We start from the raw sequence: 70,035 nt of genomic DNA, 5'->3' as shown, positions 1-70,035 counted from the left end.
AATGAAGCCCAGCTCCTCATCATTTCGGGCTTTGCCCACATTTAAAGGATTAGGCAGCCGAAGTCAGCAGAGGGTCACTGGCAGTGTGTTCCTCTGGGTGGAGACGAACAAGAGACTGGGGTAGGTCAGTTAGGATGGTGATAGGGTGCTACAAGAGGCTCAACCCCCTCTGGATAAACTTGAGTTGCAGACGGTTGAGACTTGTGAGATTAGGATGGAGCCAAGTCTGCTATGCAGTGATCTGAAGGACAGGGCACAGAGCAGCTTGCCCTCTACAACTTCTCAGACAAAGCCCCAATTCCACCCCACCTTTCTTTTTTTTCCTTCTTTTCCCGTTTTTTGGTTTGCTTTTCTTTGGCCAGATCCACAAAGCAAGAGGGAACAGCTCAAAATGATGACCTTAAGGTTTTTGTGAAGTTTACATACATGGTGTCACTGGAAGGGCAAGGCAGAGGTTTTATAATGATATTTTAATATGGTTAAACCAACACAACATTATATAGTTCCTTGTGATTACATTTGAAAACCTCTTTTTTATCTGTGTAACCACAGAATTAATTTTTGAAACAACCCAGCTGTGATTTTTGCTTATATTTGGCTGAATATGGAAAATAATTGAATTCTTCAAAAGAAAAGGTATCTATTGAAAATGTTCAGAACTAAAAACTTATTTATTTATAATGTTCATTGTGTTTTATATAATTCCGAATACCAAATAATATAATTAAGGGAGTAAAGTAGGTTATTTTTTGCATAACAGATTTTATTTCTTTGTAATTGTGCAGGTATATTATTATATTTAATCGTTTTATTATTATTATTATTATTATTATTATTATTATTATTATTATTATTATTATTATTATTATTATTATTATTATTATACTTACTTTATTGCAAACAGTATTAGCCAAAGATACATGAATAAATTAATATAAATATTGGGCTATTTTTATTATAAGAATCTAAAGAGGTGATTAAAACTGTTTCTATTTTAAAATAAGACTGCATGATATTGTGTTTTCATTAGTCCTACAATTTGTTTTGAGCTTGCTGACAGCGCTTCGATGATTCACTTAATTTACTCATCAAGCATCTTTTTAATGACCGATTATTGAAATGATTTGTTGCTGAAACCATTGCTTGTTATGCGCTTATTAAGCATTTCATTCAGTTTCTAATCAACAAGGGCACTCGGCGTTTGAAAGCTCTAAATGATGGACTTATCTAAATAAATCCCATGATTTGCCATTAGTTAATCAGTTCTTTCAGATATCATATTAGCCAGACCAGTGATTTGCAAATGATTTCAGCGTGCTCGTTGTTTAATGACGTGAAAGAAATAAAGGGATGATAATACAATTTCACGCCAATAGGCCACCTCGGGGTAATTGAGATGTCTTTTGGCTGAACGATGAAATGTTGTAAATTTAAAAAGCCACTTGCGGTTTTATCTAAATTTTTCAGAGCAGTGAGGAGCATGCTCAGTAAGTGATACCGCGCGCTCACTCAATCAAATGATTTTGATTTTAAAGTCATGCAGAGGTCACAGTGTGACGGATGCTGATCGTATCAGGCTGAAGGCGCGCGAATATGAGTGTGTGTGTGTGTGTGTGTGCGTGCGTGTGTGTGTGTGTGTGTGTGTGTGTGTGTGTGTGTGTGTGCGTGCGTGTGTGTGTGTGTGTGATGAGTGTATGCAGAAGAATGAATGAGGAAAGGACAAGTTTTCGAAAACGTAACAAAAACATCCTTTCTGACATGTTTTCGATTCTTAAACTCTAACTGAATTAAGATGTTTTAGATATAACATAAATCACAATTTATTATTATTATTATTATTATTAACAATAATAATAATAATAATAATAATAATAATAACAATGTTAATATTATTAATATTAATAATAATAATAATAATAATGATAATAATAATAATGTTAATATTATTAATATTAATAATAATAAAAATATTGTCCTAAGCTATTTTTCAAATAAATATCAAATATTAAGCATGTGGCCTATCCCTAATGTCTGCAAAAAAGGTTTTATTAAACTGACAAAAAAGTTTGTAAGTTTTTAAACACAATTTAAAACATGCAACTAAACAAGCACAATACTTTAAGAATGGCATTGACCCACATCACATCAACCTAATATTAATTAATGACGACATTTCTTTTAGGAAACCAGCCGTATCGAGTCAGGCACGGATCATGGTGGATAGTTGAGACCAAAATTATGACTCACGTGTCTGTAGGTCTATTTCGTATTAAAAAACGCGTTAGCTGGCTTACTTACTGGGTTTAATCATGAGTCTAGCTGCTAGGTTTACTGGGCTACTTTGAATGCAGCTCTACTGTTCTTGAATAACAGCAACTCAGTGCCGTCGTGATTCTTAATTAGCGCATTAATATTTAAACAGGCGGTGATGCGGTCACTGCTGTGTTTATTGGGTAGGCTGCTGAGGTTTTAACACAACTGTTGAGCCAATCAGAGCAGAGCACCGGAGTTTTGCAAACTGATATGTCTAAAATATGAAGCACCAACCCAAACATGCCTTTTTCTTTTAGTCAAACTGGGGAAAAGAAAATAATAATAATAATAATAATAATAAAGAGGTGCGGGGCGCATTAAATAATTTTCCTACTTCCATCTGCATCACATCAAAGGCATTTGGGTACCTGGATATCACATTTTCATGCAGACTATCTTAAATCGCCATACATCCTGATTTTGTGGCAATGCCACGCGCATATTTCTTTTCAGAGACTCTCCTCTAACAATACACCCCCCGCTAGTTTGGCGACAGCCAAGCCGAAGGTTTTTTTTCTTTCTTTTTTTCTCTCTGAACCGCAAGAGGGATTTTATCATCCCCCCATCACCGCGGGGACGCATTCATCCAGCCTGTCAGCTCGGGAAAGGTGAGGGAGATGAATGAGGAATAAAATTTAGTAAGCGGTGCTGACTTAGAGACTTAATACTTCGAAAAAATCTGTTTCTTCTTGACCAAGCCGCATAAAGTCGTTTAATCGTCAACGCTTCAGAGGCATTTATCATCATCGCACGCGGGCAAACTATCACATTTGGACTCCTTTTCTCTGCGTTGCTGCTTTCCTGCTGTTTATCGAGACTAAACATTGGACTGCGTTACACTACACTCCTGGTGATTCCCAGAAAAAAACAAACTACTAAATAGAAATTTAAATGACATATAATTATGTTGTAAATAGCTTTTGTTGTCACCCTGATTTTCACAAGGCTGCATGTCCAATAAAACCACATAAAGTTTAAGCTAAATGATATGAATTGTCAGATAGAATTACGAATATTGAATTAAATTTTTCTTTTTTTAGTTTAAATTTAACAAGTTAAATCTTGAATCACTCATATATCTTTGTAAGATTTGAGATCAGGCCTATATAATTTTCTAAACCCTGCTTTATTAATCATTTATCAATTTTATAGCTTTTGTGACAGTTTAATGACAAAAAATAAAATACAGCCTCTAAGTTTCATCTGATGGGGTTGAACAAGATTTTTTTTTTAATTCACAAGAGTTAATATTAATCACGAGAAATACTTCAGAAAACGAGGTGGCGGCTTGTGAACGCACAGGTACACCTGCCAAACCGACTGAACCTCTGTGCAGTTCGTGAATGGCGTCCTGAAGCTTAAATTGCCGAGAGGCATTGTTACTTAGTGGCAGCAAAGTGCCTCGATCCGCCTGATTGCGCTAATTGCTTTGAAACAGGATATATTATGTATAATTATGGAGACCTTGGGCAGGACGGCTGCTTCTTTCATCTCTCTATGCATCACGATTAAATTTACTCAGAAACCACAAACACGACGCAGACATGATTTCTCTTCAGAGGTCACGAAACTGGATCATTTTACTGACATTATTTCTGCTGACAAAGCTTATCAGGGACGAACTTTTCATTAAATTAAAGATTTAGGAGTTTATACTTACATTTATCCCGCAGTCGAAAGTTGCTGACATGGACCAAGGGCAAATATTTAGCTTCAAAATGCCTTTGACATAATTTCAGTCTTTTATGCCTTTACTGTCTAAATTGACAAAGCTCGCATGAAAAGGGCTAAGACAACTTTCAGAGGAAGCTACAATGGTGCTTTGTCGGGAGACCCTGCCTCCTGACTGCGAATCAAAGTTTATGAAGTTAAATAAAGGCACGAAAGGCCTTGCAGTTTTTTTGTAACTCAACCCAGCCCTCATTTGTTGCCTGAGGATTTAAATAAAGCGGTATGGTAATCGTCTTCTCCATGACATATCACTCTTTTTAAAGGCGAGTGTTTGGGATTCTAATTACCATGAATTTATTGTTGTTTCCTTCACCGCTGTCCCCCTGTCCACAAGAAAAGCAAAACTGCAAACAATTAAAGCGCACAGTCAGTTGAAAGTTTTGTTATTAATTACACCGGAGGACAGTTTCAGAAGGTTGTGCGTAAATCAGAGTTTTGGACTTGGCCAGCGTCTAAAAGACTGGACATCGCTCGTGTAACGAGCTGATGTAAGGATGCGTTTAGGTGTTTGAGCCCCCAAGCAGAGGAGACTTCAGACGGAAGTCTGGGATTCCGATGACTTCAAAGCACTTGGAGCGCAATGCCACTCGCTCTATTTGAGGTTTTAAGTGTTTCCAAACGCAGCAGAGCACAGAGCATCCGTGGCTTGTAACCACAGGATGTGCAGCTGAGGACGTAATGAATGCAGACCGGTGTTAATTTTTGTTTGTTTGTTTGTTTGTTTGTTTTTTTTGTTTTTTTGGACTGGATGAGACCTGGTTATCTGACTTAAAAAGCAAGCAAGTGAACACCTGCAGATGCGGGAAAGGTGTCAGGGGATGGATAGAAAAATGTTGATTTCTTTCTCGTTCAAATAATTGTTTTTAAAATCCGTTTAGCCAATTTTGTTGACCCCTCTTATAAAATATTTGTCTTTACCAGCCTTAGCACATAGCAAATAATTCACCTTATCGGGTTATCTTTATCGTTAAATGCAAACCAAGTTGGCTGACCGCCTCCTAGGCAAATCATTGTGTCACCTTGAATGTTAATCACGCCACGGAGGCCATTTAATATTTGAACAAACCGAAACAAGTTCAGACTTTATGAGGAACTGGTGTCCAAAAGTGAGGTAGTCGTCTGGAGAGGAACTTTATGATTTTCATTCCTAAAGTAGACAGAACTGTATTTAACAGCCAATATATTTCTGCACTGAGTCATAACAGCAGCTCTGCTCAGTTAAACATCGGCGGTGTCTGATGTGTTTCTTGGGAAACACTTGCTCCGAGGAATCCTTTTCAGTGAGAGACTCGGAGAAACCGGTGGGCGCTGACCTTTTCTTCCGAGGAGCCTACTATTACACGACTATGGCGCTCATTTGAATAGATGAAAATAGCGTGCGATCAGCTGAAAAAAGAGCTAATTTTTCAGTTTGAATGCCTCAGTGTCCCAAGGCTAGGGCGGATAGAGAAGGAGGCGGTACTGCGCCTTCCGTGCGGGTTAAACTTTTTCAATAGTCTCCTTAAAGTGGATCCCTTTGATCCGGGCCGCTACTGGCGCCTAAAAACAACATAACTTGTCTGCCCATTAAGGAGACTGACAAATCGTGACAGATTGTTTATACTTGGCAATTAGCAATGCAGACGCTATCCTGAGAAATGCTGTAAAGTGCAAAGGCCATGTCTTTACGCAAACTGTTATTGGATGAGTGTATTATTCATAAAACCAGATTTTGTGCGTGAATCCATTAAGATTGAGGTGTTTTCTATCCGACAACATAAAAAAAATCTTTATAGAGACGAGATAAAGAAAGGTAGCAGGAGCGCTAAACAGGTAAATCAACGACAGTAAATCCCCCCTTGGCTCGCTGTTTCCTCCCCCTTTGCGCCGATTCCACATAATTCTTAACTTTAATGGATGCAGTCAAAAAGGAAAAATCCTAGTGATCCCTCCCTCCAAGCCTGATAATTGCCCCTAAATAACTGCGATGGCCTGTGTGTTTCAATCTAATTAGAGCCCTGCAGCTATCAATAAGCAGGCGCTACGAGAGGTCCGTCACTTAAGGAGGAGCAGTAAAGTGCACGACGCACTTGCCAAAGTCATTTGAGTCGATCTTGTCAAAGTTTTGAGACCATAAAGTTTTTTTTCAACGATGATAATTCCATTCTCATTTGCATAATTTTGGAGTTTATTCTTGATTTAACTGATTAGTAGCTTTTCTTTTTTATTTATGTTTGGTTGGTTGTTATAAAATGCAACTATTGTTAAACTTCCCACTCTGATTTTTTTCCGCCTCATAAGGTCCAGCCCCTTTACCCCCTGATTGGCCGCCTCCCTCGCTACGTCTGCCTTATTACAGCCGTGCGCTTCAATTTAGACACATAAACATGAGGATACCGTCACCTTAGCGCAGCAACTCTTCCCACGGTTCCCGTCAGAGTTAACCAATCGTTTTAACAGTGCCATTCGGACCTGTATGGCCCCATCGACCGTCATGTCAGCTTTGACTGCTGCTTTGAAAACTGAAGATCTCTCTCCCCGTTCGGTTCTTGTCAACAGAGGGGAAATGCAGACCAGTTTAAGTCCCACAGATGAGACCAGCAAGCCCAAAGTCGCTATTCTGCCCTTTAGCGTCGAAGCGCTGATGGCTGATAAGAAGCCCAGCAGAGAAGTGCCGTCTCCGGATGCCTCTGCGGGGACGTCCCAAGTGCTGGGAAAGGGGACACGGATCGGTTCTTTTGGTGGTCTGGATACTTCGGTTCCTGCTTTGCCCATGAGCTCGTCGTTTTCAGTGGGCGAGATCATGAATATGTCAGAGGACGTGCTGATTAAACCCGAGAGTCCAGATAGTAAAGAGAGAAATTCGTGGATACAGAGCCCACGTTTTTCTCCCACACCTCCAAGTAAGTCATGAAGTTTATATTTACTCAACTTACACACATTTTAAGATTAACATGTAATAATATTCGAACCTGGAATAGCTACTGGAAGTTGTTTTTTGTTGAGGGTTCTGTTTTATATTGTGATGTGTTTTTTTTTCTCTCTCTCTCATTTTTTGCCCTTTACAAACGAAAGCAGGGTTTTAAAATAAAGCGTTTTCTCTTCCTACAGGACGGTTGAGTCCTCCCGCCTGCCCCCTGCGTAAACACAAGACGAACAGAAAGCCCCGAACCCCCTTCACGACGTCCCAGCTCCTCGCCCTGGAGAGGAAGTTCCGCCAGAAACAGTACCTTTCCATTGCCGAGCGCGCAGAGTTCTCTAGCTCCCTCAACTTAACGGAGACCCAGGTTAAAATCTGGTTTCAGAACAGAAGAGCCAAAGCCAAGCGTCTGCAGGAGGCAGAGCTTGAAAAACTGAAAATGGCAGCCAAGCCAATGCTGCCTCCAGCCTTCGGGATTTCATTTCCTCTCGGTGCGCACGTCCCCGCGTCCTATGCGGGGTCGCACCCATTCCAGAGGCACTCACTGCCGGTGTCTCCGGTGGGACTGTACGCCGCTCACATGGGATACAGTATGTACCACCTCGCTTGACAGAGACGCAGGATGAGGGGTCGCGCACAGTGGGGCACAAGGACTATTCTGTGAAGGCTCCGTCAGAGGACGGACCCTTTGAACTGGTGAATTGACACTTAACTAAAGAAGCATCCCAGAGGGGAGCTCAGTGTCACATCTGGTCAGGGGGCCAAGGACTCCTAATCGATCCCCTTCTGAGGACCTTGAAGTTTATCCACTTCTCTTGACCTCGCCAGTAAGTTCACACACTGCAAAAATAATCCAGTTTTGTTAGTCATTTAATCTAAAGTCTTAAATATGGAACCTAAATAAATAGTCTTACTTTAGAGAAATATGAAGATAGTGAGACTAAATGACTCTAAGATGGACATTTTTGCGGTGCGGAGGAGCAACTTGTAGCGCATTGATATATCATGAATGAAGAGTGAAGTGTTGACTGTAAACAGTGTGTCCCAGACTGCCCACTTCTTTACGGCTGACTGCAGGTGAAAGTAACAGGACTCATTTAAGAGACATTGCAACAACAAATGTCTAGGTTAGATTTTAAGGGCATCGATGGGCCGCTGTCATAATACAGAATCCACACACACTCTCTCTTTTTTCCCCCTTTTTCTTTTTGGCATTCATATCAATGCACAACCATTGTGGGTTATTAAACCCAATTTTAAGTGTGTCCTCTGTGAATTTAGAGAAATACAGCATTTGTTTTTATAACAGCAGTGTCTGTTGTCGGATTGATTCCCTTCGGAAGGGAAATGTGTACTGTAAAATAATGTATATTTGAAAAATATCCTCATTTATATTATGAATATATTTGTGACATAACTTAACAATAAATTGTTTTATTCTTTTTCATGGAGACGTTGTTCATTTGACTGACATTTGTTGAATATTTCATTTTACAGGAAAAAAAACTTAAACTATTTTATGTGGATTTCAGGAAGGGGAATATATATATATATATATATATATATATATATATATATATATATATATATATATATATATATATATATATATATATATATATATATATAAATATATATATATAATTTTAGAATGAGATTGAGAATTAAGCATCTACAGATGAATTTCTAGTAGATGAATAATAATAATAATAAAACCATTAGTTTATTTTAAAAGGAGGACATAAAAAAATAAGGATGAGCTATAAAATATTACAAATGAGACTGAATGCTTTCAACGACCTTTCAGTCATCATCGTTTTCTCAAAGGACCATCATCCACATGTCTCAACATTTCGGTGCTGGCGCGCGCTGTGAATTTAAACTTGTCACATGTTATTTGGGGAAATGTATTGCTACAGCTGTCACCTATTGCTTTCAGACAACTAACCCAGATTTTGTTGGCGCCAGAAGAGTTTAAGGGGTGGAGATGGAGGGGGGGCGGACAGCCCTTGCTGACTTCAAAACGCACCGATAAATATTGGAGATTGCCTCTCTGGACGAAATTGCTCGTAAACAATCCGCTGGAGTGTCATTATGTGTGTTTAGGGTGTAAAATGAGCCAGGTGACACTCGAATAGGAAGGGATGGTGTAGGACCCATGTGCCTGCTGCAACAATATAATATATATTACCAAAAAAAAACAACAAAAAAAAAAAAAAACACTGAACCTAAACTTGAAGTAATTTTCTGTCATCAGGAAGAGTTAAATAAGAAAAGAGGGATCAGATATGGGAAAATTACAGGCCACTCCACGGCAGTTCCAAAAGGCTTTCTCTGGACTTTCCTGCCATTCAGGCAGGGGTTAAACTCGAGTAAAATAATTGCTGTAATGAGCAAAGGCAATCTGCCGCAGACAGAGGCCGGCTCCAGCGAGGCTGTAGCTGCAGGCAAGGCGGAACTTTTATCATTCCTAAAATGTCAACGGGGGACTGGGACGGGCAACACTTCTCCTGCAGCGCGCTGCGTTTTCCTCCTCTGCAGCTCTGAGAGGCTGTTGTTCCAAATAAGCTGCTGGAGCGTCTTGTATTCCCACAAGAATCATTTTCAAAGTTCATTTAAAACGTTTTCCCCATAGTTTTATTTAATTCAGGCCGTGTTATTTATTTATTTATTTTTTGTCTTCAGATAATCTCCGCTCCATCTTCTCTATGGTACATGAATTAATACATAATCCCTGACAATAAGTTGAAATCACACGGATGAATGCTCTATCTGAAAAGAAGAGAAACTTGACACAAAAGAGCCAAAGGGGATCCGTCCATTCTTCTGAACTCTTTCATTCTTTTGTCCCCACGCTCCCTATCTTGCCCGGGGCCAAATGCAAAACAAAAGTCACTTGTTTATATCATCCAAAAGATCACAGGAGGCTTTTTGACTCCGAAGCTAAAACCTCTTGATCCCCAAGAGAGGCAAATGGGTTATTAGCTTGAATAAATGATTGTGAATGAAGGGGCCTTTAACCTTTGTTTACTTTTCAAGAAGATTTAATGCCACGTTTTAAGATGAATAAAAGACAAATGTAACTATTTTTTGCATGTTTGTCTTTAAATGTTTAATTGTGTTGCTTTCATTCATTAGTCTTTCTTGTCTTTCTCTCCCTTTAAAAAATGGTTTTAACCTTTTGATGACACCTTTATGTCTTTTCTGAGTTTTTATTTGGACCAAGATTTAACTGACACATTGAAAAACCGTTAATAAATCAAGAATGATTTGACATATATGAGAAGGATAAGTTTGTGCTTTACTTCACGAAAAGACTGGAGATTGATTTAATTTGCAGAAAGCCGGTTTTGATTTTATAACACTGAGTCAAGGTAAGTTGTCTCGCATATTATTTCAAGACATCGGGTTAAATTTTACTGTTATTTAATGATTTAATATTCCACCAAAAGCTAATATATGTTAACTCGTGACAAACACTAAACGTCTACCATTGGTTGTTAAGCAGGAAATTCAATTTTACACTATTTTCAATTCAAATCCACAAACTCTCCTTTAGCCCAACTTTCTGACAGATACCACACCACCACCTTCTGTTCACAGGCGGATTAACATAAGACACACTCTTTCCCTTTAATAAAAAAGGCATCAAGTTTGCGCTTATGAAAACACGGAAATTTTCCTTTTCATTCTTTAATTTATGACCTACAGTCATGATGGACAGTAATCACATATCCTCTGGGTTAGCCTGCTTAGGCCTTTAAGGGACCCTAGTTTGCTTGAATATAAAATCATCATAAAATATTTTTGCTCTCCTGCTCTATGAAACGTTGGGAATGTGGTGGTATGAGCACTTTTTGGTCCATGTTGTTGTGATGTTTTATGCTCAAAGGTGGGAAAAAGAAGAACAATATATTAATTGATTTGTAATAATAATGTGGATTGTCATTTCTACGCATTTCTGTGACACCTTAAGACTTAATGAGTTATTCAGGCCTAAATTTCACGACGCACACCCACGTTTTTGCATTGAACTTCAGCGTTTGTACAGCAGGGATCCTGCCTCATAATCCTACTTGGACGTTATAAATCAAAGCTCAAAAACAAGCCATCATCACCAATTTATTCGCGGATGTCCACAAAAAAAAAAAAAAAAAAAAAAAAAAAAAGCTGCGTCCTGCAGAAAACCACATGTTCTCATGTACAGGAGTTTACAAGAACATTACAGTAGGCCCACATGTCTTTTTTTTTATTAATTCATTTCAAGTGGAGACAATCACAGAGTCCCAGTCAAAATCTAAGCTATAGGATATATAAATGGACTATGGTTCGGCAGCAGACTTCTGCTATAGATTTTGATAAGAGAGCGGATAAAAAAAACGGTTTCAGGCTTTTCTTTATCATTGTAGGAACCATATATGCAAGTAATTTATGTTTACGAGTATGCTGTTGTGTGCAAACTCGTCTGACAATTGGATGGTGGGTGTGTCACTTTCGGTCTGTATTCCGTGGTAAAAATAGTTGCAACCACCTGGTTGCTTCATGAGTCTTGGAGGACGAATGAGCGAGCTGAGTTGGAGTTACATTTTTTTGTTGACCACAAAACATCTTCGCCAATAGTCATGTATCATGTCTTTTATGTGCTGTTTACATTCCCTGCATACGCTGAATAATATTCAGATAGTGCGGATTATGCTACACTGTGACATGGAAAATAAACCAACGTGAGACAAAGAAGTTAAATCCTAGTGCGCGTCATCAGGCTGTCTCCAGTGTTTAGCCTACCGCGGCTGATGAACAAAGTAGAGTTGGACAGTTAACCACAAACAATTATAGTCATTTCCCTGTTCCACAGCTTTCTAATCTTTAAGGGGTTAAACTGTTGCAGGTCTGTGCAGGACATGTCATCCAGGGTGATGAGAAATGCAGTCAAACGCGCTTAAAGTCCACTAGAGGGCAGCGGCGTCGTTTGTGTAAGTGCCATGAAAGTTTAGGTGGCGCTGACTTTGTCCACGCGCACTGGGTTAAAAAAAATCAAAACCAAATCATTGTCTGTAAAACAATGTAATGATGTACCAAAGCTGAAGTATATCAAAAGTCTTCTATAGTGTACTGATTACCTCAACATGTGAAAAACAAGGAACAAAGTTATAAGCAGCATAGCTAAATTTACTGAGAAGCATAATTATTACAAATAGCGTGTTAGGTGTGCCAGCCATCTATCGAAAATCAAGGTAGAAAAACACTTTTTTACGCGCACTAATGAGACAACATTTCTTTTAAAATGCAATAAAAGTGGTAAATGTGATGGAAAATTGCCCGAAAACCCCATAAACTAACCGGAATCACGAACTGCATCGCTGCTCCTTTAATGTAAATAGATCTGTAATGCAGTCTTTACAAGGAAATTTATTTCAGCAGAGCAGAGAATGATTATTGTCACCTTGAGGCTATGGCTGTTTTTTTTTTATCTGAGCTGAGTTTAGCATTTTTAGCTTGTCACTAATCATAAAATTGTTCAATTACGTGGCAGCCTGCGGTTTAAATGTTCTGCTCTCGTTTAGCCTTAAAAGAAGGTGCATTGCGCGGCTCTATAATCATGATTAATAAGAATAGCAATTAAGCTTTATAACCCCACGGTGGGCCGATTTCCTAACCAGCCACATGGTGCTGACTAACAATTTGGCTTTTGCAGGGTTAATTAGCTTTGAGGCTTTCAGAAGCAAGAACTTCATTCTTGGCACAAAGACAAATATATGCTTATTGCAGCATGAGTCAGACTTTAATTAAACAGCAGATTGCAAAGTGGTTTTAAAATGATTAGTGTTTTTCAAAGGACTGGTGAGGCTGGGAGTTTATTAGCTTAGCTCAGATTTGGTGATAAAAACAACAGCTGGATGTTACCACTTTATTGTGGTTTGTGATATAATCATCTGCCATGTTTAAGCTGCATGTTTTTGTAAGTAAATGGATCTCTTGTGGACATTGCTTTGGAATGACAGCTATTATAAAATAAAATGTGATTTGCTCTTTAAGTTACTATCACTTCAAGGAATTTGCAGACATCATCCCCTCTGAGCAAGAAATAAATTCCAAAATCCTAAAATTTGGTAATAACTGCTTATATTGGCACTAAATACCCACAACGAGAGAGGAAAGCTTGTATTAGTGTTGTTAGAAGTAGCTTTATACTCAGTCTGAGGTCAGCACAGCATTAGCATAAAAAAATAATCCTCTTCTGATGTTGCAGTGTAGTACCTGGGCAACTGAAACCACCTTGTAATGGATCAAAACACCACTACAGCACAAGCATCCAAGTCCAAGCCAAGTCATCTCTGCCTCTCCGAGAGATACCTGATGATTTTGACCCTGGAACTGTGCGGTTCTTGCATGAGGAAGTACCAGAGCAATGAGCCCAAGCAAACTTCACACATGGATTCTCACTCTTGTATCCTCCACAAAACTTGCCAGAATGATTGTGAAATGTGGCAGGCTGCAAGCATAACACTTAAAACGGTTGTAGCTGTTAATAAAGCTGAATTTCTGTGAAGCAAATTTGCAAACATGCCAGGTACAATTTGTAGAAGTAAAAACTTGTTTGCACAAATAGATCAATCAGATCTTATAGGAAAGCTTTCAGACATGCAAAGTCAAGAAGATAAATCATCCAGTGTTATAAAGCAAACACTGTGACATTTTGATTGTCAATTTATTACTGTCTGATGGCTCAGTCACCTATTCAACGAGCCAACAAGTTGTCAAACAAGTTTGTGCTGCCAGCACCACATAGCTTTACCACATGATAACAACTCAAACCTCATCTGACATGAAGTAGCTGAGTGAATGTTGACTAGAACACACTATGTCACAGATAAATTTAACCCTTTCGATGCTAGCGCTCCTGAAGCAGACTCATAACTGGTTCTGTTTTCCAAAGGTTGCAAATGCAACAACATCTCTTTCTGTTGCGTTAAATTAGATAATGTAGCTGGGGATTTAACAAAAGGTTCAATAATATCAGTGTTGACTGACTTGTAAAAAAGCTACAACAAACCCCAACCTGATCAGGTTTATGTTAAACTAGAACTTTTTCATGTTCTTCTCATTCTGGCTTGGCAAATAGCTTCACCATTTAGTCATTTGAAGGCAAAGGTAGGAGGCTCTGGCATCTTAAAAGACAATGAAGCAGTGTCAACATCACTAATAAATTATTTGAGTGTATTTACAAAGCTGAGTTTGTACATGTAGTTTAAAACCAGTAACAATGACATAAACCACCATCAATTAAAACTTAGGTAAAAAAAATCTGTGTTTGTATGTTGTGCATTGATTGATTGATTGATTCATTCATTCATTCATTGTTTGGAACCCCATTAGCTTCCAATAAGGTGGTAGGTACTCTTCGTGGGATCTGCATACATGTCGCAAACAGTAAACATCCATTATATGATCCAACAAGTCAAGTTAAAAACATGCATTACAAAAACAAGAAACAACAATCACCTAAAAAAGATGTATGACAACAACTTCATCAAGTCAAATTATGATAAAAAAACAATTCTGTAACAAAAATCCCCTAAAATGAAGTTGCTCATTTAACTTTTAAAACAGTCTCAGCAGTTTTTTAAACCTAGCTTTGTGGGGTACGTCAGTGATACCATACACTGTGGCCCTGATCATGACAGATCTGCGTAAAGCATCTGTTTAGTAATATAACCTCTAGTAACCTGCCGAGTAGTGGGATTGATCTCTCTCATAAATCATTTGAGTGTATAGACATTTTGGTTTAATGCTTAAACAGATATTTCTAGAGAAACCCAATTAATTGCATCCCAGCCTCTCTTCCACTTTAAGCCATGAGAGACTGGGATGAAAGCTCTCTGTACTGTCATTCACCTGTTGGACAGTGCAGCGCTAGTCTAGCAGCTTTGTTCTGAGCTGTTTGAAGCTTGGATGTTTGTTGGCTGCACTTGACCAGAGAGGAGAACAATAATCAAGGTGTGACAACAACAATGCCTGTGTCACAAACACTCAGGCAAGGGTAGGAGATACCGGCACCCATTTTCTTAACATTATGAATTTGCTCACCCTCTAATAAACACCCATCTAACAATTTTGCTGAGTAATAGGTACTGCTGATTGTCATTTGTAGCATGTTTGCTCTTTAACATCATACTTAATGGCTGTTGGACTGAAACCCATATGCGATTCATTTTGAAAGTAATAAGCTGTGGTCTACAACATCAAATGCAGTGTTTAGATCATGAAAAACATTTCCAACCATCATGTTTGTCAATCATTTAAAGATAACAATTAGCCTGGCTGCTGCTGGTTTGTTGCTTTTTCTGCAATGAACACCAACATGTGCATTTTTCTGCTCAGTTTTACAGAATGTCGTGCTACGGTGGATGCATGAACATGCATTTGTTATGATATACAATGCAAAACAGTCTTGGAGAAACATAACTCACCAAATTCCTAAATTACCATACTGTTCATGCCATTTAGAAAATCCACGGGAAAAGGGCACATTTTTGTTAATGGTTTTTAAGGTGTAAATGGCTTCTAAACACTAGAAAACCTTCAGTCTGTTTGCAGTAGATGAAGCTTCCACCATTCTGAGTGCAGTAAAGATAGTTGGAGCAACAGAGGGCAGCAAAGTCCATGACTTCAATCAGTACACTTTCTCCCACTTGTTCAGAACTCTGCTGCTCGAGTCCTCCCTGAGACCAAGAAAGTGGACCACATCAGTCCAGCTCTGAGGTCTTTACACTGGCGCCTGTCCGTCAGAGAATAGCCTTTAAAATTCTGCTGCTGGTCTATGAAGCTCTGAATGGTTTAGGACCAAAATACATCAGTGACCTCTTGACCCAGTATGAACCAACCAGAACCCTCAGATCATCTGGGTCTGGTCTTTTATCAGTTTTCAGAGTCAGAACCAGACACGGAGAAGCTGCATTCAGCTTCTATGCTCCACATGTCTGGAACAAACTCCCAGAAAGCCTCAGATCAGCCCAAACTCAGATCAGGGGTAGTGTGGTTACAGAGATGGGCTTGGATCTGGAGAACCTGGTTTTCAAGGCCCCAGGCTGGCAACTAAGGTGAACCACTGTGGGCCCCTTAACCCTCAACTGCTCCCCGGGCGCTGGAATCTGGCAGGCCAATGCTCCTAGCTCCTAGCAACGAGGATGGGTTAAATGCAGAGAAAGAATTTCCCAGCTGGAATGAATGAAGTAGAAAAAAATCACTTTACTTAAATCCAGGTTAAAGACCAACCTGTTCTCTGCTGCGTTTTGGTAAAGTTCTTCTTCCAAGCTTGAATTTTTAAACTTGTTTCAAATACTGTTTTTCTCTAATGTTTTTCTTCTCCCTTTCTCTTTTGTTTTAATTGTAAATTGTGCTTATTTTGTTGTAATGATGTTTTAATGTCTCTGTAAAACCCTTTGAATCACCCTGTTGTTGAATTGTGCTATAAATAAACTTGCCTTGTGTTGCTGTAGGTCAGGCTGCCTTGGTTCAAAACCTGACAGGAAAAATACATCACACTGAAAAGGCACAGCCACATTTTTACTGTGGTTTCTAGACTATTGTGAAACTTTCTCAGCATTCACTCAAAATACAAACTGATTTTACAACATAAACTATAAAACCATTTATCTGTTTCTAAATATATTAGATTAATCAATACTTATTGAAAGATTATAACACTCATAAAGAAAAAAAGACATGACAGCTGACACAAAAAGAAAAGTTTTATTACATTTAAAACACTGTTGTGTATTTATCATAAGTAAAAAAAAAACATTAGAAAGAAACATAAATTTCGTCCAGCCTCAGTACAAGCAGCAACACAGCAGACATTATTTGGTTTAAAACTGGAGACATTCAGAGGGAACACACTGTACAGCTGTGACACAGTAATGTTTTGGACATTTTTTTCTTGCATAACCTTTTCAACCACCATGTATAACTCTTCAGATGTTTATAGGATGCCATATAGTGCTTCTTTAATATAAGTTAGTCCAACTACAGGTCATGGTAACATAAAATATTTCTCTTAATGACACATAAACCTTTGATCAGCCCTGCTAAGTAAGCAGCGGTTAAGCCCAGCTCACAAACATCTCTTATTGGTTTATTATTATAAGACTTCCATCGGCATGGTTGGCATTCAGCAAATTTCCTGTGGAAAGTTCTGCTCTCCTTGCTGGAATGTAACCACACATCTCCACTAACATAAGTTTGTAGCTAATCCAGCCAGCTATAGGTAGGACAAGGCATTGTGTGCGAAAAGCCACATGATGTGCTAACGCTGCATCTGAAACAACGCAAGCTTTGCTGATAATGGTACATGTTTGCTGTTCTACATTTTTGCAAATATGGATTTTTGTGAACGCTGTAGCTCAGTGTAGATCTGTCATCTGCTTTGTGTGGTGCTCATCTATCTTCTTGAAGTAACTGGAGCCTGTCATCTGGAAAGTGAGGTGTGCTGAGTCCAGTATCAATTGCATAACAGTCATCTGTGAAAAACACCAAGTCCTGCCCAGAGAAAAGAAAAGCATGTATGTGGTCAAGCTGCTCCAGCTCATAAACACAGATGTTGTTAAAACAGCTCGGAGAGGATCTTACCCGATAACAAATTCTGGTAATGATGTTGTACAAATTCTGGATTTTCTGAGTCAACAACACCATTCTGGGTCGCTCTCTGCAGTACTGGCTGGGATGGTTCAGCACCACATAGAGAAAGTCACGAAGCTTGCTGGTGATGCATGAGTTCTAGATAGATAATACAAGGATTTTAAAATCATGTCTGTACTTCCAGTTTTCTTATGGATTCATTTCTTATCAAAGATTTCCTATGAAAAGACAGTTTGCAAACTGCAACCAGTAAATTAATCTGATTAGAAATACAAGACAAAAACAACAGGTACCCATCAGCAAAGACCATCAGGAAAGGATATGCATCAATTTGATAAAATGTCAAATCAAATATAACTCTTATCCAACAACAGCACTATTTCAGAATCAATTAGTTTTACTACTTCAAACTAACAAAAGAATAAAAAATAAAGACAACAGCAAACTTCTTCTCCCCATAAGTCTTTTCAGGAACCTGGATCATACAGTATATGACCTTCATTTCAAACTTACATGCACATCAAGGAAGATTGTAGGAAGAACTTCAGCACATGTTTTCTGCAGCCAAACAAACAAGATCATTAGATTTAAATACCAGAATAATACGAGGAAGGTGATCATGGAGTAAACATGAATAACTTACAGTGCGTTGGTAGGTGTGGATTTTATTCAGCAGAGTCATGATTTCTTTGCTCAGGCCAAGAGCTCTGGAGTAGCAGGTCGGAGGTGCGCACTCCGTTTGCCGCACAAAGCTGAAGAAGCACACGAGAGCTGCGAGTCCCAGCTGCATGTCGGCAACACTCCGCCGCTCACCACTGCAGGTCCAGCAGCTGGTGCAGCCTTTCAAGCAGCACAGAGGGAGGCTGGCTGCAGTATTAAGCACGGAGTCAAAAAAAAGAAAAAAAAAAGACGGAAGATGACGTGTAGCAACGCGAAGCTCAGGAAAACATTTGGGTTCTGTTGTCAAGCTGCGAGGGATGACTGATCTTATCCTGCTGCCAGCAGCTCCACATCAAAAAGCAGTTTTTCTTTTTTTAATGACCGGTCAATAACTAAAGCAAGACTTAAAACCAGACAGCCAATGCTTTAACAAACAGGCAGATTTGCTTCACCTGCGGTCATTAAGTTGATTAGAAGAAATAAAAAAATGTGAAAATAATCTGAGAAATAGTTTTTTTTTTAAAAAATATAACTTAATTCTTTGCTTGTTTGTCTGTTGAAGGTATTCGGGTGTTAAAACACACACACACACACACACACACACACAAAGTAAAAAGAAAGGGACAAACAGTAAAAAAAACATATAGTCCTCTATTTTTATAAATAATTGTAATTTTAAATGAGTTATTTGTTTTTAATATTTGCTGAGACTGGACAACAGATAAGGACTGTGTGAAATGTGGAAGCCAGGAATGGATTTCCTGCTTTGTGACCATTTTTCTTCACTTGTTTTCATGTCTTCCAGTTTTGTCTAAATGAAGAGAACTGTCTGGCTGGCTGAGAAGATAGAAGAAAAAGATGTACTGCAGCTTATAAATGAAGTATGTGTTGGTTCTTTATTTTACTGGTACTTTCAAGAAATGCACTTTTTACAACATTCACCCAAAATGCACCTTTTCTCTAAAGATGTGACCATGTGACAGCTTCCTTATGTCCCTGGTATGTTTCTAATGAATGTTTTCTTTTAAGTTGCCACTGTTGAAACATAACCCCAGAAAATGAGGTTCTGCATTCCTGAAATCATCCTTAAATTTGGATGTGAATACTCTCAAATGAACAGAGTAATTATCTACTTTGAACTCATTTCTACTGTTTAATGGTGTCTTTAGTATGTTTTAGAAAACAACTGAAGTAGCAGAAAGAAGAACACAGAAGTGGTTAAAGTTGACGTCAGCTGCCTTTACTTGAAAAAAGCCAGATGCTACATATATTTAGAAAAGTACATAAAATACACTTCTACTCAGTTAAACTATCAATTTAGTTTAATATATTATAATAAAATAAAAATAATTTGAAAAGCTTGCAAAAGACAATGTGAGTAAATCTCATGGTAAGGTTGTTGGAGCCACTGAACTTTTCTTGAAATTAAGGAAATTCCGCTTCCTTTTTCTTTGAGGGGCATCCACACTGTCACATGATTCTGGTGGATCCTGAAACACAAACAACCTTTCTTCAGTGGCAACGCTGCCCAGCACACTGCAGGCAGAGGCTGAAGTCATGTCGTCCTCTGATTTACTGTTCAGCGCTTCCTTCGCGGCGTCCACGCCGTCACTCTGCTGCGGCTTAGCCTGCACGCTTGATTTAGAAATACGTTGTTGTGGTTTAGTAAAACTGTCCTGCTTTCCTTTATCCTCAGCTATCAATGGTGCGGCATCTCTTGGAAACAGGAGACGGGATCTGGGAAGCAGTTTTTCCATCAGACTTTGCCTCTTTTCCTGGAGTCTGTGAGATCTGGAGGACAAAGGAGCTGCTGTTAGTGGGATTGGAGAGTTCAAGTGATTACCTCAAGCATGTAGTCACAGCAGCCAAGCCACAAATCTCCTCGGATGAAAGGCATATTTCACTTCAGTTTGGGATTTGTCAATGACGTTGGAGACCATTGATACACAAATTAGTCTTGGTGGTAGATTAACAAATGGCAGAAAAACACAAAAACAAGTTGAACTTACGTCTCTGTTTCCATAGCCCAGCTTGACACATTTAGCATATTTTTCTGCACCACATTTTCCCTCAGCTTGTCAGGAAGAGCTACACTCAGCTCCCCAGCACACCTGGTCAGAAAGTCATAAATACAAACCTTTGTGAAGGGCTTTAATAAGACAAATGACACATAAACAGCTCTGATCATCAGCAAAGCTTAATAATAAAACACCATGTGACTTCACACCACTGCTGATGGACTTGTAACAGAAGATGCACACTTTTCCCCAACACACTTACCACAGATTTAACAAAGACAGAGGAAGACAAACGTCAGTATTTGAAGAAAAAGAAAGAAGAATTTTGACTGAAGATGATTAACAGAGCTAATATTCTATAAACCTTTTTAGACACGGGATACATAAATTGCATACATATGAGGAAATCAGTTAAGCTAATAGCCATTCGCCAAAGAAAAGCAAACTTTCTCCATCTACAACAATTAACATCTTTATCAAACCTTTATCTGTAACTAATCGTCTTTACTCTTCGTTCACTTAAGTCCCACTTTTTTCACATCATTGATAAACACCAGCCAAACTAATGTTTTAGTACTGAGACATTACCTGACACAGTAAAGCCCGCTTTAAATAAAAATAAAGAAAGCAATGAAGACAAATACATAAAACATCAGTCTTAGCCAGTTTTCTCAAACTTTTTGAGCCACAACCCTCAAGATAACATATGTTGATGTTTGCGACACCTCCTTGTGACAACTAATTGGTAACTGTGAATTTTAAATGAGTCCATCCTCTAAATTTAAGTCTTGAAAACAGAATCTTTATAAATTAAGGGGGGGTTTAAGTGCTTTTTACACCCTTTTGCCAAAAATCAGCTTGTTCGAGATAATACTAAATTTGAATTTTTAAAATTTGTTTCTGGACATCCAGTGATAAAAATACTAAATGTAAGGCTTGAAAATGTAAAAAACTTCATAAATAAGGGAGATAATGTGTTTTTTACTGGATTCGGTTCACCACTGTAACAAGGCATCTAAATGCCCCAAATCAGCTTTTCTCGCCAAAATAATGCTCAATTCTGATTTTTGATGTGGCACGAGCAACAGCTTTGTTATTTATGCGTTAATGTGTTAAAAAAAAATTACGTGTTAATGCCACAGATTAAATAAATGTGTTAATAATAAAAATCCCAAATTTATTTAATAACTGTAGGCTTTATTTGTTTAAGAATGATCTGGCAAGACCCTGAAATGATCTTGGGACCCCACGTTTGAGAAAGGCTGGTTTGGTGAGAGCTATTTAATACGGTCGCTCCCAGTTGGGGAGAATTGCAGGTAAATGACAGTTTTGTTTCAGCTCACTGCAAGATTTCAAATACACTGATATGATCAAGGATCTAAAGAAAAGTTCGCCCTCTACCAACAATGAATGCTGCAAATCACTAAAATTGTCCCAAAAAAGATTTAATCTACTGCTGAGAATAGTTAAATTCTCTTCTGCAAACAACAGAGCTGAAAAGGTTCAGAAAACATTTGTTGCATATTGTTCCAGAAAGAGCATTTTCATTTCTTTGTACTTTAGCCAGACAGCTCAATTCCTAAGTGACCTCATGCTCGAGACATTATTCATCAGTAAAGTTATCCAAACTCAGCAGGAGACAGAGAACTGTGTTCCAGTGCATCAGGAAGAGAGGGAAATTAAATGACGAGGAAAATCATTTATCTCTTCATCATGCCTCTGGGGGGAAAAGGAACCTTGTGAAGCAGCATTCAAACGGTATTTGATATTTAAGTTGAAGTCAGTGTGTGGAAATGGCTGCGCTTCAACAAGCTGCGGTTTTATTCAATCTGTGACTTCATGTAGAAAACCACTCTGTTAATCCACAAAAACTGGACTGCTGAGTCTTTCATTGTGAACTTGGAACCAAAAGTACACAAAAAGTCAACAAGTCACAGATCAACGAGCAAACCAAGGTTCAAAAGATGAAATAATGAATAACTTTCCCAACATACAGGAAACATACAGGTTAAATAACAATATTTAAGATCGTCAGACAATATTCTGGTATAATTGAGGTGGTAAGTTAAGGACTCGGCATGTAGATCAGAGTCATAAAAAGTTCTTCATTAGCAACACATGCTGCTAATCTGTCAAATCTTAAGTTCTTTCAAGTTTAACTGTTTCTATAAAATAAACTGAGGAGGAGATTTTACAAATAAAATATTTAAGTATAGTTACTGTTATGACAAGTTCAGCCATGTTTCTCATACCAGAGTGCAGGTATGTGCCCCAGAAGATGAATATAGCCATTGCAGGGGGTGGTTGAAGTGGGGCTGGATGACCAGGATTAAAGCGTGGAGAAAAACTGGGTTAAAATACCACTGCCAGTGGCAGTGATGCAGATCTAGGAAAATTGCTAGCATTAGTGCCATTACCATTTGTTTACTTAAACTTGCTTATTTACTTGAACTGGATGCAACCGTGAACGCTGTGTAAACTCTGATCAAACGTGATAGCTGTGCTCCAAAAAACAGTGTTGGTAACATTTTATTGAAAACTGTTTTAAATTTAATGACGGTTGGATGTTGTAAGACAAATTTGTCACAGAGTTTGTATATGAACTGTGCAGGGAGTATGAGGGGCTAAAAGAAAAAAGAACTTTCTTGTTTAAGTTTGGAAGGTGAAATCTTTGGATACCTACATTCATTTGAACATCGGGTAGCTGCAGTTTAAATCAAATCTATGTGGCCAGTTATGACATAAACCTTTTACATTTCTTAAACATCCCAGAGGTGAATGTTGGTGCATTTATTACCTGCAACTGATCAAATCAGTATTTACAGTACAGTGAACAACTATCAAATGTTAACTCAATATCTCAACATATCCTGGTGGAAATTTCTGAACATTTTAAGCATGATGACTGGTCTCACTGTTCCCGACAAAAACTGGTTTTTAAGACAACTGAGGAAAAAGTGTCAAAAGAAGGAGCTAAGCTGCAGATGAATTCAGGAATTAAAATGATATAATTCAAGCTTTTTTTCAGCAACTGCAAAAACTAAATGGTTAGAGTATTACATCTGAGTGCAGTACCAAAAGTCTTGGAGTCTGAGTGGGGAGCGTTATGGTGGCTCTGTCATGAACTTTCATGTTTCCAGATCTCATAACTGTTGCTACACACGAGCTTTGCAGTCACCATACTGAGAAAGCAGAAGAAAATACATAGTTTGCTAATCACTTCAGTATGTCAGAAAACGTTTGAAACCAGCTGCACAAGAAAAAGTTCACCTCCTATAAGCCAAACAAATGTGGCTGTTTGAATAAGTCATAAATAAAATAAACTTATGAAAGACTCCGTCAATGTTTGCCAGTAAAAAACTGGTTCTTACCCAGAGTGCTCCTGCTCGGCAGAAGCTGGAACAGGGCGTTGTTTGGGGCAGAGGGCATCAGTGATTGAAAGGAGCTCACTTTCTGGCACCGTTGGCAGGAGGAGACGCAGGGCCTCCAGGAGAACATCAGTAGACGCCTGACTCTGCTTGACCAGCTGAGATGCAAACTCCAGATCCTGAGACGAAGAGCAGCAGAGTCACCAAAAGACTCTACATGACAAGAACTTACACAGAAGCAACGTTTTAATTACTTGGACTATGTTACAGATATCAACTGAAAAAAGAGAAGAAAATAGTAAAATAAAAAAAACATTAAGAAATAATAATAATAATTAAAAATAAATAAATAAATTGGACCTGGTCGCAGTTTTCATAAAGTCTCTTGAGCTCCGTTTGTTCTTTTAAAACTTCCTGGGCTTGAACGTTGACGGTCATTACTTGGAACCTGAAAATGCCAAACTTAAAAATTCAACCCAAAAGCGACTACATGTCTTTTTAAATAAAAGATTGCAGGAAGGTTCACCTCTCAGTCATCAGTGTGATGACCTGCTCACACTTATTGAGAGCTTCCTGTAGGATGGACGTCATCCTGGCCTCTGACTCCAGCTGAAATGCATCCTCCTCCTCACTGTCTTCGTCTCCCTCAGAGACTGCTTGGTGGACTTTACCTGACACTTTTCTAAACTGAGACGTATCAAATTCTGTCTTCTTCTTCTGAATCTGTTGCTCTGCTTCTTCTAGGCCCTGCAGCAAGAATCAAAATAAAGTTCCTCATTTAATTTAATGAGAAAGAAACACTGCAATGGAGAAAACAACAAAAAGTTTTAAATGTGCTAACACTTCAGAGTAAATGCTAAAAGACAGAGGTTCAGGTCAAGCGCTACCTACCAAGCAGTGGCTCTGTATACTCTGAGCCATGCCTTGTTTTTCCAGGTTTTTTCTGTCTCTTAGCCATTGAATCAGCAGGCTTTGCAGGGTGAGCATAGCTCTGGATGTCTCCAAAACTTTGCTCCGTCTCTCAGCCTTCTGGTAGTGGATTGTAGCTATTTGCATCGCCAGGCTGTCAGCCTGAGAGAGCAAATTGTCTTCTCTCTCCCTCTGAATCTCCTCCAACACCTACCACAATGAGAAAAGACTTTCAGTTATTTGAACACAAACTGAAAACCAAAACTTAGCATCAAACATGACCACACAATGAAATTTACATCAAATATTATGGTTTTCTCGGGTTGACAGTCTGTATTGTGAAAATATTAAACTTAATTAACCCATCATAAAGGTAACTGAAAATAAATTAAACACAAGACAGCAGCACCTTATTCATCACACCGCCCTCCATCTCCTTTTCCTTCTCAAACAGTTGAATCCTGTCCTCGAGCCTTTTCTGGAAAAGCAGCACATCAGATGTGTCCGCTTTCTTTCTGGCCTCTGTGGTTTTCCCCTTGGATTGCATATTTGTCTGCAATAAACCACAATATCCACAAGAATTGTTGGGAAAGAACACAGTGTGCACTGTTATGACGTGATTAGGAATGAAACCACACGGTGGAGCCTTTCATTATTTCTGGATATCACTGTGCACTTATCCAGGCCTGATAGTAGTGTGGGTTAAACTGGCGGTAACCGCTCATTATTTATCATCAGCTGGAGATGCACTATATGTAACTGAGTTTTTCTTTCATTACCACAAAAGGCAGTTCAAGTAGTAATTTAGATAAAAATATACCTAACACTTTGTCATCATGAAGATTTATAAGTGCCCACACAAAATTATGTGCAATTTGATCAAAAGGTGCTTTTCATTACTGATTGTCACATGAAGCTTGAAGCTTTCCAGTAAATAGTTTCAGAAGAGGGTTCCTTTCTGGGGGCTTCACATGCACACAAACCCACCTACTGGCCAAAATGCATAAATCATGCAGCTTTGATTTTAACCATGTCATCTGTGACAGTTTTATGTCAGTAACAGTTGTTTGACAAAAGAACTGCAACCACAGAATTAGCTTAAATCAGAATCTTGTAGTTTGTAGTGAGTGTATTTATGACTATATTGTATCATATAAGATTAGATTAGACTGATAATTTATTTGACACACGCTCTGAAGTCTCTTTGCTGTACATCCCATCATAGGCACCGATTCCGTGGGAGCTCGGGCCCCGAAGCACCCATGGACACTACCGAGCACCCATGTGGGATTGCTGGTAAAGTCTGCCTGACCAAGCATAGATGTGCATGCTCAGAGAAGAAGTGTCAAAATCACCCGCTCAAGTGACGTTCATTGGCGGATGCTAACTTTGACAAGTGAACATTTAAGTTAAAAAATGGACAAGTTTGTGATCAGGAATCCCCAAACATCAAGTGAGCCCAATGTTTCTACAAGTGCAACGTCCAGTTGTACCAGTGCTCCCAGCTGTGCCCAGTCAAGCTGCAGAAATATCGAAGACAAAAACAACCTATGAAGCGAAGATGGTCAAAAAAAAAGGAAGGACATATCAAGCTAGCTGGAAAATTAAATTCCCATGGATAGTTTATGAGGCAGCTAAAAGCGACAGCTAAAAATATGAATGCCCCGCTTCCTTCAACAACACACGATCAAGAAGCTTTGAAAGACGGCTTTTCAAGCTGGGCTAAAGCACTTGAACAATTCAAATTCCATGAAAAGTCAAATCTGCATCGAGCCGCTGCTGGAGTTGTCGCCTCTGCCAATGCAGGTGTAAATGTTGCGGCTACAATTTCTGCTGGTAAACAAAAGCAGATGTCAGATGCCAGGACAGGTCAGGTTTTGGCCATTTGAGGAAAAACAGACGAGGAGTCCAACTTGCTCCAGCTGCTAAAACTGAGGTTCACAGATATTCCACAGCTGCTGTTATGACTGGCTCGTAAGGAGAGTAAATGGTTATCACATGAAATCCTTAATGAAATGACTGAAATTATGGCCCACGATGTGCTGAGAACGATCATTGAAGAGAGTTTTTTTTCGTGATTATGGATGAAACTGCTGATCTAACAGTGACGGAGCAGGTGTCTATCTGCCTCCGTTTTGTTACAGAAAGTCTAAAGCCAGAGGGGATGTTTGTCGGCTTTTATGAAACGCCTCTTTTTCAGCTGTTTAACGACGTTCTAGTGAGATTTTCACTGACGATCTGTAAATCCAGAGGACAGTGTTATGATGGTGCATCAAATGTGTCTGGAATTAGGACCGGGCTGCAGGCTCGTGTGCAGGAGCAGGAGCCTCGAGCGCAGTACGTTAACTGCATTGCACATGTCATGAATTTGGTTGTACATGATGTTGCCCAGAAAGTTTCTCCATGTCGCAACTTTACGACAGTTGTTCGTTAAGTGATCACCCTCATCCGACAGTCTCCGAAACAACTCGCCTGGTTTCAAGAGTTTCAAAGCAAAAATGCACCGGCTTTAAGACCTCTGTGCCCGACGCGCTGGACTGTGACAACGACCTCCTAGCAATCCATAGCTTTAAACTACAGTGCGCTACTGGAATTTCTGGAGGATTTAAGTTTAAACGACAAAGGGGATACGGGAGGTAAAGCCAGCAGCATCCTTGTGCACCTGCAGAAATTTAGCACATTTTTCACTTTGAAAATAATGCTAACGTTTTTCTCCTGCATAGAAACGGTCAATGCCGCACTCTAAAAGAGTCAGTTACATCTACAGAGAGCAAGACAGATGATCAACACACTCAGAGGAAACTTCAAAAATCTTCATGAAGGATTCCAAGAATTTTGGGAAAACACAACGGCAGCAGCAAATGATCTGAATTTGGAGAGGCCAGCTGTGCCAAGACCAAGAAAATTACCCCGCCAGCTGAACGATGGAGGCGCGTCGCCACACAGCTTCCAAACATCTGAGGAAGTTTACCTCAGCAGTACCTGGATATTATCGACACAGCCATAGTGTCCCTGGATTGCAGATTTAGTCTTTCTGCATTCAAACACATCCAAGATGTTGAGGATTTCGTGTCTGGAAAAAGTGACTCCAAAAACATCGCACAGTTTTCCGGTGATGATTTGGATGAAAGCAGACTCACACTGCACCGGGATATGTGCATGGACTTGACAAAACAACACGGAGTTCAACTGAACACTTTTCAAGATGCTGTGAACTTTTTAAAAGGCAATCAGGGACAGCTGTTTAGAACCATGTTGCCAGAGCTCACAAAACTGGTCAAACTCACACTGACTATCCCTGAGAGGTCATCCTCCGGCTTCCGAAGGCTAAAAACCTATCTGCGCTCCACAATGGGACAGGCAAGGCTGAACCATGTTACACTACTGGACTGTCACAAGACTCTATCATGAACACTGAACCTGGATGCAATCGCCAATGAGTTCATCAAACTCACAGCTGCAAGGAGCAATACATTTCCCATAAAGAACTAGCAGGACTGGTGAGTGAAAAAAAAAAACTCCGGTTTCAGTAGTCGGTTACTATGTGAGCTATGTGTGTTGATAGTTAATGGGTTATATTGTGTTGCTTGTATGAATATTTCTCTCTGTTAGAAGGTAGTTCTGTTTCATTAGTCAAAGCAGGCGCATAAGTGTAGTCTGTCGCAGTTGCGAAGGTGGTTATTTAATTGATGAACCTTTTTAAAATGTCTTTTTATGGAATTTGTTGGTGGGTAGTTGATAATTTTGTTGTGAGTTTGATTCATTTTACAAAATAATAAACCACAAATCATATGAAATAATAATTTTGCTGAATGTGTATCTTGTTGTTTTGTATACACACTCAGCACCCACCGGCAGAAATGTAAATCGGCGCCTATGCATCCCATCACTACTTTCTTTACTCTAACTTATGCATCCTGCCCCTCATTAACTGTTCCCCTGCCACCATAATGAATTTTTGCTGTCCCTTAAACGCACTTTAAAGAAGCAAAGCAAGGTGAAAGGAGACGGTCCTAGGAAAAAGTCTTTTATCAAGTGATGTGGTGTATAAATCCTGCACCTCCACATTTTGATGCCATGTTACAGTGAGAGAAGAAGCTTCATTGCACCTCTTCCTATCCTCTTCATCTCTTCCAAGTTAGTAGGAGCAAAGATGCATGGAGGTAAAAAGTTAGGCAACACATGAGAAGCATCCAAGCCCTAATGGGTCTAATCTTAAAATTAAAGGGTGCAGGAGAAGTGTTTTTTTAAGATTAATCTCACAACCCCGACTCAGACAGGGAAAGGGGATGGCAACATAAGAATATGAAACACAATGTCTAATATCAACAACAGTTGTTACTAGAGTAAGTAAGACTTACTCACTAAATACTGACTCTTAAGTAGTATATAACGTAATTTTTGCAATGTGTGATTATGTATTTACCATCTGTTCTTCCCTCTCCTTTCTCCATTCTGCCAGTACAATGCAGATTTTGGTTCTGGAGACAGCGTGAGGGAGCACCAGACAGCGGTCAATCACAGACAGACACTTCTGAAACTCCAGTTTCATCCTCAGTCTGTCATCTTCAGACAGAGTCAGCTGGGACAAACACAGACATCTAAGATGTAGAGGGGAAAAAGAAGAAGGAGACGATTCAGAAAGCACTCATTTTAAACAAGTTTGCCTGCATTTGAATATCCTGACCAAAGATAACTGATGTTTTTGCATTACTTACCTGAAGAAATCTCTGCAGTGCTCCCTGAGTTCCTTTTGCTCCTGCAGTTCTTTCTCCATGGCTTCATGCAAAGCCTCCCTTGTGCAGCTGAGGGTGCGTAAGGCTGCCTTACCTTCTTGGTGGAGTCTTTCTTGGCCCTGAAGGAGAGCACTACCTCCCTGTCCAGTGGCTTGTCCAAGTCCTGTCTCTGGTTCTCCCTGCAGAAAAGATTGTTTTGTCCCTGGAGGCAACAGTAAAAGCACTGCCTGTGTTGCAGAAGGTTGGATGGCTCTGATGTCAGCTATGGCCCCCTGTATCACTCGCATTGTCACCTAAAGAACAAACAGAGCATCTGTTTGATTAAAAAGTCAAGCTCAGTTTTATGTGAGCTTGCATAATGACTGCGTGGTAATTATCTTGGTGGTACCTTGCGGATGTCTGCTGCAGCCTCCTCATCCAGGTTGTTGATAAGCTCTGCAAGCTCCAAGCTGTGAGCCGTCAGCAAGTTCTGCCAACAGTGCAGGTGCTGAGCTATCTCCATCTTTTCCTCCAGACCTTTAGACATGCTTGACAAATCTCTTTGTCTCTGTTTATGGACCCTAACCTGGAAAAGGTGAACAAAAAATATTAATAATACAATGTCCATTTAGGAATAACATGGACAAAAGGTTTTGTGGTATCTGGCCATGAATATAGTTCATGTTTGAAACTGCATGATCTGCTCACCATCTCAGAGATGAGCTCTCTCCTCTTCTTAATCAGTCCACAGCGCATGGCTCTCCTCTCGTGGTTTAGTGTCTCATCCAGTCTTTGTCTCACCATCACAAGGTCTTTCTGGGCCTTTTCTTGAAGCTGGTTTATCTGCTCTGCCTGTGCGATGCTCCCTCTGGTGGAGAAAATAACAGAACACAACATTAAAACTTGACTGTTCAGCTGACATGACAATTTAAACAATTAAAACCACTGAGATTAAAACAGAAATTTATTACGAGATGATCCGCTTTCCTTATGTTAAAAAATAATGCAATATCATGCAAATGTGGATACCTTTAGTTAGAGATTGAGAACTAGTTAGTGCAATTAACAAAAATGATTAATAAAATCATTAGATTGTTGTCTAGAATTTTTCTGTAATTTTTTAAAACTTATTTGAACCTTTTTCAGTCATTTTTTTTTGGGGGGGGGGATCCTTTGCACAACCCCCACTTAATTTCTACTGCAAACCAAGAGACTGACTTGAAGTTTTAATGCTTTGAAAAGGGCCCTAATATGAAGAACTAATAAGATTTGGATCCTCGAGGGTGGGACTTGCAATGCAAAAAATCTGTGATATGTCGGTTTTTCAAGCTTGCATTTCTATCTTTCTCCCAGTCTTCTTACAGTTAATTTCCATAATGGCAAAATATAATTTGTTAACATTGGGCAGTATTACAAGAAAAGTTGTTATTGTCAGTAAAGACAAAATTCAAACTCAAATATTCATGTCCGCTTAAATTACAAGGGGAGACGCAGCAGACTAAGAGTTGCACTTTTAGATTTAGAAGTAATGTTTGTTTTCTTTGCTTGAGAAATTCCCTCTACCAGATATGTATGACGCACATACCTTCTGATGTGAGTGAACCAGCTGTCCAAGTTGCTGGATGTGCTGGTGAAGGTGTCAGAAATCAGGCTGTTGAGGCTGTGGAGACTGTGAACCAGGAACTTCCTCTGCGCACTGCGTTCAGCCAGCACATAGCGCTGGTTGGCGAGGACTACATCCAGCACCTCCTCTAGCTGATCCTAGTTAAAAAAAAAGGTTATGCCACTGAGACATTTCTACATATTTAAATAAATTGTTCAAACATTTATGCAGATTTCTAAACATACAGTAACAAGTGCCAAATGCTGGTATTACAAACTTTCACCTTCATCAAGTCAATTCTTTGAAGATGAGCTTTGATCATTTACCTGACAAGTAAAGTATTCATGCTGAAGACTCTTTGCTGTGCCCTTTTCTAATTCGCCCATCCTTATAGCCTCCTCCAGTTCCTCTGAGAAGATTTTGTGCAGCTCTACCCGTCGCCACTCGATGATCTGCCTCTGGACCTTCGCTGAAGCTTCTTCATGTCGGACTAAAAGGATGTGCTGAAGCCGACTCTGGCTCAGTTTGTGCAGCTTCTCCAGGAGGACGCTGCACTGCAGGAGCTCCTGCTCCAAATTCACAGTTTGGTGGTGAATAAATCTTTTCTTGCTTTCATTATCAGAATTATCAAAAATGATCAAAGTGCAATATTTATTCTTAGTACCTGCTGGTCTGCATCTTGACAAAGCAGTTCAGCCTGGGCCTTCTCAGCAGCTTCTCTGCGATGTTCTGCTTCCATTTCTTCACTGGTCTCCAGGTTACACTGGCCAGCCAGGGCAGCCATGCGTGCCCCTCGCTCCTCTTTCAGGCGCCCTTCCATGCCTAGCAGCTGTCCATTAAGCACACTGAGCAGCCTCTGCTGGGCCTGGGGGCTAGCCTGGCCCCTTGACCGCAGGCTGCTAAGCAAGCACGATATCACATCCTTGTAAATCTGAATCCGGATGGCCTCCAGGTTAGTGGTAGCATGGAGCAGTGAAGACATTTCAAGGCTTATGGGATAAAAACAGATGAAGCAAGATTAAAGTGATATGTAAGCAGTTTTGGTTCAGATACACAGTAGAAATCAGAAAGAGGAACGATTTATGTACAGCTACTAAATAATTTGCACATTTGTTCTTTTCAAAAGTAGTGCTCTTGGGTAGCATTCAGCTCAACTGGTTGGGCAGCCACCCCACGTAGAGAGGCTAGAGCTCTTCCGAGCAGCCGGCTCAGGTTCGAGTCCCAGACTGGGACCCTGTGCTGCGTGTTGTTCACTGTTCTCTCTGACCCCCTTTCCCTATCCATATTCTATCCCTATCCTATCAATCTACTGTTAAATAAAGGCCACTAGGGCCCAGTAATTCCTTAAAAAAAATGTGTGCTCTATCAAAAAAAGGAACCCATTTTTGGGTTGGTGCACTCACTTTTCCAAAGCTTGGTACATGTTCTGAGGATCCTCCAGTACCATGACGTCCACCATCTTGTCTTCAAATATGGCCTGATCTTTGACTGTCTCACTCATGCTGCAGTCTGCATACTCAGGGTCTGAATCCCCTCTAATTCTCTGAAGCAGCAAAAAAAAATCTACTTGAATGACTGAGAAAACAGACTGACATTAATGCAATAAAAAGAAGACAAAATTAACAGATAAAATGTTTTTTTTTTTTTTTTTTTTTACACTAATAGTTGTAGATTAGCACCACGGTGAAAAGGAGTAAAACATTTTTGAAATGGTAATACCTTCTGCTGGAGAAGGCCCAGTCTTGTCCTGGGACCTGTCACGTTCAAGACCAGAAACCCCAGCAACATCAGCACCAAAGTCACAAAGAAACCAGCAACAAATCCAGCAAAATGAACCCCATGGTTAGGATAAATCTGTAATTTCCCAAAAAAATCAGCATTAAAAACACAATAAACCACAAACAAGAGAATACTTTGACAACAAAAATGACAATTAATACTGCTCATCTGTTTCCAGTTAAGGGACCGTCTGTAAACTTACCCTGTCAGTAGAATTCACCCTCAATGTTAGATTAGCTGTTAACGGACCAAACATACTGACATCATTCTGTGGAGTGAAGAAAACATTATTCTAGATAAGATGACACGTAATGCTCTTCTTATTATTCTTATCTCCCAGTTTTTGGTTGAACAAAGTTGGCAGTTAGGAGGACTGAAGACATACCTGTGAGGCGTTAGAGAAGGTGAGAAAAGCAGGAAGATCAAGGACTTCACTCTTGTGACTTTGTATGTTAGCGGTATAATTAACAACAACTTTGGATCCAGCTACAGAAATAAAACCAACACATTTCCATCGGTTGAGGTCACATTCAGAAACATCAACTGATTAAGAATAATATATAACATTCTGACTCAGAGACATACCCAGCAGTGAATCTATTGCAAACGTCTGGTAGCCTCTTTCTATAACTCTGCCTTCAGTTTTTAAGGGTATTATTCCAGAAATTGAGTCCCTGATAGCCACCTGAGAGAGGTTGGTGCCACCCACAGGTCCCGTGTTGTGGATCAGCAGGAAGAAAGTCAATTGAGGTGGATCGGTATCAAGCTTCACCTGGTGCCCAGATGATCGAAAGGGAAAAACATGAATAGTCTTTTACATGTTTATTTAAAGAAGTAAACTAAACTAAACTAGGCCTGAATTCTACCAATGACACTGACGTACCTCTGCACACTTGTGAAATCTGACCCCAAATGAAGATGGAAGTGCTGCACTCTGAACCTGGAGAATCATTCAAAACATTTAATCACTACTTACTTCAAAGTAAATGGTTCCATTAAACATCATAAAGTCACACACCTGAGGCAGAGGTTGATGCGGGCTGTATCTGGTGACTGTGCTTCTGTGATTTCTGAGGTGAAAGATATTTGACATGTAGGTAAACGAAGAGTAAACAGAGTGTTCCCACGGACCAGCAGGAGCCGAAGAAGAGGCTGGGCTCTCTCCAAAAGACATAAGGGGCCCATTGACTTCTATTGTACCTGTCGGACAAGCAAAGGATGCTTATACAGCTTGGAAAAGGTGCTGTTTTAATAGACTGAATTGATTATAATAGCATATAGGAATATCATTAATGTTAATACAAAGAGATGCTTGCTGAAGAGATTTATAAGCACACCAACAGTTTTTAATACAGCAGTCTTTTCTGTGTTAAACTATTACAACTTCTAATCAGAAAAAGTTTTGAGGGTCTGGAAAATGCAATGGCCTCAAGGTAACTAAAGACCTTTGATTGGCGGCTGATGATGGTCTGTGCCATGTCCTAGCTCTTTTGGACCTTAGCACAGATTTTGATACAGTCTATCATCATATCTTCTTGCACAGACTGAGGCGCTGGGTTAAATTTTTAAGTGCATCACTACTGTGGTTCATATCTTATTTGTCAAACAGAAAATTTTGTCTAGCAGTCAACAGCTACGCTCCTGTAAAATATGGTGGCCCACATGGGTCTTTTCTGGGATCACATCTATTTAGGTTTTTTTCAAGTTTTGCTAAGGCACATTATCCAGAGACATGGGGTTTCTTTTCATTACCATGTTCATGACACACAGTTGCACTAACCTATCAGAGCATCTGATCTTGGTGGGCTGAGACTCCTTTCAGGCAGTTATCATCTGGATGTCTCAGAACTAATTTGTCCACAGCAAATGACCAAACACTTGTTACCATTTGCTGGTTTCCTGCAAGAACTCCAAACGTTGGTTGTTTTTAACAGTGAATCACGAAACCTGTGCAGGGGCGTCTTAATTGGCTAAGAATTCTTTCGAAATTTGATCTATCTATTAAAGACTCTGAGACCATTTAACATGCTTATATATTCTCCATTAATCAGCTCCAGATGAGAAAGACCTCAGCTGCTACACTTTTAACGAGAACCAAGAAAAAACCGTTGAACACCACCACCTGCACTAGTGGCTTTGGACATTCTTATTTATCTGACCTTTTAGAACCTTATCAGTCTGTATAAAGACTGAGATCCTCTGGCAGAGGAAACACGTGTCTTGTACTTTTTCCAGACACATGGTTTTAAGATCAGAGGGCTTAGAGCATTTGCAGTCAAAACTCCTAAACTCTGCAAAAAAACTGCCTAGAGAGATCAGGTCAGCAGAGTCAGTGTCTTCTTTTAAATCTCTTCTTAAAACATACTTTTATTTACTTTCCCAATGTTAACTGACTTTACTAATTTTACTTCATGAAACAGAGAACTGAAGATGCCGAAAATAAATATATAAAATATAAAAATAAGTTAAATGATATCATACGGGCATGCAGGAAGAAATACTATACCGAAGTACTAAAAAATAACAGGAACAAAGGAATATGGGGTGAATTAAATGAATTACTAAAATGGATCTAAATCACAAAGTTACCCTCCATATTTTATTCATAAAAGATAATATGAATAATATAGTCAACAGCTTCAATAAGTTTTTTTTTTGTAAATGTGGGACCAAACTTGGCAGAGCAAATCCATGAGCCATCACTGAGGATTGGAATAATATAATAGAGAGGAATCCCAGCTCAATGTTCCTCACAGCAGTCAATGAAAAGGAAATCATAGACATTGTAAATAAATACAAAGCTAAGACATCTATTGGCTGTAATGGAATAGATATGAAAATGGTTAAAAGTGCCATTGAAGGGATCTGTGAATCACTGACATACATCTGGAATCATTCCAAACAAAATGAAAACAGCCAAAGTTATGCTCCTTTATAAAACTGAAGATAAACACCACTTCACAAACTGTAGACCAGTGACTTTACTTTCACAATTTTCCAAAATTCTGGAGAAAATATTCAACAACAGATCAGATAAATTCAATAAAAAAACAAAAACTACTCTCAGACCAAAATTTTAACTGAAGTAACTGAGGAAATTACTAATGCAACACATAAAAAAAAAGTACGCATTTGTAGATCTTAAAAAGTATTCTTCTGTCATTTAGCATACGCTTAAGCCACTTACATCTGAAGGTGATTAGGCAGTAATTAGGGGACCCAACTGAAAGGTATTAATATCCGTCCCCAGTTCAAACTCAGGTCTCCTGCATGTGCCAGCTGAGCTATCCAGAGTTTTTTACTTCGTTCTAATTTTAGGTAATGCTGCGTAACATCTGAGAAAAGTGCTATATAACTCAAATTGTTGATTGGAAGGGAAATTTGCAAATTTACGTTACTATTTCTGCATAATATTATTAAAGCATGTAAGGTATCTTGGGATATTTCGACATGTAAATAGAAAAGGCACAAGCCTAAGCTAGAACCCCCATGATCTTTCATCCATCAGACAACACTGAATCAGAACCGACATTGAATGATAGCTAATATAACCACATTAACAAGGGGTTACTGTACGACCTCTTTGCAGTTATGTTAAGAAAAGTCATTTAAGATTTTACAGTAAAAAATTAAATGCCTTGTGTTGTCCAGAGTTGACATTGGCTCCTCTGGGCTCAGAGGCATCTGCAATGGACCATCATACAAAAGAAACACATATTGTGGTCAGTTTTCGATCAGTATTCTCCGTAGTGTACTCCAGACACATGGTTAAAAGGATAATCAGCACTGTATTACCAGGCTCTGTGATAGTATGGGGTTGTATCAGAGCCCGTGGCAAAAGTTTTTTTGCCTAATGGAGTATTGCTTTAAGATTGAGATCTTAAAGCAATACTCCAAGCCCATGCAAAACCACACTTTCTCAACTCTTTCTGATTTGGAGTTGTACGTGTTTCTTATAAAACTTCAGATAAGTGGTGAGTAGATGTTCAGATAGTATTCAGGGAAAGATCAAACCATCAATCCTGAGCAATGTCAAGTCTGCTGATTTCCCTTCTGGTTTATGCTGCATCGCATGGACAGTGCAAAAGCCCTGTTGGAGGAAAAAAGGACATTCATTAATGGACATTTCCATCCATCCACCCACTTTCTATACCGCCTAGTCCAACCTTGGGAAGCTGGAGCCTAACCCAGCCAGTTGCAGGTGAGAGGCAGGTACACCCTGGACAGGTCGCCAGTCCATCGCAGGGCTAACAGACAGACAAACAACCACTCATGTTCACATTCATTCCTAGGGAAAACTTGGAATGACCAATTAACCTAACATGCATGTCTTTGGAGGATGGGAGGAAGCCGGAGTAGCCAGCGACTTTATTGCTTTGAGGTGGAAGCCAAAGCAATATCAATTATTTCAAAGCCCTACTTGTTACTCTAAGGTTCAGGGGAAAATTACATCAACAACCTATCTCACCTTTTCAAAAAACATACAAAGGAAGATGCGGTGTGTAGCTGTAATAACACACCTACAAATCCCCCCTTCACCAACAGAGAGATGACTAAAAAGTTAAGATACTTCTGAGTTGTGTAAATGCGCTACTTACTCCATGTTTCCCTGAGTAAAGAGGTGGGGGTGTGTGCCATGATGTACCCAGAGAGGTACCGTTATTAAAAGGATCGTGTCCAGCGCTGTCCTCCTGGACACCAGCGCGCAATGTCACATCACGGCAGACACAAAAATACAAAAAGGCAGGGAAAAAACACAAAACTCGGATATTCAAGAAAAATGACCATGTCGCGAGTCTGTCCACGATAAAGTGTGTCCGAAACATTAGTAAGCTGGAGTCCTACCAGAAAGGACAGCCGCTAGCTAACTGACTGCACCGATTCTGCATGGTACCACAGTTAAAATCGTGAAAACATTTCCTTAGCTTTTCTTCAGAAACATCAGCTGTAGTAGCCTTTCTTGCGCACGAAAACATCTTTTTTGAATGCTAGTATTGAAGAACAAACCATAAACGCTGTTTACAGGTACACAAATGTCAAAATAGCCATAGCTGTACAGCTTTGGGAAAAAGTCTTCAAAAGTTGGAAAGAACGGGACAACGGGGCGGGCTACTCCTTCAAGGAGTGTCAAGTAAATCAAATACACTATTTAGCTTCCGTTTAAACTTTTCACATTAAGTATATAGGCGTGCGTCTGTTGGCTATTAGGGATCAAAAATACTTGCAAACATATAAAAAGTTTAAGACAAAACCACTGTTATTCGCATTCACTGGCTGTATCTGAGTTCCAGTAATTATAAGCAGTTATTATTTAACGTCAATGATTAATTGTGGTTTAATACTGAAAATCTACATTTAATTTCCGGTATAATTGGCTTGACCTTTGTTGTCTTGACTCAGCTCGGTTTTTCAGAATTGGCCAAAGCTTAGGCTACAAACACTATGACGTTTTGGAAAAGTTTCCTGTTTTTATGTTGCGATAGGATTTTGCAAGAACTCAAACTAACGCGTTAAAACACATTAAAAGAAAACGTTTAAAGAAGCCTATGGTATCAGGAAAACCTCTGCATGAAAAGTTCGAGGACATGAATTTCAGCCTCCCTGAAGATGTTAACCGTTATTGGTGAGATTAACAAGTAAAATGCTAACATCCTGTTTTTTTTTCTCCAACTTGGAAGTTTGAGAGAAATGACAGCGGGGGAAGTAGCAGCGGAATGCAGCACCGATGTTTTGGTCAGTTTCGCCGAGTCCCTTCATATCTACTCGGGACTGCTGACCGTGGCGACGGTGTGTGGAGGGCTGTTGGGAATATTAGCTGCTGCTCTCCTGTTTTTATTCTGCCTTAAGCCGTTATTACTGACGAGACAAGTAAGAACATAACACACGGAAGATCTCGCCTGTAGATCCAAGTCACTTTCTTTGTATTTTTGACTTTGTATTTTCCTGTCCTGTTAGGGTTATAACGCGAGGAGGCTGCTGGAACCTGATGATGGGGAAGTTGACAACAACCGAAGTGACTGTGTCAGCAACAGCAGAAAAGAGGCTCCAAGTGGCACCACTAATGACAAAGTATTACTCTATGTCACTTACAAACAGTGTGGGATGTTATTACTCATCAACGTGTATGAATAGGGTCGCAGTCGGTTACTTGGGAAAGCTTCGTGTGTAAAAGAACAGCTTAACTGATGATAAAGTTACAACTAAAGAAAAATCCCCAAAAGCTTTTTCCCCCCACCAATCAACTTCTCACTAACTTTTTTGTTTAATCTGCCAATGATTGACTAGGAGAAGAAGCAGCCACCCATGAACAGTGATGTGGCTGCATTTGCATCCAGAGCGAAGGTGGTTTACCCCATCAACCAAAAGTACAGAGTAAGTCCACCTCATTTCCAGCATGTAGCTGAGATGAGCACCTCCCACGGACACAACTGACCAGGCTTATTCTGAGGCTACACAGAATCAGAACATCGTCAAAATAAAGTCAAGAACATCAGATGCATAATAAAGTCAAGAACATCAGATGCATTTGTAGAATGAAATTCTGTGTATGGCGTACACAGAATAAATAACTGTTGAATAAATAACTAAAAATGCATGCATACACACACATGCACACACATTTTTTATAGACATATACACATACATATACGCACATATACAAACAAACATGCACACCTACATGTGCAGAGAGGTTTTAGCAGTCTGATGGTTGTTGGGTAAAAACTTCAGGCTAATATATTTTTCCTGAAGGTAAGAAGGAGAAAAGTCTGTTACAACGGTGTGTGGAGTGTTTGAAGATTCTGTTTGCCTTTGACAGGCAGTGTTGTTGGGCTAATTCACCCACAGGTGGCAGTGAGACCCCAGTGAGTTTCTCAGCTGCCCTCACCACTTTCTCTGGTGCCTTTTTGTCTGAGACACTGCTGCTCTCATACCACAAAGAGATGCTGCTTGTTAGCGTGCTCTGGATGGTGCCTCTATAAAAAGTGGTGAGGACAGAGGGGTTAAGAGATACTGCAGCATCACGTAGTCTTAAGTCATTCTGTAGATTCTGTCTATGTTAATCACTGTTATGCCCATGTAGGCTAATTGTATGGCAGTTCTATGAGTGGATTTTGATGGTAGACCTTTTTTCTTTTGATAAACATGTCAGCCTTTAGCAGATGGCGCGTCCAACCCATCACTGCATGAGCACTCAAAGTTGCCAGCAATGCCTAATGAGGATTCATCTTCCTCTGTGGATGGGGAGTCCCTGAGCCAAGAGCAGGACAACGATGACAGCAGTCAGTTTATCTCCACCTCACTGATCCCCAAGAGCCTGCAGAACCAGAGTTTCACCAGGGTCTCCCACTACCCCCACACACTAACACAAACAGGGTAGGATCCTGTGCCCTATAAATGCAAAGATTTAACCTCATATCACGAATGTGCACATAACCAGTCTCTTATCTCCTCAGTTTTGAGGGCAGGATCAGTCTTTACTGTTTGGCCCTGCAGGATATACAACATCACAGCTCTCAGCTTCAGGAAGAAAAATATCTGGTGAGATTTAGTCATTTTTTTTATCAGGTTCTCCATATCGGGATGATATGCACTATTTTCCTTAAAGCATACATTTTTTTTAACCATTTTCTGATTTGTTTCTAGATTTTTCTACAGATGGTGAAAATAATATTCAGCTGTCGGTTCCCAAAAGACAAAAATGATGCAGACTTCACCAAGAACCTTCTTCAGACACAAGAAGAGGTTGACAGATATACAGCACTGGCATTACTCATTTAATTGCATTTCCCAGTTTTTTTTCATTTAATAGGAAAAAATAGCCTTAAGAAAATTATACACTGTCATTTTTTATTTAAGGAACTGGATGAGTTAAGGAAGCAGCTGCCAGCAGCCCAGACGGTCAATGAGAAGAGTCATGATACTCCATGTTCTCTGGAAGAGATTGAAAGAGCTCAGAAAGATCTCCTTGAGCGCAATCTTCAAATGGTAAAGAGAAAGAAAATTGTTTAGCAAGTATTTTAACTCTATTATCCAACTTTGCCTTCTTGGAGAGGGATGACTCACATTCATGTCTGTTTGTAGTCCAAAAGTTTCAGCAGGCAGGCAGAGGATTTGTGTCAGCTCCTCCTGAAGAAGACCAGCATTTTCCCTCCAGATGAAGCACAGAATATAATTATCTCTCTCATTCAGACACTCCTGTTAGTAGAGAACAACCTGATGAAGTTACAGGAAGCTGATCTGCAGGTAAAAGTAACACTTACTGGGTGGCAGGCCGTTCACATTCACTCTTACAACTTATGTCATCATTTGTGGACCTCAGCTGACTTTTTATTGGACACGTGACTCTGAATATGTTCTTTCCCATTTCTTAGAGAACGCAGGAGAAGTTGTTGTGGTGGGAGGAGTTGACCGGGTTTGTTCAGTCCCAGCCTGCCATACTAAACAGGGAAGTGACTCTGAGACAAGGCTTGATCACCACAACATTGGAACAGCTGACTAGTGATGACATCTTAAAATTTTGCCATATGGAAAGGATATTATCAGACATTCAGGCCACTCTGACCGAAGGCCTTCAACAGTGCACTGAGGGTAAGATGGATAAGCTGAAAATGCTTCAGCCTACGACAATGGGAGATGTCAGTTTCATGAAAAGCTTTTTGTGGTTCAATGAAATACCAAAGAGAAAAAGTAGATGTTTAATTATAATTGCCTTGTTTCTAACAAAAACTAGCAATAGTTAACATCTAACCTACTTTTCAAACTTTTAAGACAAACTCTTAATATGGACCATTTTCTGAAAATCCTTGTTAGCTCATTAAATAAGGCCAAGTTCTTTCAGGACAGCACAGAATAGTATCATGTCTATTAATGTGTTTCAGACTCATGCAGCTTTTCAGCTGGCCTAATGTGTAATCAAAGACATGACCACAGAGTTTAAATAAAACATTTGTTTATGAAAGTTCATATCAAAGTGAATCTTATTTTGCTCTTATGTTTATTGACTGTAGAGGACAGATCTATGACAGATGCAGGTAGTCTCTTTAGATGTAACAGCTATGCATCTTTTGCAAATTGTTCAATTGAAGCGTAATTTTTACAAGACATTGCGCTTGTAGCATCCTCAGCGTTTACTTTTGTGTTCCAGAGTGCACAAGGAAGACAAAGGAGCTGGTTAACGAGAAATGCAGCAAAAAAGAGGCCAAGAGGAGGAAGCTTCAGAGGAGTCAGATGAAGGAGAAGAGTCGAGCCCTGGAAATGAGACAGACTCACACTGACCTGCAGGCACTCACCACAGTCAGAATAATTTTCTTACCTTTACGTCAATATTTGCATCAGAGATTTACTGTTGAAATGAGATGAAGCTGCTGTGAGACTGTCCTGTGATATAATTATCCGTTTGTCCTTGAATCTCATCTCTGTTCTCAGTTTTATTCATATTAGTTACTTTTATGTTTGATAAAAGAAGCATGTAAATCTACAGGTTTATAAATTTGAACTAATCTCCCCTCCAGGTGTACCAGGAGTTACTGATAAAACACAGGCAGCAGATTTCTGCATTAGAGCTGCAGCAGGACAACGATGTTGCTGAGGCCCTCTGTGACCTGTGGAAGGTAAGAAATGACATGCTACCTTGCTTATTTTTGCAAACACTTCTGTGTATTTGTGCTGTATATGTGAGCTATTTGAAAATAAAATCCTGTGCCTTCAGAAACTTCGTAGCCACTGGTCAAAGAGGTTCGGGGAACTAGCCAAAGACATCTTTTTCACTTCTGTTCCTGCCCAGACAAAGCTCACAGCTGAATGCTGTGAGAAACTGTGGCTGGATCTGGAGCAGGAGCTGGGAGCTCAGCTGCAGCAGGTGGAGTGCACTACCAAACAACAGCTGGAGGACATTAGGGTTGACTTGGATAAAGATAGACAGGTAGACACCATGAGGTGACCTAAGCATCAACTTATTTCGTGATGCTTGACAGCTGGAATCTTTTTAATTTTCTATTTAATTTTAACTACATTTCCATGTTTTTGATTTGAAGTTGTTGTTTTTTTCTTTTTATTGTTTCTAACTAAACTTCTCTTCATAGGTGTGGAGTGAAGAGACTGCTCTGGTACAGGCTTGTCTGAAACATCTGGGTGAACAACAGATGAAGATCCTCCAGGATATAGTGGCCAGACAGAGCTACTCACTGACCAGGTAAAAAACAGGCAATATCTCTCTTTCTTTATTATGCATAAATGAAGCTTTAATTGCACTAACAGTAGATTTCAAACACAATCACCTTCCATGCCACCATATCTGCTTACATAACATCTACATACATTTTCAGAGCTATTGCACCAGAAAATAATAGAATTTAAATTGTCTTTCAGCCAAATAGGAAGGCTCATAGAAAGGAAACATGAGCATCTTTTGGTGGTGGTGCAGAGGTGCTTTGTGGTCAGACACTTTTGTCTCCACATACTGAAGGAGATGAGGCTGTCCAAGCTGAAAGTACTCTCTCAGACGGATTTCAGAGCTTTGCTATGGGAGGATCCCAGTAAAAACCAACCATGTGTTAATTCAGCTCTTAAGGTGAGAAATATATAAATTCAGAAATTCAATAGTCTGTTGACTTTAAGAACCCTTTGTCCATATAAAAACAATTACTACTGACATCTTTGAAGCTTTTCTTCTAGTAGATTACAACTGTGAGGATATCACGTCCCATTAAGCACCATAATTGTCTCTAAACAGAATAGCAGTGTCAGCCTGGCAGAGAGACATCTGGACCCAGAAAGCCAGCTGTTGGGGAATAACCTCCAGCAGGAGTTCTTGTCTGAGCTGGAAACAGCTGCTGAGCTTCTACAGAGCCATGCACAACTGGTGCTGGGCAACGCCCTCAGCCACGCCATCCAGCAGAGGATGGAGGCTGCATCCACACAGTCGAAGGCTTTTTCTGAACAGGATGATAACTTGAAAGTAGGAATTTGGCTAAAGTTATATTTTTGAGTGGATTAAATTAATCTTTCTTTGAATGTTGCAGCATATTGGTGATTATAACAGTTTATGTTTTTCTTTATTCTTCCTTTTTTCATTTAGGTCCAGTTGATAGAGGCAGCAGCAGAAAGTGTCTACGTAACCAAAGACTCTCTAATAGAACTGGTCCAAAACTACTATTCCCATTTGCAGAACATCACCAGGAAACTGCAGCTGGATCAGTCAAACATAAACCAGGGTGAGATGACCACCCCTAATAAAAGATTTTTAAGTTTCTATACTCTGCCTCAGTAACATCTGTATGTGTAAAGTGTCAAGTTATTTCTAATTTGAATGCTATTTTGTCATTATACAGTACACATTTACTGTAAAAATAGATAAAAACTAAATTTCCATATCACATCTGCATACCTCAGAGAAAATTTGAGGTAAATCTACACTTATTCTCTTTTTATTCAGAGATCAGTAAAAAGAAAGACAACAGCAGTCAGCTGAGCAAAGCCTTACTCAGAGAGCTGGTGAACTGGGGCAAGAAACCTGCTTCTGCCGAGTTTCAGCAGAGGTACAATTACTCTGGCAATAATAGTAATTTGAGGCAGGCTATCTTCATTAAATGAGCATATGTTGTACCTTGGCTTTGGTTTCTTTGTTTGCAGAGTTGAACTAAATAAAAGGAAGCTGTTGGAGCAGACTGAATTGGATCAGGAGATGATGTACGAGGAGTTGAGGCAAAAGAAAACAGCCCAAGATCAAACAATGGAGAAGGCTAAAACACAGTTAATGGTTGGTATGCTGCGTGTCTACTGTACTTATCAATTTAAAGATCGGCGGATGAACCCATTTACAATCCTGCACTGTTTTTGTCTATAAGCACTGTCCTACTGTGTCCATTAGGAGGCAGAAGAAAGCTTCATATCTGAGCTGGCTGCTTTGGCCCGCATTTCTGTCCACAGTCCAGATCCGGAGCCTAGTGGTGAAGAAGACAACACTGGTGAGCTACTTTGTCCTGGAGAATTAAAATGTACAGTTTGGCCTTAAATATTTTGACTTGGACACATTTTTTTGCATATATACTAAAAGAAATTCACATTATATTTATGCAAAAAAAAAAAAACATGGCTCAAACTCTTAACATGAATTTTCACCTGCACAGCAGTGGAAGGTTTTAGAAATTGTAGACAAAACACAAATACCAAACTTGGATTAAAGTTTAAACCTTTTACCTGCAAAAAAAGACTTAATGAAGGCGTTGCTCATAGACTCGTATTCATTGTGTAACCGTGTAACTAAAATAAGATAATAGAAACTGTGTCAGTGTCCAGATATTTTCAGGCTGAACTGCATATACACCAGACCACCATTTCTGTCCTTCATCATGTGTTTTATTTTAACAGGTGATCAGAGTACCACGATACTGGATCTGCTCGCCATGAACCCAGCATTAAATCCAGCCTTGAATCCATCTCTGACTCCAACCTTTGTAACTCCAGTGAGAAAATCAAAACGAGAGCGGGAGTCTCATCTCAGCTAAAATTTGTACATAATACTGTGAACATTCAGACAGTAATACTCTGTAAAAGATGGACTTTTTTCTCTAGTGATGCCAATGTTATTACAAGAATGCCACGGTTTGTTTTTACTTTATGTATGTATGGACTGCAGTGTTGTTGACTGGAATTTTATCCTGATAGTCTCTCCTTTTCCAAATGTACCATAAATTAATACCACTGAAAAATAGCTAAGCTTATACTTACTGAGACATGTCAAGTTTGGTTTTCTTTTCAACTGACTGTTAAAACTGCAGCATGGAAGGGCCTGACAGTAATGCATTACTGCTCATACTTACACCCATACTCATTCACTGCATTGATTCCTGAGTGCATGGACTGATGGATGTCCCCTCTCACTGAGTTGTTAGATGAATTAGAGATGTCCTTCCTGATTGTAGCAGAGTGCTACTACTCAGCGATGAAAGCCTCACCCTTTCCCTTCTTCTAATGGGGGTTTAAGTACAGCCTTTTATGGATGATAATGCAGAGTAATGGTGAAAAGTCTGGGAAGGTTGAAGTCTGCCAAACCGCTCTGCACAACAATCTAGCAGGCAATTTAGCCCAGACCATGCGGTTTCCCGACTGCAGAGATTTAGGTGTGTCAATTAAACAAATATCAATTTTTAATCTCCTTTAATTTAATAACCAACTATTGCTTTTGCACACTGAGAAAATATCCTCCTGATCCTACCCCACTCATACTTGTGGGTAGTCTAACAAGAGTCTATCTCTCCTTCAGAGTATCTGTTAGAAATGTGGGCATAAAATTGACTTTGCAAGTGTCGTCGCTGCTGATCTGTGATGAGGGGAAACCGTTTGGATGTATTTTGAGGTCCCTTAGGGGACTGCAGGGACTTGTGGGAAGATGACCTGATTTCTAATTTTCTCCTCTCCTGCCTGGGCTGTGGGCTAGTCGCTGCTACAAACAGAGAAGCAAAGAAAAGGAGTGTGAGAGTGTGATTCGACCCTGACTATCTTGGAATATGGAGCTGCTTTTACTGTAATTGTGGGTGTTGTTGATGGATCCAGGTGCTGCTGTAATTCTCTCTCAGTAGATTCAGGTAAGTGGGAATACACAGACACATCTTTGCTTATGGTGCGCCAGTAGAGAGATGCTTACAACCCAAATTGCATTTGCACCAGTGCTATGTCTTTTTTTTTTATACTTGTACCTGATAAAACAAAAAAAAAACATGGCTTTCATCTTTACTACCTCAAAAGCAATGTCACAGTTACTTGGCAAAAGGTAATTGTAAAAAAAGCATGATCACTTGAGGAAATGTAATTCTATTTTAATATTTGTTAATCAAAGTGGCAGGTATGCCGTAGAACAGTTGGCGTAAATGAATGGTTTGAAGGTGTCCAGAGGTAAAGATGTACGCAGTGTGACAGCGTCACCAGATCAGATGACCGGTTATTTTAAGACCCCAAAATAAGGTCGCTCTAGAATCTCACTCAATAGCTTTTTTCCACTTCAACTCAGAAAGCCCAGTTTGATTCACATACATGTTCAATCAAATCAAATTTAACAATTATATTGACTATTGGCCAGTTAGGTATTATTTATTTTATGTTTGCTTTATTAAGACATCTGCAATATTTAAGATGATAAAATACACCTTTTTGTCAGTCCATTATACAGCTCTTCATGTTATGGATGCACGTTTTGTATCATGTTCTACTTTTATAATTAAAACTGCCAGTGTGATGAGATATGGACCTAATATTTCCCCCACAAATCTGTTTATATGATAATGTTTTACCTTGCAATAATGTTTTTTAGTGATATGAATAAAAGTTAAAAGCTTTTTTCTTGTTGATCTTTATTGCAATACAAATATAATTCATCTGCCTTGCTAACTCCTTTGTTCTTCCTATCAGGTGAGCAGCCATGGCTAACTTGCAGCAGGAATACCCTGGAGTCCTCCTGGGGATCCTGGAGGAACTGGCCAATATGCGCCAGTGGCTATCCTTCCAGGATCTTTGCCGCATGGTCAGTACCCGCTTTGACCTCGAGCACCTCATTGAGCTCAGGAGTTTGCTGTTTGCTGCAGCGAGCAGGGACCCCTGTTTTCCAGCCACTTTGTTCAGGGACCGGGTTTCCACCAGAGGCCAGGGGCTTTCACCCATTGGGGTCGCTGCTGACATAGTGACTATCTTCAATCTGATTCAGATGACGGGTGGGGTCTCCGATGACAATCATCCAATGAGAGCCCAGACTGTCCTTCCTGTCGACCAGTCCCCAGGCCCCAGTCTGCCTGGAATCCACCCATTTTACATGTCTAGTCGAGAACGAGGACGTGCCCACTCTGACTCAAGTGGAAGATTCATCGATCAGCACTTGCTGTTTCCAAAATCAAATTACTCGGCCCGTAAGCGAGCTAGTCTTCCCCCGGATCCTATCTCATTTGTGTCTTCTCCTTCCCCTCCTATCAGGACAAGGGCTGTGTCTTTTGACTTGCCTCATACTATACATTCATACTCTAGCAGTCAAATTCCCACTGAGGATATGAAGAATATCTACCTGCCTCTGGAGACGGACAGTGAGTCTAGTGGTGATTCTGGTCCAATGGAAGTGTTTGAAGCCGAACAGGGATCCTCAGTTGACCAGAAGAGAACCATGTTTAGGAAGGACTTCCATAATCAGCCTCCTCTAATACCACAGGTGACTATCAGCAGTGAGTCTCCCAGTCCCAAAATAGGGCACAAAGGCTTTGAAATCATTCCAAATCCTTACCCATCACCTACAGTAGTCCACCAGTCGCCAGAGCACCGGACTAAAGCTAAGCATGAGAGCTTTGATGATCTGCAGGACTCAACTTATTTTGGACCAGGGTCATTCCCAGAACCATCCCCCCGACACTTGCGGCCACCCAGGGCACAAAGGCCCATCTGGAGTAATAAGAGTCACAGTCTAGAGGACCGGATAGGTCTGAGTAACATTGATATAGGGATGGAATCACAAGCCGGACAACGTCCAAGGCAATCTACTCCTGCTATCAGTATTTTGGGGGAGTCTTCAGGAGGTGAGAGTGCAGATAGTGGATTGCCAAACGGAGGTGAAGTCGTGAAAGCTCAGGGAACACAAACAGACCCACCAGATCCCCGGAGACTCCGTAGCCTGGTTCATGCTGATCGCCTCTCCTTCATGACCTCATTAGATGACCCTGAGTTTGGTGAGGATGATATCAGTGCCATCTTTCGTTTCTTAGATGATATAAGCATGTGTGGTTCCACGGGAGTCCTGCACCCCAATGATAGCACCATTAACCAGGACACCCCTGAAGCCAGACGTGGACGCCTGGGTCAGCTTCAAAGGCTCTTTCATTCTCTGGAGAGTAGTGACGATGGGCTAAAGGCCAGCGTCTGTAAGCTGCTGCTTCGTATGAGTCAAATAGAAAGACAACTGGAATCTCTGAATGATGTGAAGGCTGAGATTTCTCAGGTGCTCTCTGCTTTGCAGCGACTGGATGAAAAGATCCAGCAACCTGTCCTTAGTGGTGGACAAGGCACTGGCGGTAGATGGTTTGAGCCACTGAGTGGTGTCTCCTCTTTTATGAGCCACCCTGTAACTCCCTCCGAGTCATCAGAGCCTCAGCCTCTTTCTGCATCTGGGCATCTGTTTCCAGGAACAAGCACAAGCAGTCTGGACTGGAGCCGATGGAACACCCCCATGGATCAAACAGAGAGCAGCAAAGGTCAGGCAGATTCTAAAGGGGGGAAAGAAGGGAAGAAGGATGCATCATCCCGACGTGCCTCAAAAACCCAGCTTGAAGAAAAAAGCCTCTCTGATACTAAACAGCTGAATGTTTCTAACTCCGCAAGAGACTGGAAGGTGTCATTCTCGAAACTTAAAGATGGCAAAACATCGCAAAGAAAGCTTGGACAGGTAGAGTAGTGCTATGTGCTACATTCTGTACACAGCTGATTTTATTCAACATGTATTTTTATACAGATAGACAGTAAATAATTGGCTGATTACTTAATACAGCACTAGAATTAAGTGTAACTTGAAGGTCAGCATCAATATCTGTCACTCCTATCTATATCGCTGTATTCTGCAGAGTAGAAAGATGCTGTTAAGTGTAACAGACTGATTACAGTAAACAGTCTTTGCTCAGGGTCATATAGTAATACAGTTACAGTTAGTAATATCTGCTCAAATTATATATATATATATATATATATATATATATATATATATATATATATATATATATATATATATGTGTGTGTGTGTGTGTGTGTGTGTGTGTGTGTTTATATATATATATATATATAATAAACGTATGCATTGTTATTCATACTATATACATAAAATTTATATTTGGTCCATTCTTATTCCAGGCAGATCAGTCAGACAGCACCACTAACCTACTCTCCCAAAAGTCTACTAGTGTGGTGGAACAAGTGTTTAACTCGTCCCTGTTCCGTCAAAAAGACAGCAGTCTGGCAGGGGGGCTTACCTCCGGGAAGGTCATGGAGCCCAGACTGGCCGAGGGGAGGGGAAGGCCCATATGGACGGTAGATGACAAAGAGGCACGAATCTCACCCTTGGACCTACATGTAAGAGCTGCTAACTCTTTAAGATGTACAGAAGTGAAAAACTTTTAATAATTTTTGTTTGTTTCCCATATGTATGTCTTTAATAAGTCAGTCTATATTTAATCTATGATTGATTAAATCAATGTTTTATATATTTTTAAAAAATTTTTAGGTTATAATGTTATGCCCATTTTGAAAACTTTATACAGCACACCTCCTCAAAAATAAATTGGGTTAGGGCAGGTGACCCATTCTGTTTCTAAATCTGTTCATCAGGCTCAGGAGTCCCTGAACCCCAACAACATGGAGTTCTGGATGGATGACATCTACACTCCGGGCTACGATGCCCTGCTCAGGCGTAAAGAAGCAAACCTCCGTCGGCTCAAGGTCTGCAAGCTGCTCGCACTCATTGCCACTGCAGTGACTATCATCCTCATCATCGTCATTCCCATTTGCACCATGGGCTCATGAAGATCCTCAGAGAAAACCCACACTGTTGCCTATTTAATATTTGAAATTGCAGCACTTGGACTTTGAAGCTGGACTGATTATCAGTTAACTCTTAGTACCACCTTACATTTCTCAGCATGATGCACCATCAGTTTTTACTTTAGAAAAACTGGAGGATTTGAACTTTTAACTCATTCCCTGTTGCATATAACATCTAAATCATCTCCCATGCCAAGTTTTTTTCTCTGATTTTCTGTTTAATTTCATGAGTCATGTTCTTATTATTCAGGTTGCTGTTAAAGAAAGTAATTAACCATGAGAATTTTAAGTCTCCATACTATTTACAAGAGTATGTTAAAGCTACTAACACTGAGCCAGTGCACGAGTGTCAATTTCTTTATTCTTCTGCATTTCTCTGAAAAGCAACAGTGATATGTGCATTGTGATTCAGCCTCAGCACTGAGCACTGCCTGACCCATTCTTGCTGTTTCCTTGAGGACAAAACAGGGCTGACTACAGATATATGTAAGAAAACAGTTTCATCCATAGATGACCATTTAGATTATTTATAAACAGTATTGTGTGGACAGGAGTGTTTATATTCTTTTAGTTTGAATGTTCTTGTACTTCCTTCAAGCAACAAGATACACTGCTCAAACAAGCTGGAATCAATAAAAATATTATTTTTATAGAGTTCTCTCCTATTTTTTTTAAATAGGAAATATGACCTGTTTAATCCACTTGTCAGTGTGCATTATTTGTTGTGCAAAGTGTTTACAAAGGGTCAGGTTTCAACAGTGAAAGATTGTTGTTGATGATAATGCTTTAAATGTGGAGCAGTGAAGGAAAGAGAGGGATTTTTTTTCCAGTAAACACTCTCTGAGTGGAAGATTTCACATATAATTAAATTAATGGGAAGTTTGAAGTGCACCTATATGCACTTAGCATTTGACAGTACACACTTGACCAGTGCTTTCGCATACACCTACAGACTCACTAAGCACCAACAGAGTGATGTGACATCCAATCACATGTCAGGTGACATTCCATTGTATGCAAACATCATGTTGACTTAACTTTCATACTCTACTGTAGTTTTCATCCCAGTAAAACCTCTACAGTTCAGTTTTCGCTGAGATTGTCCAACTAGAAGTAACTAAACTTTAGAATAAAGCTGGAATGTTTGCATAGACTTGCTTACAAGAAAGTAAAACTATAATGCATATTTGCAATCTAATGCAACTCCATCAGAAACCACAGACTCAAAATAACAAGTATGATGATCACAAAAGTATAATACTGTCCTGTTAGCTACTTAATACTTTTTCCGGACTAACTAGATTGCACTACAATTTTAGACATTCAGGACTTTGTAAACACTTCTGCTGTTATTGATCTCAGTTTCTTTAATAATATAATGTAAGAGGCTGAAGGGTTAACACATAACTGCAACGTCCCTGGTTTCCTTGCCCTTCCAGAGCCTTTTCCAGGTCACGCCTTCCTCATGATCCACATTTCTGGTGTATCTACGACTTTCAATAAAGGCATAATGCCAAAAAAAGAAAGAAAGAAAGAAAGAAAGAAAGAAAGAAAGAAAGAAAGAAAGAAAGAAAGAAAGAAAGAAAGAAAGAAAGAAAGAAAATGCAGCACTTTACTCAATCAAAGCTCAATCATAGAGTCCAAACTGCACAGAAATAATGCACACAAAGCAGGAAAAAACTGAATGCTTAATCTTACCTTAATCTCCGCTTGTATATACTCCTAAGTAGATGTACTTCATGCCAAATGTTACCCATGAGGGTGTTTATGGATCCATTACCCCTCCAGTGGTGCCACTGAGGAGGCCTGACTCAGGAGTCAGCACAACTCTAGGGTTCTCCCTTTGAAACTTCTAAGCTGCAGCATCCTGTCATTTTTGCTTTACACCTGAGGTGCTGTCAAATATTTGATCTAATATTCAGACATTGTTTTATAACCATACATCTTCTACACAGACAAATGTAAAATCTGTGCTGCTGTTATTCAGGTAAAAGAAAATGTATTTGTTACAGCAAAGATTACTGACATACTATGCTTCACATTAATGTTGTGGTGCTGTCTGAATAAACTGCAAAGGAGTTACATCCTTTTGATAGCTCTATTTCTAATTTAATAAATTTATACTTTCATTGTGAATATGGAAAAAGTGTCTCTTCTAAAAGGACTTGTTCTGAAATCAGTTTATTTTCCATTTTCTCCAGGTCGAGTATGGTTAAATGTGCAGACTGCAAAAGGAGTCCACTGTTTCAGAAAGGCCCGACAGCGACTTGTGTAAAAGACAGTAAAATCCATGAGTGGAGGAAATGTACCTGTAAAGCTGAATTATTGATAAAGACAGAGAATGCTATTGACTGACATATCCTATTATCTTAAATCAACAATAATGGACTGGCTGTGCTCAGCAGACAGTCATACGGTTCTTGAGGAAAGTTAATTGCTAAATAGGACGGCCAAGGCATTAAAAAAATCCAAGAGGCACACACAAAACAGCTTTAGTAGTTGACAAATTGTTGAAAATCACCAAATTTACACATACATGGAAATGTTGCAGTTGATTTAATGTGTGTGAGTGCAAATGTGTTATTCTCACTACATGTTGTGCAGCAGAGCTGCTGCTGCACCCAGATATGCCATCGGTGGCTGATTAATGATTCTGCCGTGTGTATCCCATTTGCCAGGGTGATGATGACAGCACACAATTACCGAGTGTTTCAAAGGATTTCATGCATTATTTCCCCCAACATTACAAATAAGTACAACTGGAGGCACATATATTGAGCTACAAAAACAAACTTTGTATCTACTGAGAAAAACTTAAATTTAAATAATAGAATTACTGATCCTACTGATGTGGTTCAGAAGTTCAGATGTCATGTCAAACCTGCAAGAATACTTTAAAGTAATATACAGATTCTACCCCGTTTGGAACCAGACAGTTATTCTTTAGATGTTGTTTGAGAGGTAAAATAATGCAACTTAATGTATATAATTATCATTATGATGGATTTACATATAGTATTATTAAGGACTTCCATGATGCTTTTGTCAAGAATACAAGAACCCTGCAGTCGTAAATGGCAACAACAGGTAATAAAAAGGTCAGATTAAAATAAAACCTTTTACATCAATGCAACTCTAATAAATAACAAAAACAAGAATGATAATATAAAACCTGCACAATGCTTTTTTTTTTAAATAATTGGTGTTCATGTCATACAAGAAAATTCCTGTCAAAGCATCTTGTTAAAAATGGTTATTTCTGAGTTATTCCTGTAAATCTGTACTTGTTGTGAAATCATGTGATAAATGTGTTATAAATATAACACACCGATTGAGGATAGGTAATGTTTACCCCCTGAAACTCCTTGGTCAAAATCCTACACACCGACCCCCTGCAGTTACAGCTCTGACTGTGTGGGGGCGACAGAGAGCAGTCAAACTTCCACCTACAGCGGACGAAGAAGAAAACCGGCGCTGATTTTGAACTTTGCAAAGGAATGTACAAACTTTTCCAGGTGTGGCTTCGCTACTAGTGTGGGAATAAACAGTCAAACTCCTGTTCTTAACGTCGAACGCTGTTACATTACATGTCTACGGTACTGTCACGGGGACCGTATCGCACAGGTAATGCGTGTTTAGTTGTTTTGTTTAACGTAAAGATTTACCACCTGCTGCGACGTTCAGCTCATACTTGCTAAAATTAGTGTAAACACGTTGCTAGCAAACCGACGTGAAATGACTCTTGCAAGCTTAAATTATTTTCAATTCAAGTTTTAATCTATCACATCTTTGTTTTGTAGTTACACGGTTTACTTATTTACGAAGTTCCATAAATGTAATGAAGTGCTTGAAAACATTTTTCTTACTAAAACAGTAACTAGAGGCTACTTCAGCTCTAGCAACAATGTAAGCTATTTCTAAAACATAAGTTACAGTTTCATCTCAAACACTAATTTATCTATGCTTTTATATTGTAATGTCTTCGGATAACGCAGCATCACTGAAACACTATGGAGCCAGTGGTGAGCCTGAACAACCAGTTCCAGAGCCTCAGAGCTCAGGTAGACGGTCTCAGTGAGAGCGTTGAACCACGTAAGTTATTTCCACGCTTTGTTGTGGTATTTGCCACTTCTTTTGTCTGTCACTACCACACACTTGAGTTCGCATATTTGTTCAGCTTCAGTGTTATAGTTATTACCAGTGATAAGATGGTTGCATTTTTGTCATTTGTTCACTGTTCTGTGCATCCTAAAAAGTGAAATTTAGTAAATCAGTACCAACAAGAAGCCACATTATGCTAATACATATTCAGCAATAACTTCACTGTCTATGATTTAGTAAATTAAAGGCTGACAAGTCACAAAGGCTGTAGGAATTAGTAGTGAAGTTAGTTATATAAATAGTTTGAAATAGCTAACATTGTATTGTAAATAACTGTTTCACTCTAAAGAAGTTTCAGTGTCTTTTTCTCCACAATTAAGACGATTTTCATTGTTCTGCCTATATTAACCATTAATGAAAATGATTTATGTTCAAGTTCATGTGTACAATATGATACAACACAATATTTATTTAGCTTTTGGTTTTGTTATGCAGAGTTTCTCCAGTTGGCATTAAACTTTGAGGACTGTCGTAAGAAATGGTTGCGGGCAGGTGAAGAGCTGGTTTCCTATAAAGAGATGCTGACTAAAACGGAGACAGAGAGGGGTGCCCTGGAGGTCAAACTAAAACACGCTAGGAACCAGGTGGATGTGGAGATCCGCCGTCGACAAAAGGCAGAGGCTGTCTACGAGAAGCTAGTTGGTGTCACCCAAATTTTGAATCTTGTGTACTTTAAGGGTTGTTTATGTGATTCTGCAAAAGGAAGTCGGCTAGATATGTTTTTCAGATAATGAGGACTAACATCAGTTACCCAATTTGGCTAATTTAACTGGTAGTTTTTTATTTTAAATTAATAATATTTTATCATTTGTCTCTGTGTACCTGTTTCTGTCGACTTGTGGCTTACTTTGTATAAAAGGAGCGGCAGCTACAGCTGATCCGGGAGCTGCTGCTTTCAGAGAACAGTGGCAGCAGTGTCCATTTAAGTGAGGAACAGCGATCAGCCCTGGCCTTCCTTAGTTCTCACTCCCAGGCAGCACAAGCTGCCAAAGCCAACTTGAACTCCAGCCGAAGGTCAGTCATGTGTAACCTGGTTCTGAAGCAACTGTTTGCATCTTTATTTAGAATATAATAGAATGACAATATATGACAAATGACTAGATGTGATCTAAACTGAAAGCACGTAGGGGGGAAAACTGGCTTCATGTTGAAATTTAACTCCCTAAACAAAAAAGCTCAGCATAGTATCATGTAGCCATGACCGCATATTGCTTTCTAATTCATTTCAAACTGTTTTACAGATTAAGTAGAATTGATGAATCGGCTTCTTCTGTGCTGTCAGACATCAGCTATGACCAAACAGACGATTCTTTGGTAAATGTGTTTTTTTTATTTCAACAACAACAGAGTTCTTTAAGCCTTAATATTTTACAGTAATATTTTCCCTCTCACCACTTTCCCTGAAGGACTGGGATTCTTCTGCAGTGAAGAATATGAGACTGCGTAAACGGCAGAAACGAGTGAGTCTCATGTGTGATGATCTCATAATTTAGATATTTTGTCTCAAGGGAGGCCAACATGCAGTTAACAAATAAATAAATTAACCTCAACTGGCCTTATTTTCTGTGTTTTTAAAAAAAACATTTTTATCCACAGCGATCCTCCAGAAAACACTCAGAAATTCCTCCCCAGGCATTGAAAAAGCCCCGCTCCAATGGACGTACATCAGACAGGGTAATACTGACCTCTGCAGCTGACTGTGCTCCATGACATTTTAAAAGAAGCCTTTATATAAACTGAGTTTAAGTGATTGTGGTCATGTATCATAAAGATTACATGAAACATCCTTTTTTTTTTTCAGATTAATGAATCAATCGTGGCCAAAACGACCATCACTGTGCCTGCAAACGGTGGTGTGGTTGAAGCCGTCTCCACTATTGAAACTGTGCCTTACTGGACACGCAGCAGAAAAAGGAGTGGTGGGATTTTATTTTTGTTTTATTTTTTTCATCTAATTCAATTTGTTTAAATTTATTCACTGATGATGCGACTTTACAACAAGTTTAGTCTAATTAAAAACTTTGTCATATCATTGACATTATGTTGCCTTAAGTTTCTTCAGTGGTTTTATGATTTGACCAACACATGATTGTGTCTCCAGTGGCTCCAGTTTTGGGTGACACAGCCACTACTGACCAGTCTGAGACGGTCAGTGAGGCTCCCAGCACACCAGTCTCAGACTTCCCAGCCCAGCTCCAAGCTCCTCGACCCAGAGGAGGAAAGAAGCACCACTTCATTCCCAAAACAGTATGATTAAATTCTTATAGAAGAAATGAATTTAACTGAGACTGTATTGCTGCTTTCTTAAGCACAACCAGTTTATTAGTTTTTATATAATCTCTCTGCTACGTCATTAAGGTGATAAAGTCAGAGTTCTGTGGACCATGTGGAAAAAGAACAAAGTTTGGGAAGCTGTATCTTCGCTGCCAGGACTGCCGGGTGGTGACACATCCAGAGTGTCGTGACCACTGTCCCCTCCCCTGTAATCCCACAGCTTTTGTTACCCCCATGAAGAGTACAGAGGTACAGGTTTCTAATTAATTTATTCATGCTACCCCTACTAAAATAGTTCTTTCATTTTAGTAATATTTTATTTTATGAACATATTGAAATGAAGCATTTTTTGTGTGTAGGCTACTCTGGCTGACTTTGCTCCAGCCACCTCCCCAATGATCCCTGCTTTGGTAATCTACTGCATTAAAGAGATTGAACGCAGAGGCCTTCATGAGGTGAGATGGCTTTATTAATGTCTGTGTTTACTTGTCACCTTCATGTTAACACTAATCCTTTCCTTCAAGTCATAACAGATAATTTCTCTTTCATTAAATGTAGTACAATAAGAGTATCACAGGCTGTGGGCAATGACAGCTGGTTTCTTTTATCTGTACTTTGCCCCAGGTTGGTCTCTACAGAATCTCTGGTCATGAGCGCATGGTCAAAGAGCTGAAAGAGAAGCTCGTTAGAGGAAAGACTCTGCCTGCCCTTAGCAAAGTGGAGGACATCAATGTCATTACAGGTGTCCTAAAAGACTTTCTTAGAAACCTTCCAGAGCCACTCCTCACCTTCCAACTCAACAAGACCTTTTTGGAAGCAGCTGGTGAGATTTTTTTTATTTTTTTTTTTTATTGTGACCTCAACAGCTACTCATATTGCAGAGGGCATTGTTATCAATGTTCAGAACAAGGATTTACAGTCAAAGACATCATTAGGATAAAGAGAATATGAAATTTTTGTTGTTATTTAATTATTATTATTTGTTTTTTTAGAAATCCAGGATGATGGCAACTGTCTTGCTCTGTTATATCAGACTATTGGTGAGCTGCCTCAACCCAACCGAGACACTCTGGCCTGCCTGATGATCCACCTGCAGAAGTAATTTTCATTACTCAGATTTCAGTAATTCTGCATGCTGTAGTTTTAATAGTTGAAAGTTATGATCTTTTCTTTTCTTAGGGTATCTCAAAGTTTGGATACTAAGATGGACATAAACAACCTGGCCAGGGTGTTTGGTCCCACCCTGGTGGGTCATGCTGTTGCTGACCCAGACCCCATGACCATCCTGCATGACACCAGTCGACAACCAAGGGTAAAGTGAATGAGGATGAGGAGTAATTAATGATTATGTTATGTTCGGAACCCAAGCCCCTAGTTTATATGCGGTAATGCTCATAAAGCAGCACATGGTTGACCGTACACACCGTCACGTTAACTTTTAACGGTCCCCTCAACCAAGAGGAAGCTTAGAGGTGGCCAAGCATTTTCTGTAGCTGGACCGAGACTTTGGAACCAGTTACCACCACGTATTGTGGAGGCCTCTTCACTTGCTGTTTTTAAATCAGTGCTTAACACACTTTTTTCTTTGGCTTTTAATTCCTAGTTAAGATGTTGGTTTTTGTGATTTTCTTTTTATACTTAACTATTTTTTTTGGCTGAGTTTTTATACTTCTTAACTTTTCACTATTTTATTGCCTTTATTTTGGTGTAAAGCATCTGATTACTGTCATTTTTAAAGTGCTGTATAAATGAAGTAGTTGGAGGATGTGTAAGTGACTGTTTGTGCTTTTACGTAAAGATGAATATTTTGTGTTTTTCAGAATATTTATTAACTGGAAATGCTGGATGTCTTTTCTATTTTTATAGGTTGTAGAGCGCTTGCTGAGTATTTCAGAGAGCTACTGGAGTCATTTTGCTTATCCAGATAATGTAGGCATGGATAAAGCTCACCGCACTGACACACCACAACAGAAAGGTAAATCACTGAACACTGACAAAACAACGATGCCTCAGAACTAAAAAACACAAGTTTCTGACTGAATTTTATTATATTTAGCAAAAGTAATTTGACAAGTAAGCATGACACGATGGCCTCCACACACACTTTGAGGTGCATTCCTATTAAGTGCATGAGGGCTCACATCTGCTCCTCTCAGATGTCTAGTGCATTGCTTTTCAAACTGGGCATTGTGAGATAATTTCAGGGGGTCACCAGATGATTTAAAAAAATATATAGCCTACATTTATTTTATATTTCATTTTTTATGTTTTTTTTTTTTTTTTTTTTACCAGGGCTGTCAAATCATTAATGAAAAGATAAAATGAAAAGCTGCATTAAAAATCAAAATTTGACATTATCTCCACAAGAGATGCTGATTTCACAGCAGTCAACCAACAAAAACCTCTTTATCCTCCTTATTTCTGAAGATTCTGAGTTTTCCAGCCTTACATTTAGAGGATGCTTCAAGATGACCCACTTGATATATGACACAATTAATCACTAAGCTGCTGTGTCGGGGTTGTGAACACCAATGCATCTTATTTTTGGGGTCGGGGCTCAAAAAGTTTGAAAACCACTGGTCAAGTGCATATCACTGTAGGGATTTTTTTTTATTTAATGCCACTCTAGAAAACATGGACATGCATAAGTGTGTTTCAAATATTTCACAACAGAATTCTTCTTATATCTCGTTTTCTGTCATACACAAATGGAAATCTACCAGGAAGTTTATCTGAGTAAAAGCATCTACTTGTAGCTTTTTATTGCACATATGTGGAGTATTTTCCAATTTATGTATTTTGATCCTTTGCTAGGTTTTTTTTTTTTTTTTTTTTTTAATGACGATGAATCCAGCCAGTGATTGTGTATCTGATTCCTTCTTTTCTGCCATTCATGAACACACACACACACAGGCTCTACACCTCTGACACCACTATCTGTGTAATTACTTCAGCCTAAATGGACAAAAAGGATTTATGCCTATGACACAAATTCCTGTTATTTTTGAGCACTCAACATCTGACCATCTGTTCTCTTATTCTCTGCAGTGAGTATATTGGGACCAGTGACGACTCCAGAACGTCAGATAATGGCCAAAACACCCTCCTCCAGCTCGCTGTCTCAGCGGATGACCAGCTTGTAAGCTTACACTTTCTTTTACTTTCTTATGTTTGTTTATTTACTCTGCAACAATACCATTTTCCTTTAGGGAATAATAACCTGTCAATTCAAACATACACACAAAGTCAGTTTAAAACAGTTCATCATGGTTCAAGATGCTGCGACGTGGTTCAGTTGCTGGCTATACAGTCTGAAATATGCATATTTTTTTTACTTTATGGTAATTTTAGTTAATTGATTATATTTGAATTTGATCTTAGTTTCAGTATTACAGTAAACAGTTCAGTGACATTTATTTCTTAAGTTAATATTTGCACTATTGTAACTTTGGCATATTTAATCTGTGTTTGAGTTTGCTGCGGACTGCATCAGGGCAGTAAAGAGTTTTGTTTTTTGTTGGCTAGAGAACATGAGCGTAGGAAAGCTCCCGGTTTTTCCGACCAGGTTCATTTGAGTCAGAAACAAATCAAAGAGTTTAAACTTAGTAGATCTACTGAAGTTCTGTAAATGTCATGGCTTTTTTTAATAAATGTGTGTATTTGTGAAAGACACATTTTTTGGGGAACATGCATCAACCATAAGTTCTTACTCAGACGGGCTTTAATGGAGAACCTACAGTCTATATACAGCACCATGGCATCATTTATACATGTTAACCATATATAAACCGATGCAGCCATATAAGTGAACTTATCCACAGATTCAACAAACTTGATTATTCACACATTTAGGAAATATTGCTGTTCAGGTTTTTAAAATGACTGTTTTATACAGAGTTTCAACATTTTTATGCTCTGACATTTTCACCTTTTTAGATTTGGGAGCAAAAGCAAAGCCACCTCTGCCTCGAACCATCAAGGCTCCTTCTTCACTTCTCCACAGCTGAAGTAATGGCAGTCAATAGAAAACTACTCATATTTCTGGGTGTTACCTATGCAATAATTAAATGTGTGTTCTTGTAATCAAGTCAGAAAATGATTGTGCAATTTTTTTATATTAACTAACAAAATTTGAGTTTTTTTTTTATATTTAACTGCTACTATTTACTGACCAAAGCTGTGGTGGTGTCTGTTGTCCCATTATGTTTCTAGTTTTGATGAAAAAGCAACCACTTTAAATTGCTTGGAGAAATGTTAAGGAGCTACGTATTTAGGGGTCTCTGCCTTTGGGTCTGCGCTGATAACCATGGTGACATTCCAGCAAACATGAAACACAAGTTAAGTGAGCAGAGACTTTTTTGGCCAGTGTTATTCTTATTTTTTTTACTTTGATTGCTTTGCTCTATAACATTTGATAGAATGATTTAACATTTTGTTTTATTTTTATGTTCATGTGATTTAAGGCGTACTAATCATGATTATGTATACTTTCTTCTGATCACTTTAACAATAGTTTTCTGTATAAACACTGATACTGGCTGAGAATGAAGTTGCAGTTTTGCACTCTATATAAAAAAAATCTGTTTTCTACTGCACCACCAGAGGTTGCTGTTGCTCCAGTTTTGCTATTCAACCCTTTACTAAAAAGATTTATTGTGTATTAGGCACATAACTAGTCTGATTCTCTTGTTGTTTAGACAAGACGTTATTCTGACAAAAACAGAAACTCCTACTGATATGAAAACGAAGTAGACCTGGAACTACTTTCATGTGAGAACAGATGTGCATTTTGTTAGCCTCATAGCAAAATTGCTCAAGTCATATTTTGGCTAAATTGTGACATCAGTCTGATTGTACTGACTGCATTACTGCCCTTTAACACCTTAAAATATGACTTGGGCAATTATGCTATGAGGCAGTAGTAGTCGAACAATTTGTGACAACAGACCTTTCTTATACTGTTACACGACATAAAAAAGAAGTCCTCTCCATGCTGCTCATACTCTCACCTTTGGCTAATCTTGCCATGATGATAACAGATCCAAGTATTCTAGATATTTGGGATGTTAACGTTGACGAAAAAATAAAAAAAGATGCAAAGTGTTGACTCAAAACTGAATCTAGTAATGTTTGAGGTTGTAAGACCCCTGTCTTATGTTTTTATAAACACATCATATATTTTTGTACACTTATTCTTCTGTGAAATATTGTGTAATTGAGTGTCTAACTTCTACCAAAGATTTTGTGAACTGATTAACCTTCATTTGTCTTATTTTAAATAAGATTGCTAAGCTAAAAATAAAACTGGAAAAAACAGTTTTGTCACTTTCTTTGCCCACGAGACAACGCTGGGTGAATTATCCATTTGAAATAAAGTGTAGGAAATGTTTGTTTTGGAATCCATGTAAGCTATATTGGTTTTATTACTGCACTGGCAAGAACAGTGGGAAGAAAATGAAGTAATTGTTGACTAAACTGTGTAACATGAAGTCTGGAATAGTGGACAAGCTGAGTTTTACGTTATCGATTCTTCGATCTAAGCACAGAGGCTTTAGATCTTTAGATGCAGTTTCAAATTGCATGATATCTTAGGTCTATAAGTGAATCTTCCTAAGGGAACATCACCTTCCAAAATACAACCCTCCAGCAGGTGACAAAAGATATGTTTTTCCATAATAAATCTTCATATTCAAGCCGTGAAACACATGAATGACATGAATCTTTTTTTTTTTTTTAAGATACTGTATTTTATCCGATGGGTGGATTTGACAGGCAGCCACTGAATTAACATCTCTGAGGTGCAGCAATTATTTAACCTGACTTCAAGCCGCTCATGAAGACACCTGCTACATGCTGCACAACTACAGCTTGACACATATAGAGTGCATTTAAAGATGATCAATAATGGCAATAACTAAACCTTATAACTTGAGTAATTATTGATTATTTTTGGTGTTCAGAGAGGGTGTTTGTAGCTCTGATGCTTCCTTTGGCGTCGCTGCCTGCCGTTCACTGTATAAATAGAGGAATTAAGTAGTACTGTTGTTGTTACGTCTTTACCGGCTTACATTGTAATTTATTTAAGAGCTCTTAATTGGACTAGTTACTCATTTGGCCCTTGTTGGTCCCACAGCAGAGTAGAGCTCTATCACTGCACACCAGGGCATGCTGGAATATGGAGCTGCACAGACACGCTGCACACAGCCAGCTGTTTGATGTCTGCAGTAGGCGAGCGTATGCTGCACCATGCAGCATAAATAAACACACAATCCCCCGGTGAGAGGACAGATCGACACACAGGAGACCTTATTTCAGGCTAATGAACTATTAATGTTGATTTGAAATTCAAACATTTTTGCAGGCTCTTCTCTGCAGTTATTCCTGGCTGAGTGTGTGTTTGAGGCAGGAATAAAAGAAGCGAGAACAAACTAATTTGGGTAAAGTCTGCACACTATATTTTTAACAACCCCCTCACACACACACACACACACACACACACACACATTTTTTTTCTATCTTAATGGGGACATTCCAGTCACGCAATGCCTTCCATAGCCCTTTAACCCCTTGATGGCTGTTTTCCAAATTTGCGACATACCCCTTCTGACCTTTGTTTTATTCCTTTTATTCAGTTGGATTTATTTTATCTATCTATTTGATTCTACTCACTTGTATTTATTTATTTTAAGTTAATTATCTATGCACTTCAGCTGCTTTTCTGGTATGAAAAGTGCTGTACAAATACAATTTTACTGGATTTTATTTTCATTTAACTTTATTAATTTATTCAATATTTTAGTATTTAATTCTCCTTTAGTCTTATTTTTGTTTTTCAAAATTTCTATTTATTTTTTTATAATTGTAAATAAATTAAGGTGTTAAAGAGTCATCAAAACTGAAAACACAACTCTGACACTAAGTGTTTACCCTGGAAAATCGCTTTGGACTTGTAGGAACAGTAATTTTGTCACCATATTTCCTTTAAGTGTTCCTTTAAGGTTTTGGTCCCCATAATTATATAAAAAAACACATATGTATGCTTCAACCCAAACAGCTAGAGTTAGAGTTCAGGGGTTCTGAAGTGCTGCGAACTCTTATTAAATGAGGCTATATGAAATGTATGTCAGTGGGTTCAGCCTGGCTTAGCACTCTCTATAATAACTGCTAATGGAACAACTATAAGATGTATAAATGATCCCTGCTTTAATTCATAATAATGTTGAACCTCATCGCCTGCCCATTCAGCCTAATAGATTATGGAAATAGCTGTAATGACTATTGGAACAATGGGCCAAATTGTATTATCACTTAGTGCCACGTCAGCGTTGGAATAACTGGGACTGCACTTTGAAAAACAGTGGCTTGCATTTAATTTCCAGCAGAACAAAACAAAGACTTAAATCTATCGCAGCTTTATCAGTTGAGGCTTATCCATGTCAAGGAGTATGAGACTTTGGTTTTGATTATTTCTGGAAATAAAATCCACATTTCCTACATGAATTTAGAAGAGCTTCTCATCATCTCTCACCGTCTCAACATCAGGTGTCAGAGACTTCCAGAGAAAGCAGGCTGCAATGGAGAAGGATCTGTTTCTGCAGGTTCTGTGCTTGGTCCTAAATGGGGGGTGAAGGAAGTTGGAGTTTGAGGATGGGGTGCTTCAGGATGGAGTGTAGGGTGAAGGAATTCTTTAAGGTAGATGGAGCAAGGTTATGGAGGGCAGTGAAAATGAGAAAAAGGACTTTAAGCTGGATGGAATAGGGGTGGGAAGCCAGCGTAGGTTCTTAAGGACAGGGGTGATGTGGTCTCAGATTTGGGATTGAGTGAGAAGCTGTGTGGCTGAGTTCTGGATGAAATGGAGTTAATTCAGGAGTTTGGTGGGTGAACCATAGAGAAGGCTGTTGCAGTAATCCAGTCTGGAGGTAAGAAATGCGTAGATCACAGTTTCAGCAATGAAGAAGGAGAATGAAGGATGGAGACGAGCTATGCCTTTTGAGGTGTTCAGGAGATGTTGTTGATGTGGCTTTTGAATGAAAGGTGGCTCCAAGGTTGTAGATATGTGAGGTTTAGTGTGGACTGGTCAAGAGTGAGTAAGAAGTCGTGAGCAGATTGCATGAGATTTTGTCCAATTATTAACATGTCAGATTTATTGAGATGGAGTTTGTTGGCTTGCATCCATGATTTTATTTCTGTGAGGCAGTGAGTGTGGAGGGGGTTGCAGGGGTTATGGACTTGGAAGGCCTCCCAGAGAGGCCAGGGAGTTGTTAAAATGGATAAACTGTTCTCTTTTGGAAAGATAAAATCTGAACCAGGAGAGATCAAAGCCAGGGATGTTAAATGAGATTCCAAAGGGTTGAGAAGTGTTTTGAGGTTGATGATGTTGAAAGGCACAGCGGGATTGAGGAGGGTGAGAACGCTACGATGTCCAGTGTCAGATGAGAGAGGAAGGTCATTCACGATTTTAAGCAGAGCTGTTTCGTTGCATTGTTGGTGAGTTGGGCCTTGAGTTGTTTGTGACTGCATGTTCCAGGATCTTTGACAGAAATGGTGTCAGAACTGACAGAAAGATTGGAAACGGGCTGAAAGCTGAGGCAGGGTTCTTTGAGGAGGGTGAGATGACATGGAGACATTCTTTCAAAAGATTAGATGAGGTCGGGTCCAGGACAGAGGTGGATGTTTTTCTTCCAGTGGTGGGTTTGGTAAGGTCAGTAAGGAAAACAGGTGGAAACTGAGACATGAGCAGGGTGGTGCAACGTGGTGGGGAGGGGGAAGTAGTGGTCTGGGGAAATGCTTAGGTTGTTGTAGATAGTGTTAATTTTGTCCTGGAAGAAAGAGAGAAAGGTGGTACATTTGTCCGAACTGAATGAGTCTGAGCTGTTGTTGCTGGGTTTGAGTAGCTTGTTTATTGCTGAAAAGAGAGCTTTGGAAATGTTGGAGTCAGTGGATGAGCTGAGTATAGTAGTTGGACCGGCTTTATATTCACAGAAGAAGCCCATGATTGAGCTTAGACAAAGGGGTGAATGTTAACATTCAGTCCACAAGACCTTCAGTAAAACTCAGACAGTTGCACAATAATTCATTAATATTTCAACGTTCTTGCATTATTTCTGTGTGGATAAATAAAACATTAAACCTGAACAAACTAAATAATGTGTTTTATATCAAATTAAATGCATTACTAATATTTTCATGTATAGTTATGTTTAACAGCTCTGATTATAATTTGGCTCCTGTCAGGCTGTATCATAAACAAGCTTTAGTAATGTAATCTCTCAGATTTCTTTCTGACACTCTGTTAAGTGAATTAAGTGTCAGATCAGAAACATGTGATCAATATGCTTTTTCTTTGGTAAATTAAGCCCACAACACAGGTAAACAATTGAAATGTATAACTCTGCTCTGTAGTCACTGTCTGATCTACACCCACCTAAAGCCTGCAAGTTTCCCTAACTGTAGATAATTGCATGGTTTGTTGTCTTTCAGAGCTCTTGTTCTCTTTTCCTCAGCTTCATCCCTCGCTCCCTCTCCCCCCCCTCCCCTCTCCTTCTCCACCCCTTCTTTGAATTGAACCACCGTCTTAGCTGGCTACCGTGCGTGGTCGATACCTTGTTACCACAGAGAAATCAATTATCTCGACCAAGCAGCAGGGGAAAGAGGCAATAATGAAAGAATGCTCCTCCTTCCCAGACGATGGCCATAGTCATTAAATATGAATTTATCATTGGCTGAGGAGATTTATGGAGCGAGATGTGTGCCTGGAGTTCATGCTCTCCTTACAACATAAGTTCTGGTTAAAAGTGTAAAATAAATGGGTAACAGGTTGTTGAACTGTTTAAGCATTTTATCCACAAAATACAAGCATCAGTCAGATTACAGGAACAACATTTCAGATGTCTCTCAATCAAATGACTGAAAGAAGACTAATGTTGTTAAGCATCTCTAACGTGTAGTCTGTACTTAGGGAAAGCTAGATGAGATGCCTGGCTCTTTTCAAATTGATGCCTGAGCACCACTTACTCCGGTGACAGTGGAGATGGCAGTGATGGGCCACTTGGAGGTGGAAATGTCTACCGTACTTTCCTGTATGGGTCTGTAATGAGCAGCTCTGACGACTTGTCTGACAGCTGCAGCTAGAACTGTGGGAATAAGGAGAAACTCTCACCACTACAGCCAGAGAAAAGCTGCAAATGAGGAAGAGAGAGAGGAAAGAGAATGGAGCAGAGATTGAAAAAATGTGTGATTTGGATTTGCTCTTAAGGCAGCAATAAATTCAATTTTAATGGGGCACCACAAGCAGTAGCAGGCACTCAGCAGTCTGTTGTGTTTGATGCCAAATTGTGCAGAATAAACAGATTTGGTGTGCAGCTGGTCTAAACACACACTTTTTCTTTCTATCTCTCTGACTCTCTGTTTCTATCTTTGCTACCACACACACAATATCTCCTCATCCTCATTTCTCTGCTACCTCTCCATTTCTTCTCTTCCTACCCTCCCCCCCATAGACATACCAGATGAGAATTAGACAAATCATCACAAAAAGATGGAAAATGCTTTGATTTATTTTCCTCCACTTAGCTGAATACTCATCTCCAGCTGTCATGTACATGTTCAAGGCAGAGTATTTATTTTAAGAGGGAAAAAAGTGAACTGCATGTCACTAATGAGAAGCAACATGCCACATCTGGCTCATTTACTGTAATTCTCATAAGATGAAGTGTAGGCCGTCCTGCACCAATTAATTATAGGCAAAGCTGCGGCAGTATCTAAAGCCGCCCTGTTTAAAATCACCTTTGCACACTGACAAACTTTAAGTGACATCATGTAACAAAAAGATGCCAAGAATTCTAGCCCAGCTTGGAGAAACCTTTTAAAAGCTGTTTAGATATATGTCATAATATTGTAGTTTTGACCATGAATAGTTTAGAGCTTAAAAGTACAGCATGGCTAAGAAAGTACATTCTTCACCTAATTGGTTCCCTGCTAGCTGAATGACTCTGTAACCTGTGTGAAAACACACTATGCATGCATAAATGGATGCTTCCATGCACACACATCAAATGTTTCTTTGATGAATGCACTAGTTTTAGAAATCTATCTATCTTAGTGTAAGCATACACTAAAATACATTTATGCAAGAAGCTGGATGATTGCATGTGCTTCCCTACATGACTACATCTCAATTCATGTGATTAAATGTGAATGCATTTGCACAGGCGCATGATATGGAGTAGTGTGAAAGGGACTCTGAGCATCAGTGTTTTCTTATGAATGTGTGCATTAACCAGGTGCAAGTGTTTGTGTGTCTTGTTTTAATGCATGGATGGAGACTGCTGTTTAGGATGTGAAATATTGTTATCTTTCAAACCACACTCACCAAATCTCCTTTCTGTAGTTGTTATTGTCTCCTTTTCACAAACATGACTGGCATTGACTCACCAGTTTAAGCTAAGCTGAACCATAACAACACTAAATAATCTTTGTTAAAAGAATGGGATCTCTCTGACAGTGGTTCGCTACCTCAAAAAGGCAATAGCCAACTTCTCATGTGCTTCATTTAAACATGCACCATTATATATTTAAAAAAAAGACCTCAAGTCACTATGCTGTTACTCATTTCAAACTATTGTTTTTTTAACATTTTAATTATTGGAGCTGGAAACAACCAAAGCACATTTCAAGTCTCCATGTGATTTTCCTTTTGTCCTCCAGAATGCACTGTTGCATCCTGTAATCCACCTCTGTGCAACAAAGCACGGCCGAACACACCCTTTAATTTCACCCATCTCCATGTCTCTATCGTGCAGCACTCCCCCGTGGTTTTTAGGATATGGGAGTGATACAGCATTGTCACTATTAGTATCATTTGCACCTCTGAAGCTTTAATGTAAACTGATAAAGCATTGCTTTGACTGTGGCAGTATGTTCAGGTGACAGATATTAATATCTTCTTCTGGATTTCACCTCGAGGGAAAGAATTAAATTGGGTGGATCACAGTTCATACATAAATGTAAGTTGAACAGACACCAATCAAAGGAGCCTTATCACATGTGAAATTCCCATGTGTGTGGTTTCATATTAACCCCAAGGTTGACTGTTTGCGTTCCCTACACGTGTTATTAGAAAATTATCTCTGAATGTTAGATAAAATGTTAGTCAAAAATGTGAACAGATATCAGTACAAAAATTTGTTTAGTATTTATACATACTCTGAATCCCCCTCAGTTTAATACTTTGAAAATATAGAAGCAAAGTTCGTATCATTGGGATCTAATGTTGTGCCATGGAGCTCAGATTGATTGAGTCTGTAAGTGATGGTGCAGTTACGGTGTTTTTTTGACTGCTCCACTATCCACTGGCTGATTAACACTTTACTTAAACTTTCTTGTTTGTGTTGCAGTACTTCAACAACCAGGGTCCGTTTAACACATGGCTCCCAATGAAATCGTGCCTAAAAGTGGGATCAGTGCCCCTTTTCCATGTTCATAAACTGTGTGCGAGAAAAACACAAGTAACTGAGAAAAAAATTGCCTGTCAAGTAGTTTTTTCTCAGTTTAGTGTGAGGTAGTCTGAGCTCTCAGGCTAGGAACTGTATGCTCTCTTATGCTAATAACATGCTTCACGTGTTATTCTGCATAATTTGTGTTCAAATTTCCATTTGTATGGTTGTGTAAAACTGTACTTTCAATCTCGTATAAGGCAAGTGAGGGGTGGAGTGGCTCTCTTCACACCCTAAAACCTACTTCTCTGAACAAAGCCATAAAGACAGGGCTGAGGAGACAAAGCAGTGAAATTGTAATCCTGCAGCATTTTGACCAGAAAATGTGTAATTTTGTTCAGACCTTTTCATGAAAAACGGACATAATGTCTCTTTTGAGAAATATCAATTTGCATAGCACATTGGCATGAAAAAGATGTGCTGTGTGGCTTAGATAAACTTTGTGGGTATGATCTGCGTTCATCACATAGATCTTTTTAAGGTGTGTGAGGGAAGTCCTTGAATATTTTTTCTGTCAAGTACATGTTAAAGGTGAGTTATAATACTCAGCATAAAAGATTCTTATAAACTCGGGTTACGGCATAAATGGCTGTGTGTTGAATTTGCTGCTGCAGAAAATATAAGGTTCCTATTCACTAATGCAACCATGGCATACTGTTCATCACAAACAGAGCATTCAAGCATTGTTCCAGGCCAAATTAGTCATGAAAAACTAGTGGCACAGAATCATTAAACTAAAAAAGGCCATTGGGTAAGATGCAGGGAATGTCCTGGTGGTCAGTTCATCACAGGGCTTCAGAAACTTTGCAAAGGCATATTTTTTAGAAAATGCTATTCAAAATATCTCAGACAAACCTAAACTCAATCTGAGTGGCGAAACATGGTAAAGGTATTAATGTAAAGATAAACTGTGA

General features: G+C 39.3%; 6 protein-coding genes across 8 annotated transcripts; 4 read left to right on the top strand and 2 right to left on the bottom strand.

Moving 5' to 3' along the window:
- The first annotated feature begins 6,420 nt into the window (after positions 1–6,420).
- On the top strand, positions 6,421–8,390 carry msx1a (muscle segment homeobox 1a). The gene is made up of 2 exons (XM_041978898.1): positions 6,421–6,926; positions 7,135–8,390. Exons 1-2 carry the CDS (start codon positions 6,500–6,502, stop codon positions 7,551–7,553), a joined length of 846 nt encoding a protein of 281 aa, XP_041834832.1. The 5' UTR covers positions 6,421–6,499; the 3' UTR covers positions 7,554–8,390.
- An 8,314-nt stretch (positions 8,391–16,704) lies between these two features.
- Positions 16,705–18,477, bottom strand: LOC121636881 (cytokine-like protein 1). The gene is made up of 4 exons (XM_041980723.1): positions 18,225–18,477; positions 18,095–18,139; positions 17,573–17,719; positions 16,705–17,482 (listed from the first exon to the last, which is right to left on the bottom strand). Exons 1-4 carry the CDS (start codon positions 18,369–18,371, stop codon positions 17,381–17,383), a joined length of 441 nt encoding a protein of 146 aa, XP_041836657.1. The 5' UTR covers positions 18,372–18,477; the 3' UTR covers positions 16,705–17,380.
- An 809-nt stretch (positions 18,478–19,286) lies between these two features.
- On the bottom strand, positions 19,287–37,731 carry LOC121637271 (limbin-like). Its single transcript, XM_041981318.1, has 23 exons — positions 37,232–37,731; positions 36,648–36,723; positions 33,652–33,833; positions 33,517–33,573; positions 33,219–33,405; positions 33,019–33,119; positions 32,836–32,901; positions 32,574–32,708; positions 32,258–32,397; positions 31,519–31,843; positions 31,181–31,420; positions 30,837–31,012; positions 29,960–30,119; positions 29,661–29,837; positions 29,255–29,565; positions 28,963–29,137; positions 24,946–25,089; positions 24,519–24,746; positions 24,154–24,374; positions 23,988–24,075; positions 23,631–23,806; positions 20,251–20,352; positions 19,287–20,032 (listed from the first exon to the last, which is right to left on the bottom strand). Exons 1-23 carry the CDS (start codon positions 37,457–37,459, stop codon positions 19,627–19,629), a joined length of 4,101 nt encoding a protein of 1,366 aa, XP_041837252.1. The 5' UTR covers positions 37,460–37,731; the 3' UTR covers positions 19,287–19,626.
- Positions 37,732–38,029: 298 nt separating this feature from the next.
- LOC121637218 (ellis-van Creveld syndrome protein) lies at positions 38,030–45,350 on the top strand. The gene is made up of 20 exons (XM_041981227.1): positions 38,030–38,501; positions 38,589–38,702; positions 38,919–39,005; positions 39,784–40,007; positions 40,088–40,172; positions 40,278–40,376; positions 40,491–40,619; positions 40,716–40,877; positions 41,006–41,222; positions 41,779–41,927; positions 42,146–42,244; positions 42,343–42,555; positions 42,716–42,825; positions 43,002–43,203; positions 43,366–43,590; positions 43,711–43,846; positions 44,068–44,170; positions 44,265–44,391; positions 44,503–44,599; positions 45,003–45,350. The coding sequence occupies exons 1-20, from the start codon at positions 38,322–38,324 to the stop codon at positions 45,137–45,139; spliced, it is 2,895 nt and encodes a 964-aa protein (XP_041837161.1). The 5' UTR covers positions 38,030–38,321; the 3' UTR covers positions 45,140–45,350.
- A 267-nt stretch (positions 45,351–45,617) lies between these two features.
- On the top strand, positions 45,618–53,233 carry LOC121637219 (major intrinsically disordered Notch2-binding receptor 1-like). Of its 3 annotated transcripts, XM_041981229.1 has the most exons (5): positions 45,618–46,219; positions 47,040–49,047; positions 49,506–49,724; positions 49,980–50,090; positions 52,394–53,233. In XM_041981229.1, the coding sequence occupies exons 2-5, from the start codon at positions 47,050–47,052 to the stop codon at positions 52,406–52,408; spliced, it is 2,343 nt and encodes a 780-aa protein (XP_041837163.1). In that variant the 5' UTR covers positions 45,618–46,219; positions 47,040–47,049; the 3' UTR covers positions 52,409–53,233. The 3 variants fall into 3 exon arrangements, with proteins under 3 accessions (XP_041837163.1, XP_041837162.1, XP_041837165.1); XM_041981228.1 differs by lacking the exon at positions 52,394–53,233 and having other exon boundaries at positions 49,980–50,842; XM_041981231.1 differs by lacking the exon at positions 52,394–53,233 and having other exon boundaries at positions 49,600–49,724; positions 49,980–50,067.
- Positions 53,234–53,626: 393 nt separating this feature from the next.
- LOC121635160 (rac GTPase-activating protein 1-like) lies at positions 53,627–61,943 on the top strand. The gene is made up of 17 exons (XM_041978249.1): positions 53,627–53,816; positions 54,188–54,284; positions 54,789–54,991; positions 55,213–55,367; positions 55,595–55,667; positions 55,760–55,813; positions 55,950–56,027; positions 56,155–56,272; positions 56,455–56,600; positions 56,712–56,876; positions 56,987–57,082; positions 57,252–57,450; positions 57,620–57,725; positions 57,807–57,939; positions 58,494–58,602; positions 59,676–59,766; positions 60,564–61,943. Exons 2-17 carry the CDS (start codon positions 54,203–54,205, stop codon positions 60,637–60,639), a joined length of 1,884 nt encoding a protein of 627 aa, XP_041834183.1. The 5' UTR covers positions 53,627–53,816; positions 54,188–54,202; the 3' UTR covers positions 60,640–61,943.
- Positions 61,944–70,035: the final 8,092 nt, after the last annotated feature.

This window comes from Melanotaenia boesemani, chromosome 3, assembly GCF_017639745.1.
Source record: "Melanotaenia boesemani isolate fMelBoe1 chromosome 3, fMelBoe1.pri, whole genome shotgun sequence".
NCBI classification, from domain to species: Eukaryota; Metazoa; Chordata; class Actinopteri; order Atheriniformes; family Melanotaeniidae; genus Melanotaenia; species Melanotaenia boesemani.
The sequence above is the reverse complement of the archived record's forward strand: the minus strand, read 5'-3'. Positions and strand labels throughout refer to the sequence as shown.

Excerpts from the sequence above, each read along its gene's own strand:
- msx1a (XM_041978898.1), top strand. The coding sequence starts at position 6,500 with ATGGCCCCATCGACCGTCATGTCAGCTTTGACTGCTGCTTTGAAAACT. Across the intron at positions 6,927-7,134 it reads TTTTTCTCCCACACCTCCAA|GACGGTTGAGTCCTCCCGCC; the intron begins GTAAGTCATGAA and ends CTCTTCCTACAG.
- LOC121636881 (XM_041980723.1), bottom strand. The coding sequence starts at position 18,371 with ATGCAGCTGGGACTCGCAGCTCTCGTGTGCTTCTTCAGCTTTGTGCGG. Across the intron at positions 18,140-18,224 it reads TCCACACCTACCAACGCACT|AAAACATGTGCTGAAGTTCT; the intron begins GTAAGTTATTCA and ends GTTTGGCTGCAG. Across the intron at positions 17,720-18,094 it reads CAATCTTCCTTGATGTGCAT|AACTCATGCATCACCAGCAA; the intron begins GTAAGTTTGAAA and ends TTATCTATCTAG.
- LOC121637271 (XM_041981318.1), bottom strand. The coding sequence starts at position 37,459 with ATGTTTCGGACACACTTTATCGTGGACAGACTCGCGACATGGTCATTT. Across the intron at positions 32,709-32,835 it reads GGGTGAATTCTACTGACAGG|ATTTATCCTAACCATGGGGT; the intron begins GTAAGTTTACAG and ends GGGAAATTACAG. Across the intron at positions 25,090-28,962 it reads AGGAGAGGGAAGAACAGATG|ACAAATATGCAATCCAAGGG; the intron begins GTAAATACATAA and ends GGTTTATTGCAG.
- LOC121637218 (XM_041981227.1), top strand. The coding sequence starts at position 38,322 with ATGACAGCGGGGGAAGTAGCAGCGGAATGCAGCACCGATGTTTTGGTC. Across the intron at positions 38,502-38,588 it reads CGTTATTACTGACGAGACAA|GGTTATAACGCGAGGAGGCT; the intron begins GTAAGAACATAA and ends CTGTCCTGTTAG. Across the intron at positions 40,008-40,087 it reads CACACACTAACACAAACAGG|TTTTGAGGGCAGGATCAGTC; the intron begins GTAGGATCCTGT and ends TTATCTCCTCAG.
- LOC121637219 (XM_041981228.1), top strand. The coding sequence starts at position 47,050 with ATGGCTAACTTGCAGCAGGAATACCCTGGAGTCCTCCTGGGGATCCTG. Across the intron at positions 49,048-49,505 it reads CGCAAAGAAAGCTTGGACAG|GCAGATCAGTCAGACAGCAC; the intron begins GTAGAGTAGTGC and ends TTCTTATTCCAG. Across the intron at positions 49,725-49,979 it reads TCTCACCCTTGGACCTACAT|GCTCAGGAGTCCCTGAACCC; the intron begins GTAAGAGCTGCT and ends TCTGTTCATCAG.
- LOC121635160 (XM_041978249.1), top strand. The coding sequence starts at position 54,203 with ATGGAGCCAGTGGTGAGCCTGAACAACCAGTTCCAGAGCCTCAGAGCT. Across the intron at positions 54,285-54,788 it reads CAGTGAGAGCGTTGAACCAC|AGTTTCTCCAGTTGGCATTA; the intron begins GTAAGTTATTTC and ends TTTGTTATGCAG. Across the intron at positions 59,767-60,563 it reads TCTCAGCGGATGACCAGCTT|ATTTGGGAGCAAAAGCAAAG; the intron begins GTAAGCTTACAC and ends TCACCTTTTTAG.